The sequence below is a fragment of the Dipodomys ordii genome, unplaced genomic scaffold (assembly GCF_000151885.1).
Source record: "Dipodomys ordii isolate 6190 unplaced genomic scaffold, Dord_2.0 Scaffold97, whole genome shotgun sequence".
In the NCBI taxonomy this organism is placed as follows: domain Eukaryota; kingdom Metazoa; phylum Chordata; class Mammalia; order Rodentia; family Heteromyidae; genus Dipodomys; species Dipodomys ordii.
The window spans coordinates 7120178-7192266 of NW_012267313.1; the positions used below are offsets into that span (position 1 = coordinate 7120178).

Here is a 72089-nt window from a genome sequence, read left to right on the forward strand (position 1 = left end):
AGCCAATAGATACCAAGTTTGATTTTGAAATGTTTGTTTTGGAGAAGTAGGGAACTTAGAAAACAGTATAGGAGAAATAGAGTGGATCTCTGTCCTTCTGGTGGATAGTCTTGGATAAGACCTTCAAAATGGACCTCCTTCTACCTTAATTTTTGGGAAAGAATTGTTGCCTTTTTCCCCCCCACATGCATTTGATTATGCATGCATCATATACAAAGGACTCCACTGACAATAATATTCTGGACATTATTTTAGCCAGTAGTGGTAAATAGTTAAGGAATTGGTACTCCTGAGATATGAGCATAAAGGTTAAAAGTCGTTAAGAGGGAGAGGGATAATATGACCATGGTACATTATATGCATATATGGAAATAATCACAATGAAAACTTTCTACAATTAACGTACAACTGATTAAGAAAAAGGAAAAAAAGCTGAAAGATAAAGAAGGAAAAAGAAAAAGAGAGAGAGAGAGAGAGAGAGAGATATGACTAGGCAATGTCTGTATAATGTTATCTCCAGCAATACCCTGGTCTTTTTAAGTTGAGATTCTTTTTCTAATCTCTCCTCTTTGCACCATGGTGTTAGGTTTGTATTTGGTATGGGATACCTTGACTCTGGAGGGAGGCTTTTCATTTGGTAGTGTAAAAAAGTCATGATAAGTGACTCCGATTGGGTTAATCAATCAAGAATATCATCAGCTGCTGCTATGATTGAGTTATCCTTGATCAAATCTGAACATCTACAAAAGACAAATTGTCTGAGTGACTGTTGCTAGTAGGAAGATTTTCCCAGCAGAGCATCCATAAATGGTCCCAACAGGTGAAACCAGGGCCTTGTGCATGGTAAGCAAACAGTCCATCACTGAGCTGTGCTTCCAGTCCCTAGAAAAGCACATGAATGTTTCTTAGGAAATCAATCTTCACATTGCCTTTTTATGCTTTATGAAGAGATTAGTCAGAAGATAACAAGTGAAAGAAAATTTCAGTTCTTAGGATTATAATTCTATCCTTTCCAAGGACTGCCTTCAATTCTGGTCTTATTTAATGGCATTATATGATTTTGGAGTTCTTCACTGGTTGTAAGATGACTTAATTATTATTGAACTTAGCCACTGGTTTTAAACTAATGACCTATGTAGATGAGGTCAAGCTCTTCAACAATTTTTCCAACCACGGCTGTCACTCTATCACTTGAGGCATAACTCCAGCCTGACTTAAAGGATTTGTATGTATTATTAAGTTGTCTAAAGTATCAAGAAGTAAAATATCCCAAGAAAACCCTGGCTACTATGAATCAGATGGAAAAATTCTTTGTAAGCAGATCATGTTTACTGCTTATCATATTTTTCTTGTTTGGTAGGTAATATCATACTTTGGAAGAGCTCTTGTTAATACGCACAAATATAAGAGTGCTTTACTTTTTCAGAAAAAAAATCTAAAAATTGTTTTCTTTACTATACAGTTTTATATAATGAACTCAGGGTACTTATATTAATTTAAGAATCTAATTGTATATGTTCTCTGAAATACCAAAATCTTTGTGTAGTCCATATGCTTTCAAACTAAATAATTTTATTTCTAAACTTGATATATAAATGAATTCTGCTATTAAATACATATAGATATGACATTTTCCAGTGATTCCTAAGTTGTAAGAAATTTGGATGCCATCTTAAAATGCAATAAATTATTTAAAAAATATAAAGAAACAATATGTAATCCTGAAACACAAGGATTTTTCTTCTCTCAAATTTGATTCTTGCTATTTAGGTATTTTGTTTGTTTGTTTTGTTTCATTTTTCCTTTGGGTCGTGAGGCTTAAACTCAGGGCCTGGGTGATGCCCTGGGGCCTGTTTGTGCTCAAGGTTAGCACTCTACCACTTCCGCACAGCACCATTTGCAGCTTTTTCTGAGTAGTTTACTGGCAATAGAGTTTCATGGACTTTTCTGCCTGGTTGGCTTCAAACCATGATCAGCAGATCTCAGCCTCCTGAGTAGCTAGGATTACAGGCATAAACCACCTGTTCCTGGCTCTATTTAAGTTTTGTTTGAAAGAAGTATAGACAGTTTGAAAACTTTAAGCCTAGAACTATCTCATTAATAGAAGACTTGAGGGAAAAGTCCAGGAAGAATACGGAGAATCTGCCCAGCTACACTGCTAGCCTTTGAAAGAAATCTTATGGTTTAGCCACTTTATTGTCTGACTTCCTTTCAGCAAAGGACATTGTCTATGTTGCCATACGGTACTAGGTTAAAACACACATTTGAAAGTGTAAGGAAGCTCATCCGGCCTTGAAATTCTAATTTAGAGGATATCACAGGCCACAGCAGGATCAGCAATCGAAAACAAAGGTGTGTAAAAACAACTCAGGTTTCAAAGTCCAACAAACAAAGGCAACAGAAAAAAGCCTGAACTTGTGCAGCCTGTTTGCTTATTATCTGAGCAAATGCTGGGGATGCCTGAGACCAAACCCAAGGAACAAAAATGAGGGGTAAACTTTCTCTATCCTCCCATGTTTGTGACATGATAAACAAAAGCTACCTTTAATGTATAATTGTAAAAAAAGAGTTTTTTTATGACTTAAAAAAAGCATTTACCAATACCAGCAGATAGTGACTAAACACTCAATCCAACCAGTTTTAGAGTAAGTTCATCCTAAGAAATTCTTCGGTTCTTAAATATGTCTTTATTAACTTCTGTTCTATCAAGAAAGTTGAACTGGTATCCATTAGCATTGAATTGTATTTAAACAGAACAGTAAGAGATATACCTTGGATGAAATGAACGAAATATATTCTGATGATGGCAGAGTGAATAGAAGTATTCCATCAATGAAACAATTTTTCCTCCCATAGGAAATGAGAGAATCATTTTATTAAAGCTACTTCCAGCATTTGTAAAAGTCACAATAACAAAATTCATTCTTTGACAATGACTAGAACATTGTCTTTGTGAAGAATCTCCTACTAACCACCAAAAAGCCTGAGCTGTGGTTTATGTGGTAGAACGCCAGCCTTGAACCAAAAAAGTTCAGGGATTGCACCAAGGCCCTGAGTTCAAGCTCCAGGCCCCACCCACCCCAAGAAAAACCCCTCAAACCAAACAGCAAACAACAACAAAAACATAAAGAATCCTTGAGGTTCTAATTATAATGCTTCATTCTATTTTGTGTCTTCACAACACATATGCTGTAGATCCTAATGGCATTATTAACCAGCAGATGGCTTGTTTATTGTGGTGTTGTACTGCTAATTGATTGAACGATAGCATAAATAAACCAATTCACTTTTATGTTTCTTTGTCTTTTTTCCCCCCTCAAAGATGGGCATAAAACAAAACAGAAAAAAATGACAGATAAAATGGATCATAATTTTAGTCCACAAGCCTGGTCTCTGAAAGAAAAAAAAGTCATCAAAGAATGTTTAATTTCCTTCCTCCTGCTTCTGTTAACAAACAGACACAGTCTCTGACTCTTTTTTTTTTTTAAAGAAAAGATTAACCACAGATGAAGCCCAATCTGCTTCTCACAGAAGAGTCCCGGCTTCTGGGAAGTGGACCTCAGAACCGAACCCGCAGCTCTGCCATCCTCTTGGTATCTTGTGCCTGCTAGTTTATACGTGACTGATTATCTGCAATCTAGTGTCTAACACAGCGATACTGGGATCGACTGCCTTTCTTAGTTCAGAGACTTACTGAAAACACCAAATTAGATTTTTGTGAACACACTTTGTAAAAGTGTGAGGCATAATACAAATATTAGGTATTTGCATGAATTTTCTCTTTCTAGTTAATTAGAAAAGGTGAAAGCTCTATTATCACTCTCTAATTGTTTGAGCTCCTTTCTACTACCTCTCCTTTTCATTTCTAGTGTCTGTTTAGTGACCATTAAGTCTTGTATCTCATATATGTTTGTCAAAACAAATAACAACATCTTTTCTTTTTCCTATGACAGCTACCCTACTTCTTGTCTGTTGTGGGTATGGGGTGGGCTGGGGGGAGAAAGAGAGAGAGAAAGAGAGAGGAGAGAGGTTGAGGAGGTTGAATGCAGGCCTTGGGTACTGTCCCTGAGCTTTTTTTGTTCAAGGCTAGTGCTCTACCATCTTGAGTCAAGGCTCTGCTTCTGCTTTTCTGGAGGTTAATTACAGATGAGAGCCTCATGGATTTTCCTGCCTAGGCTGGCTTTTGGGCCATGATCCTCAGATCTCAGTCTCCTGAGTTGCTAGGATGACAGAAGCAAGCCACCAGCGCCTGGTTCTTTCTGATTTTTAATTATATAAGTTGAAGCATGCTATCTGTTCTCATATTGTTGCATTCCTTGAATTCTGATTAGATTTATAACCACAAATCTTGCAGTACAAGTCAATGTTGCCTTCTTATAAGGATTCTGAAGTCTGATTTAGATTTCTGATTTGTTAATCCACTGTTCAGCCTAGGAAGAGAAACTTGAGCTAAAGTACTTGCCTATTTATTCTACTTTCTTCCACTCTGGGAAATAGACTCATTTCTCTGTTCCACCAACACCCCAGTCCCTTCCATAGCCCAGAGTTGCAGCTGATGGCATATCAATCTTACCTACTAATACAACATTATGTTAATGAAATTGATTATGAAGTAGGGAGTGACAGTGTGGTGGTAGACATCACTAAACAAGCAAACAATGCTAGATTATATACAGTGTGCATCCCAGTGCCAGAATATAATTTTCTTTTTTTTTTAAAGGCCAGTCCTGGGGCCTGAACTCAGGGCCTAGGCACTGTCTCTGAGCTTCTTTTGCTCAAGGTTAGCATTATACCACTTGAGCCACAGCACCACTTCCAGCTTTTTCTGTTTATGTCATACTGAGGAATCGAACCCAGGGCTTCATGCATGCTAGGCAAGCACTCTACCACTGAGCTACGTTCCCAGCCCCCAGAATATAATTTTTTAATACCTGAATCATCATTAGTCCAGAAGGTCCTGGGGTCAGGCTTGGTCAAGATGTTGGCGTGATTACATGGATCTTTCACCTTGAAAACACAGAAAGGAAAGGATGTGAAATTGGTGGTACTTTTGCCATGCCTGCAGGCCTATAGTTCTGCACCAAGAATTCCAAGACTAAATAAAGACAGCATACATGGCACCTCTGGGTCTTGATGACTATGTAGGCTGTAGCACTGAAAGTCTTACATGTTGGAAACTGATGCTGGGGAATGTACACCCTAGGCCTGGTGTACTTTTCCTGACAGAGCTGATGGCTGGGGACGTACATGGGAGCTGGGGATTGGCTTCTACTTGCTTTCTCTCCCAGTTATGTGCAATGCTCACACTACAAAGCTGTACTAAGGAGGCCCTCAATGGTTAGCCAACAGTGTAATGACAACTACAACATAAAAACATTCTTGCTTTTGTCTTACAAGAGAAATAGTATTTTAGTTAATACTGCTTGTAAAAGTACATATTAATACAGAACTAGTTCTCTAAACTATAAAATGAATTATCTTAGAATTATAATGCAGTATTTATATTCTTAGCGGCACATCGACATCTGTAATAGGTGCTATTTATTTAACTTAGAAGCTTCGCCTTGTGTGGATCCAGTGAATACATTCCTTATAATAAGTTCTGAAGAGTAGCAGTGATACTTATATTTTAGCAGCCTTATACTACTGTGGTGTGTAGCTCTCAGATGTGTCTTCAATCAGAGAATTATAAACTTTCATGTTAAAAGAGACTTTCCACTTCTCTCTCTCTCTCTCTATTTTTTTTTTGGGTCCGGTTGTGGGGCCTGAACTCTGGGCCTGGGCGCTGTCCCTCAGCTTTTCAGCTCAAGGCTAGCGCTCTACCACTTGAGCCACAGCACCACTTCCGGCTTTTTTCTTTTTGCTTATGTGGTGCTGAGGAATTGAACCTAGGGCCTCATGCATGCAAGGCAAGCGCTCTACCACTGAGCCACCTTCCTAGCCCCTCCCCCTCTCTCTTTTCTTTTTGGTAGCATGAATATTTGGTTACTGTGAGAAGTTATGCTCTCATTAACTACTTAATAGATAAGTTGCTTCCATTATGGGAATAATCAAAGGACTCAAAAATCTTACTAAAATGTTGGCTCCACCAACATTTTCTTTCTGTAGCAAGACTTCATTGATGAAGGCATAGTGGGTGAATTTGCAGCCTGGTATAAGTTCTTTCTCTTAAGGATTAGAATCAAAGAACATATGGGAATCAGGATTTCAGAGATATTTATATTCTCACAGTCTTTGAAATGTTAGCCAAGATGAGAAAACAAAGTAACAGCCTATTAATGGATGAATGCAAAAAGAAAATCTAGTATATATATATATATATATATATATATATATATATATAAAATCTAGTATATATATGGACATATTATTTGCCTTTAACAAGAAGGAAATTCTGGCACATATGAAATGAATGAGCTATAAGCAAATTTGGCTAAGGTGAGGGGACAAATACTGTCTATAATTCCATTCTATGAAGATATATCTGAGCATATATATATATATATATATATATATATATATATATATATATATGTCAAGTATATAGAAACAGAGTAGAATGTGCTCATGGGATTGTGGGAAGGAGATATGAAGTGTTGATGTTTAGCTGGCATAAAGTTTCAGTACCCTTAGTATTTCTTTTTTTTGGGTCCGGTTGTGGGGCCTGAACTCTGGGCCTGGGCGCTGTCCCTCAGCTCTTCAGCTCAAGGCTAGCACTCTACCACTTGAGCCACAGGGCCACTTCCGGCTTTTTTCTTTTTGCTTATGTGGTGCTGAGGAATCGAACCCAGGGCTTCACGTGTGCAAGGCAAGTGCTCTACCACTGAGCCACCTTCCCAGCCCAGTACTCTTAGTATTTCTGTTGAAGATGTTTCTGACAACTACCCACACCTCTTTTGGGAGGCATAACCATCATGACATTTTTGCAACAAACAGTTTCAACAATAATTAGATTAATTAAAACTTCATGAAACTATGAAAGGTGTGACAAGGATCAAGATGCACTGTACTTATAAACAGATTCGTTGAATAATAATTCCTTTGTAAGATAACACAATATAATTAAAACATTTTCATGAAATTTATGACATTTATTTAATAAATGGGAGTGTTTCTTTTCTGAAAATCTTGACTTTTTGCAGACAAAATACTTTGGATAAATGATTTAGAGACACTTTAAAATTGCAAGCCCCATTTAAAAAAAATCAATGGAACTTCACTTTACTTGTTTAAATACTAATTGTTTTCTCTATGTGTGCTGGGAGGCCATCTTCACTCATTATTTTGCTAACACAAGTGGTCTTGTCTTTCAACTTATTTCCACTGAGTCCTAGGAGGTAGTAAAAAAAAAAGTCTCATCTGATAGACATACTTGCTAAATGCTCAGTCACTATAGTTCTAAAACCTTCAAGTGCCATTTTGGCTATGATTTAAACATTAGAAGATGAAGGATTAGAAGAATATCACATTTAAGGAGATAGACAGAAATTTTCAGTAGACTCCAGGGAATGAACTCAAGAATAAATCATTAATACAGCTACTGATGTGAGAAATGAGCCAATGTTTTAATCATTAAAAATTTCCCTGGTTAATGGGAAGTTGAGCTCTTCTCTCTAATTAATCACTATTTTTTTTTTTTTTTGCCGGTTGTGGGGCCTGAACTCTGGGCCTGGGCGCTGTCCCTAAGCTCTTCAGCTCAGGGCTAGTGCTCTACCGCTTGAGTCACAGCACCACTTCCAGCTTTTTCTGCTTGTGTGGTGTTGAGGAGTCGAACCCAGGGCCTCATGCATGCAAGCAAGGCTCTACTACTGAGCCGCCTTCCCAGCCCTAATCAACCAGTCTTAAACCTGAAGTAGAGCTGTGATTCAAGTGATAGAGTGCTATCGTTGAGCAAAAAAGCTAAGGGAGAGCACCTTGGTTCTGAGTTCAAGCCCTAATACAGTCACAACAAATAAACCAACATGCTATGAACCCACATGTTATTAACCCTAAGACTGGGAAGTAGGACATAGATTCACAAAATATGGAACTGTATATGAAGTTCCTCTAGGCATGACGTATGTGGTATCACTATTAAGTTTTGTCAGAGTTTGAAAGCAGAAGCCACAATGAGGAAATTCATTGAGCCAGGCTTTAATGAAGAAGTAGGACTCGAACAGGTTTTTAAAACACTGGAAACTTTTGGCTTGTACATGGGTGTCCAAGGTGGTGGGACTACACAAACAAAGGTGTGCAAAGCAAAATTTAGGGAGGCGTGTTTGGGGAACAGTTGGGTGGACAACTTCATGGAAACTAAAGGCCTCTGGGAGAAATGTATGGAAACGAGGTACAAGCTGGACGGTAGAAGGTCTTCAATGTAATGTGTTCTTGCTGCTGTGGGAATTTAGGAACATTGGCAGTCTATAGGTCAGGTCAGAACTGAAAAATACAGGCTCTGAGAGATGAAGAGGCTGTTCTAACAAGGGAGAAGAGCATAACCAGACTCTCATTTCCAAAAAGCCCAAAGTGGAGATGTGGCTCAAATGGTAGAGTGAAAATGGGAAGAAGCAGACGGGGATGATGGGCAGGGGTGGGGGAGGAAGAATTTGTGAAGATGTGATGACCAAAAATGATGGGAAATAGGAGGACTGATCTCCAAGATTTCTGAGCTTTGGAAGTTGGTGAGCAGGGGTGAAAGCTATTCCCAGTCTTTGGTTGTTGGAGAAAATCCACCATTCTGTGCTCAGGCTAGTGTGGCTGGCCTGAAGAACTCACAGGGGCCCAGTTCTTGTGGCTTGCTGCAGACCTCCTGGGAACACTGGCTCTCCTTCTGACCCACTGGACCATATCACCTTTGGGTGCTTCAAGGTAGTGCCTCTCTCACAGTTGACTAAGTTTCTCATGGCTGCACCCTAGGCTGCCATCCTTTACTTCCTGTAAGACAGGATGCACATGTGCCCCAGTGTCTCACCAGAGCAAATATACTCCTAGATGTGCATCTGTCATCATTGACCTCTACCCTCATAAACAGGGCAGTTTGGACAGAAACAGCGGGAGTTGGGTCAAGGATTAAAGGAAGGTCACTCATCCTGAGTCTTTGTCTGTGTAGTCTCTGTGAGCTAATGATTTATCCTCATTCAGTTGCTTAACATTAATTACATCCATATACTATGAAATATACGGACGATATTGGACTCCTGGAGAGATGGTGACGCCAAGCAACTAGCCAAATGTTCCTTCTTTTGTGGTTTTATTTCATTTGCATTCTTGTTGGTTTCGGTATTTTTCAGTTTGGCCCTTGTGATCATGAATTGTTTAAAACAATTTACCACTCAACCACTTCTCTTATTTCTTTTTCCTGCTTGGCCCAGAAAGCATTTTTTTTTCAACTCTGGTCTACATGAGGTCAAGATGTCCAGGTCAAAAGTCTACGAGATAAAACAAAAAATTGTAGTTCTGAGGATTGAACTCAGGACCTTACACATGCTAGGCAAGTGCTCTAATGTTGAACTCCTCAGCTGAATTCAAGTATTTTTATATTGGACAATATATGTAGCACTTATAGGGTCAGAGATTTAGAGGGCCAGAAGAGACCTTTTTATCACTTCCCCTCTTACTTTATGCTTTAGGAAACTGAGGACCAGTGGGTGACATAACTTATTTTTTTGGCTGGTTGAGGACTGAGGTCCAAATTTTGGCTGTTTTCTTTTGAAAATATCAGCTGAAGCCAGGTACTGATGGCTCATTATAATCCTATATACTCAGGAGGCTAAGATCTATAGATCAAAATTTGAAGCCAACTCAGGGCAGATAAACCCAAGAGACTCTTATCTTTAATAATAATAATAAAAAAACACAAAAACAGCCGGTCACCGGTGGCTCACATCTATAATCCTAGCTACTAAGGAGGCTGAGATCTGAGAATCATGGTTCAAAGCCAGCCCGGGCAGAAAAGCCCATGAGACTCTTATTTCCAATAAACCACTAGAAAACCGGAAGTGGTGCTGTGGCTCAAGCGATTGAGCGCTCGCCTTGAGCTGAAGAGCGCAGGGACAGCGCCCAAGCCGAGTTCAAGCCCCATGACCGACAAAAACAAACAAACAAACAAAAACACACACACACACACACAAACAAACAAAACAAAATGTGGAGGGATAGCTCAAGTGGTAGAGTGCCAGCCTTGAGTGAAAAAGATTAATAAAAAGCACCAGGCCCTGAGGTCAAGCTGCCTAGCCCCATTAAAAAAGAAAAAAAAAGAATCAGCTAAGAACTGATATTAGTCATTTAAAACTCAGACTTCTGGTTAATTTTGACATTCATTCAGTTATTTACTCAGTAGATTTCTGTGGACAGAAGTGAGCACAGTGCTAGGGGTCACAAGCATGGGTGTGTACAAAGGGGCAGCCCCCTCTCTCATGGAGTTGATTCTCTGATGCTGAGGATTAAAGTGGTACTGTGAAGGCAGAATGGCCAGGTTTCAGAGTGAGGTGATATATGGTTGCTTTAGATGTTTTTTAAGTGAATCTATTTTCATATATGTATATGTATATGTATATATATATATATATATATATATATATATATATATATAATTACCAGAATCAAGCATTGCATACCTGCATTTGGAAGTTAAAATGCCTGTGAAAATAGAGAATTTGGCTTGCCTTTCAACATTTCTAAAAAAGTCGCTTGGCACAGAGCCATGTCCACACATTTCACTTCACTTACTTAAATTTCCTGCCTGGACCTGCAGCCAGTTGAAGTTCCACCTGAGAGTTGACACAGGTCATGACAGTGACAAACTTTTATGTATTTGAATCCAAAGCTCATAATTAACGTCTTCAATAAAAATTACTTGGGGCATGCTGGTTGTAGATTGCTCTTATTTAGAGAGAAGGCAATCAATACATGTTTATTGACTACATCATTGATTTGGCAGGACTCAAATTCTGTTAAAGTAACTCCAAAGTTAATACTTTCACAGAATCACAGAATGTATGTTTAGAAAATATCTGTGAGATGATGTAGGGAAGTCCTCTTATTTAATAGGTGGTCTCTGAAAAAAGGAAAGTGACGTATAGACAGTTACATATGTACTAGTTATATTGTTTAAAATCCAGCTAGTGTGGGTAAGAGATGCCTCCTTATATTTGATAAAGAGCAGAGTTGATCAAATAAATACAGCAGCTCCAAATGCATGCACACACACAGACACACAGACACACACACACACACACACACACACACACACACACACACACACACACACACACGTTGCCTAGGGAAAAGTACTTAATCTCTTTTGGCATGAGTCTCCTAATTATTGGAAAAATTGACAAAGAGCATTAAGGCCAGGTTAAGGTTCATTCTAGTTTTCAGTAATTGACAGCAGTTATGCAGTTATCATTAATTATCCATGGCCATACCATTAAACATGTCAACAGGAGTATGATGACGCAGACAGAGGCTAAAGGAGATGGAAACTTCTCATAGAAAAATTTTGCTATTGAAGCCTACACCAGTGGCTCATGCCTGTAATCCTAGCTACTCGGGAGACTGAGATCTGAGGATCACAGTTCAAAACTAGCCCTGGCAGGAAAGTCTATAAGACTCTTACCTCCAATAAACCACTAGAAAACTGGAAGTGGCACTGTGGTTCAAGTGGTAGAGTGCTAGTCTTGAGCTGAAGAGCTGAGGGACAGCGCCCAGGCCCAGAGCTCAAGCCCCATGATGGACAAAAAAAAAAAAAGTCACCTTCAGAGCAACTCCTCTCCTGATAGCCTGCTGAATGGAAATTCCCGTTCTCCTTCCTCTTGGACTTTTCTCTGTGGCACTTAACATCTCCTAAAATAAAACATTCTTATTTAGTGTATTTGTGGTCTCCTGCAAATTTCATGATTCCTAAAAGGGTGCTTGGCACACAGTAGGCATTCAATGAGTATTTGTTGAATGGATAAATTATTAATCCCTAAACTACTAAAATGAGAATCATAAATCCCACTTAACTGAGCTACTAGAATTAAAGGAGATAATTATGCTAAAACATTGTGGCTCAACACGTGTCGGCATTTATCTAGTATTAACCTTTTGAATTCCTGGCAATAAAATTATATAGAGTCAGGTTATCTCTGAGTAATTAATGCTTCCATAAAGGATGGGAAATGACAGGAAGCTACTCCCAGCCTCAAGTAAGGCTATGACCTGGCAGTTTACCTCTTGACATTATAATTCACTGCTATTTTTTAACTTCTGTATATAAAGATGTGGGAAGCTGCTGGAGCGCAGTCTGTTGATTGTCCATTTTCATCTTTCTGATTATTATCTACAGTCACAACATGGTATGTGGCTGGGACAAAGCAATCTTTAGAAATATTTGCATAAATTCAAGTGCAACTCAATACAACCTTTGGATTTGTCCAAAAACTTCAACTAGATTTTCTCCCCCCTGTTCCCCATAATAGGACATTGCTTTACAATGATTTCAACCACAGCCTCACATTACAATGAGGAGCTTAAAGCAGCAGCAGCAGCAACAACAAAACAAGGCCAAAGTTTCATCCAAAGGAAAGAAAGGGTTTGGGGTATTAGAATTATTTTTTTTTAACACTCCCCAAGAGCCTCTCTAACTGGCTTAAACCAGCTGCTGTCACATGGAAGTAACATGCATTGAGAGGTATGTAGGCAAGGAGCTAAGTATGGTGATTTCCCCATCATGGTACTGTTAGTATTAAAATGATTTCCAAGCACTGGTTAAACAGTGAACACACACTTACTGCTCGGCTTTGTGGGGGAAATAAAATTTATTAAATCTCATTGTAAATGACATTACATTTCTTAGTGCTTTTCTCTCTGGATTTACCTGCTAAAATGCACAACAGGAATGGAGAACACGGGAATCTAGATCTGGATTTTATGTGAAGTTCTGTAAGAGAAATGTTCTAACTGCTTCCCGAAATATAAGCTCCGTCTGACTCAGGCCCATGTGATTGTCATTTGTTCTATTCTATACCTAGCAATGCTGAATTTTCTTATAGGAAAAAAAAATCTTATCTTCAATTTTCCATTCAGATATAGGCATAGAGTGTAGCCTTCCAAAGGTAATGTCCACAAATGCATGGTTTCTTTTCTTTCTTTTCTTTTCTTTTTTCTATTGTGAATGGAACTAGATATCCCGTTAAAGTATCTGCTGTTTTTCTCATATACTAGGCTAACTGTACAGTATTTGCTGGTCCCCAGGTCTAAAATGTCTCTTGTATGCCCTGGCTTGCACAAAGAAAACTCCTGCAAAACCGGTTAATAATTTGGCCATCCCAAGAGTCCAGCATGTTGAGTTAATTTTTCACAGAGGTTCCCAGATGTGCTGGAAGACTCTCTCACAGAATATCCTGCCAGTATTTATTTTAGATTTTCATTTGACCTTTCTTGTATTTGATATGAAACACATGTTAAAAAGCAATACCTGACAAATAATAAAGTGAACTTTTCTGCATAAGCAAAGAGCCCCATAAATACCTACTTTGCAAAGTTTTCGATGGCAGCAATGTAAGGTTTTCATTGCGAAACTGGGCTAGCATTTAGCCAAGTTAATCATACATCTTGACAATGATTCTTTATCCAACACCACTTTGGTATTCAGTGGGTGGATCATTAAGCTCATGAAGAAATAAATGAGAGAATTCTCGGGTAATGAGAAACATCTATATAACATGTGGAGAAGTACATAGATTTCATTTTACCAAATTCTGAATTTCAACTTTAAGAGGTACCTGCTCTGATCCCAGCTGGTTCATTTGAGCTCTTCACTTCTGGGAAGTTAAGAATAATAAGGTGATTCCGTGGACATTCCAAGAAGCGTCTGTATTAGTGGCTTCCCTTTTTAGGTATTTTCCATGGCATTTCCATGTGTGGAAATGGTGGCTGGCAGAACATCATATGCAGACTTCTTTTTCCTGTGCCTTTATGCCTATATTTTCTTTGCTATTTACTTTTTAGAGAACTCTGGGGAGAACCATACTATACCATATGAACCGTTTCTTCTTACATAAATTTTATGTCTATTTTACCATTCCTCTTGCCTAGACCTAGCTTTAAAAATCCTGGATTTATGAAATATAATTGTGGCTCCAGACTTTGGTGAAGGATCAAATAGGTATTCCAGATACTTGAGGGCAAGGAGCTGCCATTGAAGAATAAATGAAGCTACCGTTTGCTGTCCCAAAACGCGACATAAATTCCACTGCAATCCCACTGGTATTAAAGTTTTCCTGGAGCTAAAACATTTACCACTCCAATTCCCTTTGCATTTCAGAATAATAATTACTATTCATATTTTTATGGAGTATTTTCAGTTAACTAGACACATTTATTATCACATTTTTCTATCCTCAGAACAAATGGACGCTTTTTGGAGGGAGTGGATTCATGGTCAAAGTATCTTATCCAAGCTGGTGACACCAATGCAGAGATGGAGTAAGAAGTTCCAACCTTCCATCCCTGGCATGGAAACATCAAAAACCAAGCTGACATGGTCAGAACTAAATTTGATAAAGTTCTAGAAAATAGCCCAAGGTTTATAGCAACTGAACAAATACTAGACAGTCTTCCAAAATAAAAGCCATGCTAGAAATGGTAAGATGGCTGTTCTAACTTCCCCTTTTGGCTCAGGAATCAGTCCACATTCTCTATCTGGGCTTCTGGTGCATTTGTTTTTCCTAATCTCTCTGGGAACTACCTGAAGATCAAATGCAAGGCACTTGTTAATCCATCAGATTGGAAAAGTGGAGGGCATTGCTAAGAAACTTGATAAAACAGATGAACAAACTGTAGCTGCCTGGGATGAAAGATTATGCCAAAAGCTAAGGAGAAAAGTGTATTGTTCCATTATGTTTTACATCAACTAACTCACTTTTTTTTTCAAGAGAAGAGTATAATCATCATCATCATCATCCATTTTACACTTGAGCAAACGAAAGTAACTTTTTGTTGTTGGTTGTGGGGCTTGAAATCTGGGCCTAGGCCCTGTCCCTGAGCTCTATCAGCTCAAGGTGAGCGGTCTACCACTTGAGCCACAGTGCCACTAACCTAACTTACAAGAGGTCAATGCAGTTAATAAGCCCAGTTAGGAAGACTGGACAAATTCAGGCTCTTGATGACTTCACCCTTGTGCCTCTAAATGTGGACAGATGTGAAGTCAAACCATTAAAAAAGACTGCAATGGTTGTTTATGTAATAAGCTTGTTCATACAATGTTGTTTTTCTAAATTTAAGATTTATTTCCCTTTAAGCTTATTTCTATCTTATTTGCTTGAAAGACAAGAACTGACTTAATTGCTGATAGATTTCCTATTCTTCTCAGATAGTTGCAGAATAGATTAATGATTTAATGATTTGTTTCTTGTGGAAAAATAAAAAGATAAAATAATGTATCTTTGCACAGTGCTATGGTTAAAATTTCATGAAAGGCAAATTTTCATTTTTAGGACGTAGATAATAATGGGAGGGTGGAGTAGAGAAGGCAATATATATTTTTTTCTTGAATAAAATAATACATTGCTCTTGCCTATTATTTATAATTTAGATAGCCCCAGGATGTAAGCTCTATAGAAAAAGACATTGTGCCCTGAATTATGAAAAAACTAAATTCAAGTGCCTTGGCCCAGTAGATATCCTCTCTCTCTCTCTCTCTCTCTCTCTCTCTCTCTCTCTTTTTCTCTCTCTCCCCCCCATGCCTATCTATATTGCTACTAGGTAAATGCTGTTCAAAGTCAAAAGCAGATTCTATGTCAAATAGAAGATGGTTGCCTGTGCTATCTTATTTTCTATTTATGCAAAATCTCCCTTGCGTTCCAATGCTATTTATAAAAGGAATTAAAATTTAAGTCTTGCATTTGCTATTGATTCACAACCTTGGGATTACAGAAGAGCGATACTAGGAAGTATGCAATGGTCAGATTCTGTGAGTGTTAGTTATCTAAATTTGCTCTGCAAACTTCTTTTACCATTCCCATTGGGCCCAGAAAGCCATTAGCACTCAAGTGCACAAAGGAAAATGAATCTGAACAGTCTATTACTTAAACATCTGCTGAAGTCATCTCATCCTGTTACATTTACTTTATAACTGCCACAAAATGCCAATTCCATGTACATTGGTCCCCTGTGCTTAGTTTCTTAAAGGAAAGGGATGAATATTATCTTGGAATAGTCATGGAATTGATTCATTTTTATACTAAAACTATTTTCAAGGGGAAACGTAATTCCTGACTATCAGATGAAGTGCCTGGGGAAGAACTCTGTCATTACACTTTACAAACCACCACAAACAGTTTCTGGTAGATTCTTTCAGCAAATACTCATGCACACATACCTACAACATACATTGGGATGATTTCCTCTGTTAGCATGCCTGCATGCTTACGTATACATATTAGGGCTTTATTCTCTCTAAAGTATAGCAAGAATGAGGTTTCAGGGCCAGGAAGGAGAAAATAGGTAAAAAGAGTCTGGATTAAAATCTTTAGAATTTCTTTCATGAGCTAGACACTTCATTTATCAATACTTTGTTCTCTCAATTAACACTACTAAAATGTCTATATGCAAAAAACAAAAGAAAACATTTATTTCAGAGCAAGAATGTGTTACACATCTGGGTGATAATTAACAGGACGTGGCCTTACAGTAATTAGATGCTGAAAGAGACCGGAGGAAAACAGCTCAGATCACAGCAGTTTGTACAACTCTCCTGGAGACCAGTCAGACTCTACCCATGATGTTATAGAAAATCTGCCTCAAAGATTGCTAAGGTAGGTCAAAATCTGACAATATTTATCATACATTCTTCAAATCCTCCAAGCTACTAAAGTGAAAAATGCCTTCTCCATATATTTTTATAGTATATTTTTATCTTTCATTACCAGGTAAAGAGAAAGGGTCAGCAACAATATTTGGGTAGATTGTTCATATCTGAAAATAAAATGATAATCCACAATAATATACAAACTAATTTGTTTTATTTTGTGTCAGTACTAGGGCTTAAACTCAGGGCCTCACACTTTCACTTGGCTTTTTCAAATGTTCTACCACTTGATCCACATCTCCACTTCCAGCTTTCTGTTTTCAGCTGAAGATAAGAGTCTCAGATTTGTCTGGGATCCTCAGATCCTCTGCCTTCTGAGTAGCTAGGATTACAGGCATCAGCCAAAGGTGCTCAGCCAGAACGAAATTTTAAAATGTCAGCATTCAGTGCTGATGAGGTTAAATGAATCTAGCAGTCACACACACACAAGAAAACAAAAGAAAAATTAGGGAAAAACCCCAATTTTCTCATAGGTTGTATGTATTTTTTACTTTTAAAGATTTTGAAAGCTATTATACTTTAAAAACTTTAAAACTCCCAACACTTTTATCCTACTTATTTCAGGCTGTGGGTAAACTTGAGTGCATGTGCATCCTACCTGCACTCTTCAGTTCTATATGGAGTTGTAGAATTTCACTGGACTTGTGCAAATGTTTAACTTAGGTACAAAGTGTTCTCCAAGAGGGCTCATAGGCCATGGTAGTGATATTTCAGGAGGTTCCTGAAAATTTAAATTCCGGGATCTAATTCAAAAAAGTGAAGTCCTGGGGGCATGCCTTTAAATGCTTAGACCAAGTGCCCATTCTCCTCCTCCTCTCTCTACATGAGCATAGAACCTCTTCCACTATATGCTCCCCCTCCACTGATGTTCTGTCCACGTACATGGAGTCAAGCAACACTGAACCTTTGAAAAACATGGGCTAAAATGATATGTCTAATATTTTGGTCACAGAGACAAAAAGAAAACTGGAAGTGACAGGGATCATTGCTCTTATTACTTGTCCCTGTTGCTCTTAAGCCTTTGGAACTGTTTAGAAACATTTGGAAACCCAGGCTAGCCAAACCTTAGGAAACAGTAAGTAGAGTTTAATGGGTGAGTCTGGTGGCAACTCAGAAGACCAGAAGATGGTTGTCAACAAGTGCCTAAGCCCTGAAGGGGTGTGAGATGCTGAGTATGGAGCTATAAGATTTGTTTTTCCATGCTGTGTTTTGGGTCTTGTTTTGGTCCAATATTTCTTTGTTATGGTCCTATTCCGTCCATTGCAATGGGAATGTTTTACTTTATGTATTTATCTTTTTTTCTTTAAGTTTTACAGTGGCTCATAGCTAAGAGTTGCCTTAGGTCCCAGCAAATGCTTTGAACTGGAGCTTTTGAACCATGTTGGAACTGTTAAGACTGATGACTCTTGGAAATACATTTTGCCTTATAAGATGGACAAGAGCATTTTGGGGGTGAGAGGGGAATGTTTTGGTATGGATAGCAATTGTATACTAAAACTGCTTTTGTGTAATACTACCAGCTGATTCCTTGCTGGTAGTATTATTCTGGAAGGATCTGGAAACAACAGGAGTTTGACCTAGTTGAAGGAAATATGTCAATAAGGGATTGTTATTGGGAGTGGCTTGTCTCTGCTCCCTTCCTTTGGTTCTCTCTGCTTCCTGTCTTCCATGAGACATATTAGTATTTGCTACAGACTACCTCTGTTATGATTTTCTGTCCCATGTAGGTCCAGAAACATGGAGATGTGACTACATACAGAGCCATCTAAAATGTCCTCGCAGGTATTTTGGCCACTGTCATGAGACAGACAACTAACATATTAGGACTCTCTTATACTAATTCAGGACAGTTTCATTCTGTATCATTGAAAAAAAAAAGCGGGGGAGGGGGTGCAAGGTACAGGGAGTGTCAGACTTTCCTCATGGGAATTTCCTTTAAATCTCATGGTTTTCAATCATTAGTTCTATTGACTGGTTTCCCCATCAGCTTTGTTCTCTTCCAAAGTAAACCCACATTGTGGCAAAATACTTTGTTAGCTTCCCAAAGACCAACACAGAACATGCCAGACAAAGGTTACCTGTGGCTACCATGAACTCTGAATCTCAAACTTGTGTATATTGTAATGACTTCCTGCTTTCTGGGTAAAACAAAAACAAAACAAAACAATAAAAACAAAAGGAAAAAGAATTCTAAACACAGAATTTTAGTATGTCATGCAAATAGTCCCAAACATTCCTGAAGACTTAATTTTATTCACAATCACAGTGACAGCAGACTACATTGGCATAGCTATCCAGATAGTCTTATGTACCTAATTTCTGATTTTTTTTGGATAGATAACTGTTGGAAAACACAAAACTGGAAGATTCATCTAAGATTATGTAGAGAAAAAAATACTAGAAAAAAATTAGAGGAACAAAAAGTATTTCTACAAAAGTATTGTAAAAAAACAACCTATATTTTCTCTAAGGGCCCTTATGTGAAAACAATCAATTATATTAAAAATAAGTCCAAGCTGGGTACTGGTGGCTTATTCCTATAATCCCAGCTATTGAGGATCACCCTTTGAAGCCAGCCTGGGCAGGAAAGTGTTAGATAGACCCTTATTTCCAATTAACTACTAAAAAAGCTGGAAGTGGAGCAGTAGTTCTAGTGGTAGAGCACTAACCTTGAGCAAAAAAGCTTAGGAGCAGCACCCAGTTCAAACCCCAGGATACACACACACACACACACACACATTTCAACTTTAAACGAAAAGTTCCTTTACCCATAGAATACATAGACTAACATCAAAATTAGAAGTCTAGGTCCAGGGATGCAGCTCAGAGGAAGAGCATGTGTTGGCCCTGAGTTTGCTTCCTAGGACTAGAAAATAAAAACAGATAATTCAGAAAGATAATATGACAAGAAGGAGCTGTCATATCAGGTGATCTCAAATTAGGGGTGTCCACAAATGTAAACTTGTAAAGGCTGAGTTCAAAGGCTGATTGGAGAATGTCGTTTATTTAGAAGACAGTCACAAAGCTGGTAAATGGTTTCAAGTGTTGAAAAAGATGTCCCAGTCCCATAAAGACAGGACTATCATATTAACTTTTTTAAAGAAAAAACTGGACTGGATACATTCTTTTCTCTGTGATGGTTGGTTATTCTCATGTAGTATAATACCAGGGACAAAAAAGCATGGAACATGGTAGGGGTGGAACCATCTCTAGAGCTATGAAAACTATGGCAGCATTTTTCTTGTGTGCCTTGGCTGAAGATGAGAGTGTGCTGTGCAAACTTCCACGTGTCCTCTTAAGGCTCAGGTCCTTGGAGAACATGTTTTTGAACAACTCCCTTCAACTCTAAAGCAAATTACTCAAACATTGTAAAGAGGGGAGACTATAATGAGGGTAAAAATAAAAATGTAGACTCCAACCACATTTTAGGCACAAGAAAAAAACACAAACCAATATTACATAAAAACAAATAATTTGTTTAAAAAGCTTGAGTGAAGTTTTGACAGGGAGAAAGTACAAACAGCAGGTATTTGAAATAATGAATAAGAATAAGAACTACGCATTTCTAACCAATTCAGCTTTTGAAACTTAGTGCCAAAGAAACATGACTTCAAAACATGGAGAGTATAGGGCTGTATTGGCTTTGAGGACACATGTTCCATATCACCTCATGGCCCTATATGTGTGACATTACTTATTAAGTAATTATTGTTTTATTATTAGATAATTATTTTATTAGTATTTTATTAGTCCCTGACTTTTCTGGATAAATTTTAATGTATACTAAAAGAATTGTAGCTCTGATTGGTTTGTCTCAAAATAGATCATGAGTCATTTAGGAGGGATTCCAGGAACTAGAATTTAAGAACATATTTAAACAAATTACATATGTCTCAGTTTCATTTTATATAATATTGGTTAGTTCCTCCTATAATTGTTTCTATGGATCAATAGGCATAATTGACTTAAAAGTTCATTAAAGGATGACTGTGTTGGAGTGGCTTATCAAACAACTCAAATATCTAAAATAGCCTTACTCTAAGTATTGAAAATTAGAGGTTTTTGGAGATGATTACCCTAATTGTGAAACTTAATGGTTTGTTACATGGTGAGCTCCAATTCTGTCTTCAAAAGCCAGGAGGCTATTAACTTCTAAGTGCTAATAGGAATAGGTAGAATCAATTAACACTGTTTTCAATTTCTCTGCACCTCTCATCAACATTATATTTCAATGCAGTCACAGCAATCATCCCCAAACTTACTGCTCTATTATTTAGAAATTAATCATTGCAGCGTGAATACACTCCACTTTTGGAATTTAGTTTCATTGGCCTTATTTCCATAACATAAACTCAATTTATTTATATAAAGTTTTTAAGGGATGTGGTTTTCTACTGTGGCATTGTTGCTGAGACCCAACTTATAGTCTGATTCCTCTGAAGTAGTTTTATACCCAGCTATTATCTCCTCTCAACAGTGGCATTGGGGAGTAGTCATGTGTTGGCAATGCCAACACATTATTCCAATTCAAAGTGGAATAATCTTGTCATTGGGAATATCTGTAAATAACCCACCGACCTCACTAAGTTTTGTATAAATAAGAGTGTAAATATAAATCATATTCTCCAATCTGATAGTTCCCTCCATCTGTGGGAACTTAGGTGACTTTGTGTGTTTTTTTTTAAAGAGTTTGTATTAAAAAAAAAGATTAACTATATCTCTGGGAAAGGATTGTCTTCCAGATGGAAAAATAATCATATTTTCATTCTCCCACCATTCACATCAGAAATGTAAATAACCTACATCCTGCTTAAACACACCTGTATTATTTCTCATGAGAACAAGAAATGGGTTGGCTTATGAATTCTGAAAGTGGCCATAAGGTCTTAGAGAATCATTGCTTTCGGATGTAGGAAGGATCTTGGTAATTGGTTTCACCCCCTAACAAGTGACAAAATTAGGAAAACTGTTTTTGAAGAAGCCCATTGGCATCCGGAGTGAGGTAAGTCCCTTTTTCAGCATTAATTATACTCACAGCTATATACAGAACAGATTCTGGCAACTACTTTCCCATGTGGCGCAATTCAGAACAGACTTGAAATGGAAGAAGTAGGGGCAGCCATGTAATGAACTTGCTTGAAACACCCTCCCTCTACTTTTTGTTTTTTTTTTTTTAATTTTATTTGTGAAGATACTGTACAGAGGGGTTACAATTACATGGGCAGGATAATGCGTACATTTCTTACCAAGCATTGCAGCCTCCTCCTTTTGTTTACCCTTCACATCCCTTCCCAGCCTCCCCCCTCCCCCCATCCCAATCCTTCTCCTTCCCCCCCTTCCCCCCTCCCCCGCACCGACGTTGTTACTTTTTGTTTTTTTTAAGAAATAAGATTAAAGAATATTAAATCTCTTACATGATTCCTCAAATCAGTCCTTTATAAAAAATTCCCTCAAACCTTTCATGTAGCATCAAAAGATGATCTTGAGACACTAGCATGGAAGTAATTAGTACTTTTAATTAATACAACTGGGGAATAAGACAGACCAACCTTGATTAGGTTCTCCAATCTGGAGCACATTTAAGTAAAAAAAATATATATATACATATACATTTATTTTAAAAAAAAACCAATGTACGAACACACAAGATGAGTTACATTGCAAAATGGAAAGAGTATAATTGGATTCAGAACAAGTTCATGGCCGTAAAAAAACAAAAGACATAAACTCTGGGGCCTGAAATTTAGATTGTCTCAGATATTCACTGATACACATTACCTATGTAAGCCGTTTTTGGCTACTTAAAACCAAAATGTTTTAAAGTACTATACTATGCCTATTTTGCAGATCAAAAAATGAAAATAAGAATTGTCATCTATATTAGAAGCCTGCCAAAACAACATCTCTGAATACAGTCTTGGCAGGAAGGGCGCTGCTGTTACATTACCACTGACCCATGGGAGTAGGCACATCTGGAATCATAATGATCCCAGGAGCTTTGGGATCTTTGTTGGGGGAAGGGGGAGCAGCCATCTGGTGCAAAGGAAATCTGGACCAAGTGTCCCACCCAACAGAAAGAATCTTATTGTGTTGTTATGAAAAGCTGTGAGCTGTACTTCCCTCTGGTACTATATCAGCCTCTAACTGGTGAGTGATCAAGAGAAATACCTATGCACAAAGTGCTCACTACCTGCCCTGGATTGAAATCCACCAAACCCCATAGATAAGAAATACTCTGAAGCAATCTCCTTCTGAAAGGGCATGGATAAATTCTAGTGCCTGTCCACAATTTCTCAGTTCTTTTTCTGTAAAATGAAGAAACTTGAGGGTGTTTTTCTTTTCATTTTCTTTTTCTTTGGGTTTTATTCTAACTTAATCTCTTTTGGGGGGGGGGAGGAGGTTGAGTTTTGGCCATTTCTAATCTTAACACATCATCAGATGGTAATTTTACAGAAACTATTTTCTGTCCTACTGAGGAACAAGGAATGACAGCAAGCATTTGAAACTGTCCATAGGACAACATGTGGCCTGACAGACCACCGGGGAAGAAGGTTGTATCCAAGGATGTCTTCTTAAATGATCAGAAACCTGAGGCTCTGATCACACCACCTTGAATGCACCCCATATTAAAAAGCTAAGAAGTATTGGAAATGGTTGATACTTGGATGGGAGAAATGTAAAGCATTGTTCTAGAAGAAATGTCAGTAGTGGTTTCTCCTCTTCAAGCTACCCACAGACTCTGCACAGGTTTTGGGTCCATTCTACATTAAACATTAAGCCTTCATCTACCAGGGATGTCTACAACACAAGGATCATTGCTGGTAGAATGGAGGATGTGCAGCTGATGGTACCAACAGATTAAAAAGTAACAGGGTAAAGGAAAGAATAGTTAAATATCAAAGAAATAAAAAGAAAACAACTCTACTATATCTTAGAGAGGAGTAGATAAAGACAATTAAGGTCAATAGAAAGGGACTTGTGGGTAAGGAACAGTGATAGTATTCTAGAAGGCTAAGGAAGGGAGGCCTGCTGAGCTGTTGATCCCAAGCCAGAGGAAACTAGAAAAGAAATCATTTTTATGTAAGGTTGTTAGATGACATATGACATCTTTAGTAGCAAGTCACATCTCAATTCCATGAGCAGTTTTCTGAATTACTAATTAATGATCAGTACTGGGGCTTAACCTCGGGGGCTTAGGTACTGTCACCTAGCTTTTTCATTCAAGGCTAAGGTTCTGCATTTGAGCCACACCTTCACTTCTGACTTTTTGGTGGTTAATTGGAACTGAGTATCTCAGATTTTTCCTGCCCGAGCTGTCTTTGAACTGTGATTTTTAAGACCTCAGTCTCCTGAGTTGCCAAGATTACAGGTGTGAGCCACTGTATCTGGCTTCTAAAGATAATTTCTTTAAGAGATGCCTTTGCCCAGGTGCCAGTGGCTCATGCCTGTAATCTTAGCTACTTGACAGGCAGAGGCAGGAGGACTGTAGTTAATAGAAAGCCTAGAGCAAAGTGAGCACAAGATCCTGTCGGAAAAACAAACTAGAGGCAAAAGGACAAACTAAATTAGAACATGCACAAGGCCCTGAGTTCAACCCTAGATCACAATGAATGAATAAGTGAGTGAGTAAATAAAATGGAGCTTTGAAATAAGGATGAAGACTGAGAAACATGGGGCTTTAGGACCAGTAATAGAGCTGTTCTGATTATGCAAGACTTAACTAACATTGTCCTTGAGTCCTTTGAATATTTAGATTTCAAACCAGTAATTGCTGCTTGAGTGTGAATTAGATTCCTTATCAAGAGTCTGAACAGAGATTTCCACTAAGGGTTAGAAAACAAAATCTGATTCTCATGTCTTCAAATACAAAAACTAAGCTTTTGCTTTCTGGTTCAGGAAACACAGACTCAGTAATTTAGAGTTAAAAATGAATAATAAAAATATATGACCTCTTTAATATACTGATGGTATTAATTGTAAAATGGGAAACTCCCCTCAGTTACAACAAGTAATGTATCCAACCATGAGGTTGGAGTAGCCTTGCTGTTGCTCGTCATTTAGTTCCAAGTCATACTTCTGTAAAATTTGCCCACTCAAAGCCACAAACATGAGACCCAAAATAGCCTTCACCAGGTTTGAGATGTGACACAGAACAAAACTCCACTATTTTATGAATCAAATGCATTGTGTTAGTCACCAGGAGGAACTTGACAGATGAGTTTTTATGACTGAGGCTAATAATATAGTTATTTGTGTTTAGATATGGATGTGATTTGCCTGATTAGGAAAGCAGGCGCTGGATGGATGCACCATACCACATGAGTCATGTTACTGATTCACGGGCTGTTCTTACCATGAAAATGGGAGTCAGAGCTGACTCTGTAGGACTCTGTCATACTATTTGTGCCACTTAATTTTAGCCTGTGCAGTTACAGACTAGTATATTAAATTTCTTTTGTATTTGGTATTTCTAACTTGTCTCTTATCATTCAGAATAGCCATTGCCAATCCATTATGAGACTTCATGAGAATACATACAGTTTTTATTCTTAATCCATGAAATCAAGCCTGTGACTTCTGCTTGAATCTTTGCTAAGTAGTTGAGTTCTCATAGTTGTTAAGATTTTGACTAGAAAGAAAATTAGAATTTCTATATCGTCAGTGACAAAATTCCTCAGAAAAAAAACTCTTCTTTAAGTATTGCTATTTTTTTTAACCTCATGTATATTAGGAGCCATGGGTCTGACAAGTGTAGGGCATTGGGGTAAAAGGCAAAATCCCTTTGTTCAAACTCCCTGGTTATTGAACATTTCTCCTTTTAGTCTTTGTGAGAGCCAGCAAGACAGAGCTATACAAATCTAGCCTTTAATGCTAACAATTGTAGCTCAGAGCACTCTCAATGTGGACAGAGAGCTACCATGTTATCTTTCCATTCAAAGACAGACACATGGGCAAAAGCATGTTGGAACCTTCTGCATCCTTCAGAGCATTTTGTTTATTCAGGTATAATGAATCTCAACAGAGAACACCTCCACTCGCTTCCCCAGATGTGCTCAGCCTCTCTAGGAGATGAAGAATCCTGGGGAGACGTCAGCAGGAAGTTGGACTGGGAGCATGGGCTGGTCTCAGGGTCTGCTCCCCACCTCATGAAAAGCACTGTCCAAAGAGGCTGAAGGAGCATATGGGCAAAGACCACTTTGAGAACAAATACTACTATATACCCAAGTATATGCAAAGCATTCGAAGCCAGACTGGACAGAAAAGTCTGTGAGACTCTTATCCTCAATTGACCACCAGAAAACCAGAAGTGGTGCTGTGATTCAAAGTGGTAGAGTGCTCCCCTTGAACTCAAAAGCTCAGAAACAGCATCCAGGTCCTGAGTTCAAGCTTCATAGCTGACCAAACAACAGCAACAACGACCACAAAAACCTGAAGAACATAGTGGAGATAATGACGGTTCCTATTATCTGAGTATAATCTTGGAGCTTATGACAAACTGTACGAGGAAAAATAAGGATTGTAGAAGGAGCAAATAAAAACAAAGCAGACTATGAAGTAGAGACCATTCCGACAGAATGAGCTGGGATTAGGATGCTTGGATTAGAAAAACAAGAAAGACTCCAACTACGATGGAGGAAGACAAAAAAACTAGAGAGAAGAAATTAAAATAAAAAGCCAAGATTTTGATGAGAAAGAAAAGCTCAGGAATAGCTCTGGCCTCCACCTGTTCAAACTGGGATGAAAAGCAAAGGAAGACACTCCTAGAGTCCCCACCAGCACTGGTAAAGCCATCCGGCCAGTATCCTGGATGTTACAAGGTAACGAGAGACATCCCCAATGAATGTACATGTATCCATGTAAACTCATTCATTTACATGGATATGGCTATTTTTACAAATAAAAGTAGTCAAAAGTCCAAAAAAGAGAGAGAGTTATGGAGTTGAACATAACTGGAGAGTAGATTGTAATTAACTGACGAATATCCGAACCGTTTCTTCTCTTTCTCTTTATCCATAGTTCTTTTCTTGGGCTAGAATCTTTGAAACTTTTCAACTCTTCCAAATACAGATTTTCCCTTTTCTGTTCAGTCACTAAGTAGTGACAGAGTTGATAAAGTTTGTTCTTGATTTGTTGTTGTTGTTGTTGTTGGTCATGGGGCTTGAACTCTGGGCCTGAATGCTGTCCCTTAGCTCTTCAGTTCAAGGCTAGCACTCTTCCATTTGAACCACTGCACCGCTTCTGGTTTTCAGGGGGTTGATTGGAGATAAGAGTCTCACGGACTTTCCTGCCAGGGCTGGCTTTGAACTGCAATCCTCATATCCCAGCCTTGTGAGTAGCTAAGATTACAGGCATGAGCCACTGGTGCCCGGCTTATGTTCTTGATTTTGAATGTGTCTTTTAAATAATTTTTTTCCATCTTAAAATGGAGAGCTCTTTAGTTAGTAGTACCAATTTTCAATTCTGAAATCCTTGTCTCACTTTACAAACAAGAATCAAGCTTATTGTATTAAACCTCAAGCATATTTAACCGTAACTGGGTCAAAGCCATAAACCTTAATCCAAAACCATAAATCAGTAGTGGAAGAATTTCTGTAATTTAACTCTCTATCATGTATTTTTTTTAAATTCCTACTCATACCGCTTTTGTGATTGAAATATTAAACTGCTCTTCATTTCCCGAGGATAGTAAAAAAAAAAATGATTTAACATGCCTATGAAAACCCTTTGTGATCTGAACTTTATTTTACAGTTGAGCTACATTTTTACTGGCTCTGAATTTTCCTTATTATTCCAGGCTTCCAGGCCTTGGTTCTTTGTCACCTCTGTTTGGCCTTCTCCACCCTTCCCTGACTTATTGTCCTTCACTTGTGTGCTTAGGTTTCTCTTCAGTAGGGACAACTTCACTAAGCTCTAAATAGCAACTGTGGAATTCTCTCCTGTGCAGTGCATCATATGTCCTACTGTGGCACTTATTGTCATGGATCTGACCTTCTGCTTACAAGTTAGTATTTCTCCTCTCTTTGGGAAGCACTGACAAACTCACAGTCTTCAACACCATTAGAGAGAAGAAACTAAGATTTATATCAAGGGCTGGAAGAGGATTCGGCATCTTAGGGGCCCTGTTACCATATCACAGAGCTGGTCACTATCTGAAAGGTCTGGCTTTATGCTTATACCAGATTTTCTTCTTTCAAAAATAACTCAGGGTTGCTGATTCATGCAACTCTAAGCCAAGACGAGAACTGTAACTGTCATCAATTTCTTCCCTCCCTTTTTATTCCCCCCATACTCCTAAGTTAATACATTTAGCATTTCCTAATCTGCAAAGATCTATATAACCTCTTCTCTGTATTGCTTAAATAGGGAGATAGCTCTTTCCTGCTTATCTAGCCCAACAAGAGGTGCTGAGTTCTGGCATTTTTTCCCCCCATCAAATCTAGGTACACCTCCTGAAATAGACATTTAAAAGTCAACCCAGAAGGAAAACAACAGGAAAAACCCATTGGAATAAAAGACAAAAGTTTATTGACACTAGACTTATGTATTTACAGCTAGCTAAGCTGATGGACATTGGAAAAGTAAACCAAAATTATAGATAGTAGGCTGTGGAATCTGGCAGGACTTCAAAGAGAGTTTTAATATGTTCTTATACCAATAGCTGCTACTCAAGGTTGATAAGAAAGTTTTATCTTGTGAAATAGAACTGAGCCACTTATAGAGTATATCAGTGTAATTCTAAGAAATGATGTCAGACAAATTGAATTTTGGTAGAAACTTACCTAGAAATAGTTCAATTTATTTATCAGCTCAAAAAAAAGATGAGAGGCTACAACAACAATTGAAGGTGGAAGCAACTTATTTGAGTCTCAGCACATTTAGCTATTTAAGATTTTTCTGTGGAAGCAGAATAAAGGAGAAACAATTTACTTTATATGACTAAGAAGTATGTCAAAGTGATACTAGTAATTTTTATTTCCTTTTCTTTGTAAGATTTAAAAGAACAATCTTTTTCAAGCTGGGCACCAGTGGTTCATGCCTATAATAGTAGCAATACAGGAAGCTGAGACCTAAGTACTGAGGTTCAAAGCCAGCCTGAGAAGAAAAATCAGACAACCTCTTATCTCCAATTAACTACCAAAGACCAGAAATGGAGTTGTGCCTCAAACGGTAAAACACAAGCTTTGAGCGGGATAGGCAAAAAAAAAAAAAAGAAAGAAAGAAAAGAAAAGAAAAAAAGAAAAGAAAAAAAGAAAAAGGGGGAGCCTTGAGTTAAAGCTCCCAGTACCAGTATTAGCACACAAAAAAAGAGGGAAAGAAAAAGAATATTTTCAGCTCCCCAAAGGTAAACTTTAGAATTAATATATTAAGAAAAGATGGCATCTTTAAGGAAGTCTTGTTGTTTCTGTTTATTTTCTATGGAGTAGTTTGTCCTATAGGGATATTGCTTGTTAAGCTAAATTCTGTCATTACAGTAAACAGCTCACGACACTGCTATAAACTTTGTGGGAAAGGAGAATTAATGACAAAAACTCAAGTGGCATGCAATTAACCTTCGATTTATCCCTTATATTTTGTTCTTGCCTATAGATTATTTTAATAGTTTGTAAAAAGACTTCTTTAAAAATTTTTAAAGGCTGAAAATTACTCAGAAGGAATATTATTTTAGTGGGAAATAGTCATGTGGTTTCTGGGAAGAACTATACTAAAAAAGAATAAATGTAATTAGAAGCAGGAAAGATAGGATTACATATAACAAAAGCCAACAAAATATGCTCAACCCCAAGAGTTACTGCTGGCTAGAGATTTCCAGGAGGGGGCAGGGAGCAGTTTTTCTAGAATAATCTATGTCCTAAGTGGTCTGGACAAAATCCCATATCCATTTCCAGATTCATCACTGGACTCTGGCATGCTGGGGAAATGTAACTCATAGGAGAGCTTATGTAATAAAAATAAAGAGACCTATGGTTTTTAACCCTCAATTCCCAGCTCTAAAATTTACTTTTATGATTCAAATCGAGTCTTTAAAACAGGAGAGGGGTGTGCTGCTTGGTTGGTAAAGCTATCGTTTGATGGGTGCTTAAAGGGATGCCAGTGGCTCAAATTTCCCGGTCTCTTCCACATCTGGAGCTGGACCCCAGCTTTTGGGTTCCTGGGCTTCACTTCTAGAAAAAGAAAAGGCAGCACTGAGTCTGGTGAGGGTCTCCTTCTGATACTAATAGCTCTGGGAACAGGACTGGAAACTTGGGATACTCCTAGAAGAGGACCCAGACTCCTGGTTATCAAACTAGATGGTTCATCACAAATTGTGCCCATGGGGCCAGACTTAAAGCTGGTTAGATGCATCCTTTCTCTTGTAACTCTTCTGTTTGGTAGAAAAAAGGACTTGCTCAGTATCTTTTTGAGAGAAAGAAAGTGTACTTAATTTAGCTTTCAAGTAATATAGATATTACTTTTCTAACAGTAAAAGAAAACAAAACAAAGCAAATAACAGAAAAAAGATTTGGTTCACTATTATCAATTTAATAACAAAGATTTAGAATTAAGAAAAAAAATGCACTGGGCCCCTGTAATTCACGCCTGTACTCCTAGCTACTCAGGAGGCTGAGATCTGAGGATCATGGTTTAAAGCCAGCCCTGGCAGGAAAGCCCGTGAGATTCTTATCTCCAATTAGCCACCAGAAAAAACCAGAAGTGGTGCTGTGGCTCAAGTGGTAGAATGCTAACCTTGAGGTGAAGAGCTCAAGGTCAGCACTCAGGCCCTGAGTTCAGGCCCCATGACTGGCAACAACAACAACAAAAAAGCCACAGATAGAATTGAAAGAGATTTTAACTCTATTTAGAAAGAGTTTATTTTGAATACTTAGAAACAAATGAAAAAGACTAACACATTAAAGAGGCATAGGAACAATTTGTATGAAGAATTACAAGCAATAAGTAAAAACTGGAAAGCATTCCTTAATATTTTGTGGTAATCAAAGAAATATCTACCAAAGCATGATGCTGTCAGTTCATGCCTGTAATCCTACCTACTGACAAGGCTGAGATCTGAGGATCTCAGATCCAAGCCAGTCCAGGCAAAAAAGTTTATGAGAACTCTTTTTTGTTGTTGTTGTTGGTGGTCATGAGGCTTGAACTCAGGGCCTGGGCCCTGTTCCGGAGCCCTTTTGTTCAAAGCTATTGCTCTACCACTTTGAGCCACAACTCTACTTCTGGATTTTAGGTGTTTAATTGGAGATAAGGGTCTCACAGCTTTTACTGCCCAGGCTGGCTTCAAACCTGGTCCTCAGATCTCAGCTTCCATAGTAACTAGGATTATAGGTGTGAGCCACCAGCAACAGGCTTTGTAAGATTCTTATCTCCAATTAATCAGCAAAAAGCCAGAAATGGAGCTGTGGCTCCAATTGTAGAGTGCTAGCGTTGAACAGAAAAAGCTAAAGGACAGCACCCAATACCAAGACAAAACAAACAAACCAACAAATGCTTATCAAATCAAAGATGTATCATTTATGTAAATTAATAATAAAGCATGCCACTACTTTCAAGGAATATTTTGTTAGTGAAATAGGTTTATTCCTCTAATGGGGAGCATTTAACTCTCTAAATTGGTCTAAAAAGGATTTTGACATCTTATTATTATCATTAAGTCACCCTATTTCTAGGAATTTACATGAAGGTTTGATTTATGCAAAGGTTTACTCAAGCTAAAAAAATCATAATTTTCCATCTTATCCAAAAGGGAAAAATATAATAAAATGAAAAAGCTAATAATAGGTTTGTGCTTAACTGTGGCTCAAGTGGTAGAGCGCTAGCCTTGAGCTGAAGAGCTGAGGGACAGTGCCCAGGCCCAGAGTTCAGGCCCCACGTCTGGACCCCAAAAAAAAATAAGTTTGTGCTTAAATAACATAGCAAACTGAGGAATTATTAGCCATAATAATCACTGAATTTATGTTGTAACTTAGAATGCATCTAATTGTGAAAAGAGTTTTGCCAATGTATGCACAAAGAAAACAATTACTCTTTTTTGTTTGTTTGTTTTGGTCAGTTGTAGGGACTGAATTCTGGGCTTGGGCGCTGTTCCTCAGCTCTTCAGCTCAAGGCTAGCGCTCTACCACTTGAGCCCCAGCACCACTTCCAGCTTTCTCTGCTTATGTGTGCAAAACAAGCACTGTACCACTGTACCACCTCCCCTCCCCTTCCCTCCCCCCCGCCCCTTGTGGGGCTTGAACTCTGGGCCTGGGCGCTGTCCTTCAACTCTTCAGTTCAAGGCTAGCGCTCTACCACTTGAGCCCCAGCACCACTTCCAGCTTTCTCTGCTTATGTGTGCAAAACAAGCACTGTACCACTAAGCCACCTTCCCCCCCTCCCCCCCCCACCCCTTGTGGGTCTTGAACTCTGGGCCTGGGCGCTGTCCTCCAGCTCTTCAGCTCAAGGCTAGCGCTCTACCACGTGAGCCACAGCACAACTTCCAGAAAACAATTATTTTGAAAAAGGGAAGAAAATATGGAGAAACATTGAGAGGATACACAAAAAAGTAAGACAGTTGCTATAAAAAGAAAAGATTATTTTTGAAGGTTTCAATAATGCACTTAAAAAATCTTACATAATTTAAAAAACCAGTCAAAAAAGTCAAGAAAGACTTTAAAATAGGTTAGTTTATATTAAAAGACATATGAAATCTGAATGTGGAAATTTCAGCTAACCAATAGCTCATAGCAGGAGCTAGAGGATAACAAAGTAATTGTTTTTCTGATTCTTATCCAAACAGAATTGCTTAAATTGAAGGTTACCTAGGACATTTTAAATTACTGAACACCAAGACCAAAGGAAAAATATTGAAAACTTCAAAGAGAAATTTGCAGGTTTTCCTCTAGTCTAGGTACTCCTGACTAGAATAAACATTTTAGTTAAAAACCTTTCTTTCTCTGGGCGCTGGTGTCTCATGTCTGTAATCCTCATTACTCAGGAGGCTGAGATGTGAAAATCATGGTTTAAAGCCAGCTTGGTCAGGAAAGCCTATGAGACTCTTATTTCCAACGACCTTCCAAACAGTTAGAAGTAGAGCTTTGGCTCAAGTGGTAGAGCTCTGTCCATGAATACAAAGCCCAGAGACAGCATCCAGGCCCTAGTTCAAGCCCAAGACTAGTACCAAAAAAAAACACAAAAATTTTAAAAAAGCTATCTTTCTCGCCTTAAAAAAAAATTCCAAGTCTTTTTGGAATAAAGTGATTTGTTCTAATTGTGTTTCCAGTAATAACATTCAGATAAATATTGGAGCTAGTAGTTATTATACTTTTACTGGGCTAAGAAGGCAAGTTAACGAATTATTTAAACCTTTCTCTAGACTTATTATTTCCAGATAGTGTTATTTATTAGATATTCATATTACTAGTGTTATTTTTGTATGTGTGACCCTGAGGAGCAAACCCATGCCTCATGCCTGTGAGAAAAGTGCCCATCACTAAAAAAATACCCCAACTTTTTGATCTTTCATTGGAAAAAACAAAGCTGTAATGCTTCTTTTGTTTAAGAAGGATTTACTTATTATAAAGGCCAATGTTTATTAATGCATATACTTTCCTACAGGAATTTTCATTTTAACACCTGAAGGACATCTTGAATGATAGCAATGGTTCCCTATGAGTGATTCTTAGGTATTATCTAACCAACTGTTATACCAGTCCATTGTTGTTTTATAGTCTTTTTAGTGTCTAAGTCTTTAGATGTATCTACCAATTAATGATATTTCAAATGCTGCTTTAACAGTGTGTGTGTGTTTCTTTTTGCTTTTGTTTTTGTTTTTGTATCGGAGGTTGAACTCAGCGTCTGGGTGCTGTCCCTTAGCATGTTTCCAGTCTGGTGCTCTACCCTACTTCTATCTCTCCCTCTGACTTTTTTTTCCTGGTTAATTGTGAAAGGTTAAAGTTTGAGGCAGTGACCATCACTTGTTGCTTGTTTCTGTCTAGCAAAACAACACGTGGTGATAATCAAAACACCTGGTTGATTGTGTGCCTATATAAGACCTGCAAATCCTTAGCTCAGGGCTCTCCTCCTGGGCTCCGCTGTGTCAGAGTGTAGGACGAGGCCCGAGCTGCAGCCCATTTAAATAAAACAGCTATAGAGTCTGACTCTCGGTGGTCTTCTTGTAGTGGGGTCCTGTGACCTTGGCATAACAATTGGAGATAAGAGTTTCTGCCCAGGACTGGCTTTGAATGATGATTCTCAGATCTCAGCCACCCAAGTAGCTAGGATTATAGGCATGAGCTACTGGCACTCATTAATAGCAGGCTTCTTAAAGAGCTTCCACATAAGTCCCTCATTTGATTCCCAGTATCTCAACAGCCCTGTGAGGTGGGCAGTATTAGCTTCTTCTTGACTTTCAGGTACGCCTCATGGGTGAGGTCACATGATCTTCTAGTGGGCATCTGGTTTTCTGGATCTGGATGCCATGTCACTTGGTCTTCTTCCAGAAATACAGGGCAAATGATAAGGACATTTTGTTGATCCTCTCCTGGCTTTGTTTCTGTGATGAGTTCTTTCTCATGACAATGCATTGGAAATTGAAATACAATTTGGTGTCCTGTACCAAACTGTAGGCAACAGCTTTTTCTGAAATCCCCCTTTGCCCTGAGGACACATAATGACAAAAGCAGAGAGCTTGGGGGAAGAAAGCAATCTGAAGCACAGTTATTTCAATCCGTAGAACCCTTCATAAAATATTATGGTGTAAATTAAAGGAATCCAGAAGTCTTTAAAGCCATCTGGCTGATTTAAGTGTATTTTTTAATAGCATCTTTTTGAGAAAGATCAGAAAAGCTCAAGACGATATAAATATAAGTCAGTATGGAAACAATTCCTCAGCTGACCATTGCTCTTCCAAGCTTCCTGACCTTCAAAGGAATAGCCCAATAATTTGGAGAAGAAATGTGAATGGCACTGAACACCTTTTGGAGAGCTGCTAACCTGGCAGATGGAGACGAGGCATCAGAAATGCGGAACGAGGGATGATTCTCTGCCTCCAGTGCAAAATTGTATGAAGTGTGCTTTAATTAAAATTCTAGCTTTCGCTTCCTGGCCTTTTGGCAAAGATCACTTTTAACAATGCATTCACTTACTGTCTTAGGTAAACTGCTGAGAAGGAAGAGGCTGTGACCTAAAACTTAATCACATCAAAGACTTTATATTAATTCCTCTGTTGGTAGTAACGTGGCTCATAAACGCTCCAAGTTGGATGGTTCCTTCCAGAGGGCTGTGACTTCTCTAAGCCTTAAAACCAACCCACATTGCCCTGGCTTCAGCTTTGCTTGCTGACTCAGCAATGTCCAAGTTGCCTCCAATGGAAAAGACAGACAGAGCAGTGTGAAGAAATCCTCCTACAGCCAAATCCATCCCATATGAGAGGGCAAACTTAATAAGAATCAGCCGTGAGCCCTTGGAAGGCAGTCTCCAAAATGTACATGATTTACAGCCAGGGTGGGCTGCTGAGTTTTCTGTCTTTCCATGTTAAAAATGATTTTGCATGAATAAAACTTCAATTTCAGCTAATAAGGACAAAGAGAATGAAGGGTAGGCTAACTCTAGAGCACCTGGAAGTAGATAAGAAAAATGAGCACCTTAAGATTTCATGACTGTAAGGTGCTTAGTGAATAGAGTGACAAAACATGTACCACACAGGCCAGAGCCAGCTCATGTACACCCTGACTGCAATCAACATGCTGTGGAAGCAGAAGAGTTGTGTTTTCTGTTTCTCCCCAGAGCCTTTCTTTGCAGTGATGGAATCATCTCATGGCATGAAAACATCTTTGGGATGCTGCCTATCTATATGGTGGTACCAATCTACCCACCAATAGGATAGAATTGTAACTATTTCCTTTCTACAAGTTGGTATCCTAGTGGGCATAGTGTTATTCTTACTCACAAGTGATGTATTAATAGAGCCTTGAAAAACTCAAGTCTTTCTTGCTTAATCTCCTGTACCTATCACCTGCCAATTTCTATCCCTAAAGGCGGTGATGACCATTTCATTTTGACATATGTTCTTCCAGACCTTTCCATGAGCATTTTAACACAAACACATACTCATATAAACAGACATGAGATTAAAAAATGTGATCATACTAAGTACATATTCATCTTCAAATTGTTTTGCTAGTTTAATGTTTCTTGGTTTATGTCAGAGAACATACAGCTCTTTTTTTTTTAGGGGGGGGTCTGGTCGTGGGGCCTGAACTCTAGGCCTGGGCACTGTCCCTCAGCTCTTCAGCTCAAGGCTAGCGCTCTACCACTTGAGCCACAGCGCCACTTCCAGCTTTTTCTGCTTATGTGGTGCTGAGGAATCGAATCCAGGGCCTCATGCATGCAAGGCAAGTGCTCTACCACTGAGCCACCGTCCCAGCCCCAACAGCTCTTTTTTATTGTTGGCCTTTTTTATTTTAGTTTTGTGAAATAAGGTCTTTCTATGTAACCCAGGCTGGGCTCAAACTCTTGATCCTCCTGTTTCAGCCTCCCAGCTCATAGATTTTTTTTTCCTTCATAGTCTATAACAGGGATATGCCATAATTAATTCCCTATGTGTTTACAGTTTTGCTCTCCACTGACATTCCCATGCATTCATTATTTCCAGTACTGTAGAGGACATTGTTATTTCTGCCCTCATTATCATATAGGCACATGTTTATCAGGGATAGATGGGGACACACAGATTTACTAAATCATAAGGTATGGGATTTCAAAACTTTTAGTAGACAAGCAATGCCAGAACATCTTCTATTAATAATATTCCACCCCTCTACGTTTTACCAACATAATATTATCATTCAACCTGTGACAATTTGATGGATTAAAGAAAAATGGGGGATTTCATTGTTTCAATTTGCATTTCCCTTGGGGGTGATATAAGCACTAAAAATAGTTTTTAATTTCCTATGTAAGCTCAGGGATAATGGGAAGGGCGATTGTGAATTCCAGGTGGGTTGATTAACTGGAGATGGAAACTGGCTTACATATTGTTCTTAGTTTCTAATTTTAACAAATTGTGGTAAGCTAGTGGGCTTGAAAGATTTTTGCTTTTTGGAATTTGATGGGATGTGCTTTATGATCTAATTCTTAGTATGTTTTTGTAATTGTTCCATGTGGCCTAAAACACTGTGAATTCTTTGTTTATGAAATATGTCTTCAAGTTAATTTTGGCTAATGGTTTCATTAATATTAATATTTTCTACATAAATATTTTCAGTATTCTTCTTTTCTCTTTTCCAGTGCCCAGAATCAAACCCAGGGCCTCATGCATACCAGGCAAGTGCTCTATGACTGAGTTATAGTCCAGCCTAATATCTTCTTGAACTAGAAAATTTCAGAAGAAATATGATGAATCATGAATAACACGTCTCTCTCTCTCTCTCTTTCTCTCTCCTCCTTCCCCTCTCTCCATGTTGAGGTTTAAACTCTCAGCCTTACACTTTTCTAGGCAGGTATTCTATCACTTGAACTATACCTTCAGCCCTGCCTTATCTATTTTGTATTTTTATTTGTTATTTTAAATATTTCCATATTATGCAAAGTGCATAATGGTTTGTGAATGGCTTATTTTCTTGGTAAATGTCTTTCATCAGAGTGAAATATTTTATCTTTTAAATTCTTTAAATGTTTTGCCTTGCATTGTATTTTATCTGACATTTACATTGCTCACACTCCTTTCCCTGTATTAGACTTTGCCTGGAACAGCTTTGCTTTCTGACTTCCTGGGTGTTAGAAATAAATTCAGTGTTGGTCCATTTGCAAGGCAAGGCATTTGACCCTGAGTGGAAAATTACCCGTGGCTTGGTTACATAGTACTTATAGATGTCACAAAGTTCATGCAATGCAAAGCCCATAGATAAACAAGACTGATGTGGCAGGGCAGTTAGCAAGGGGCAGAATAGACTACAATAAAATGAGAAATGGGTATAAACTACATATGCCAGAAAGTACATACCCAGAAGAGTCTTCTCACCACACTAGAACAAAGGGAGGAGGTGGAGAGAGACAAAAGCCCACTTCTAAAATTCAATCAACCTCAAGAGGTACATGCATTCAAATTACTCAGTAGAAAGTAATCTAACTTCAGTGACATCTGGGAGAGAATATAAATCCCATAGTAGATCACTGAGGATTTGGGAGAAGGATCAATAGGTGAAATTGTTTGCTGTAACCTTGGAGAGTATGCCTGCCCATCCTACAGACACCCGGTCTTGCAAACCTGCCATTGAAGTCTTGCTTTGGCTGCACTTTTTGTCTCCAAGACCATCCTCTGAGCTTGGATGGGGAGTTTATTTCTCATATTGGATCATTTTGAATACACAGTCTGCAGTGACACTAGATTTTGCTGCAGGCATTGTGATCATTTTAGACCTGTCTTATATTTTTCATAGACTTCAAATTATCTCTCATCTGGACAATGGTATATCTTGTTTTCTAGCTATGATACTCTGAAAGGTGTGTTTTCTGACATTAATTTAAGGTAGGAAGGAGAGATATCATTGCAGTTCAGGCTGCCACCGTGATCCAATTCTAGACTTCCTTAAGAAGGGATTTCCTCTCCCCCTTCCTCTCTAGCACATTCTTCCCGTGTCTTACATCCTGGCTGGCTTAGGTACTGAAGGTGCTGTGAGAAAAACAGTGCAGAAGAGACTTTGTGAGCATGTTTAATCAGCATGCACCCAGCTGAAAAACTGCTGTAGTCTTTGTTCCTTTGTGGTCCACACATCAATTTTACATTGAGGCTACAACTTGTTCTACTATCATGCATTAAATACTATCAATCCCCATGGTTGTATTATCTTTCCTATCTCATTCTCAGAAAGATCTGTTTAGTTTATAAACAGCCTATTTTCAACAGCACTACCAGTGACACCACAATATTGCCAGTCTCTGATTGATTGATTGGTAATACAAATATTCTTATTTCTTCTATGGGAAGAAATGTTGGTCCCTGACCAATAGACTGAGGGCAAGTCCTAGCACAAACTGAGTGCAGAGTGACTCTTAGTGATTTGGCACAATTAAAGGTAGCATTTACAATGTGTTATTTTTAAAGTCCGGAGAAAAATCCCCATAATTTATAAATTTCTGGAATAATTTTTTTCTTTCTTACTTTGTTTGAAACATTCTAATCTCACTTTTTTTCTTTTTTTGGTTGGTCATGGGCTTGAATTCTGGGCCTGGGTGTTGTCCCTCAGCTCTTCAGCTCAAGGCTAGCGATCTACCACTTGAGCCACAGAGCCACTTCTGGTTTTCTGATGGTTTATTGGACATAAGAGTCTCATGGAATTTCCTGCCTGGGCTGGCTTTGAACTGTGATCCTCAGATCTCAGCCGCCTGATTAGCTAGGATTACGGATGTGAGCTACTAGCACCCAGCTCTAATCTCGCTTTTCTTTTGTATTTTTTTTTTTTTTTGTGGTAGTCCTGAGGTTTGAACTCAAAGTCTGGGTGCCATCCCTTAGCTTATGCACTTAAGGCTGTAACTCTACCATTGGAGCCTTAGACCCACTTCTGGCTTTTTGGTGGTTAATTGGAGATGAGTCTCATGGATGATTTTTTTGTTCAATTTGGCTTCAAACTGCGATCCTCAGATCTTAGTCAAATTGAGCAGCTAGGATTATAAGTGTGAGTGTCTGGCACCCTGCCAACTATAAGTTTTAATAAATAAAATTTCATGTGGACACCCCCTATTCATTTGCTTATCATTTTATGTTTCTTTTCCCAACACAGGAAGAGCTGGAAAAGAATGACAGGAGCTGTCACGACCTGCAAAGCCTAAATCATTTACTATCAGAAAAAAAAGTTTGCTAATCTTGTATTTAGTATCTATTTATTGCCCTTTGTGACCAACTCGGAGTTGAGTCAGAGTCTGGTTCAAAAGCTTAGCTAAAATGTAAATCAGCAAACATAAGCATGGGGCATTGTGGATTGTGAAATTTTTTTTACGTGCTAGCTCTTCTGATTTCTCCAATAGAGGTATAAAATAGACCACTACTTCCATGAGGAAACAGGTTGAAAATATTGCATAATATCCCAGGGTTAAAAAGAAAAGAGTCAGTGTTTTCAGTCTTTTAACAGCTCATGTTCCTTTATCCCTGGAAAATACTTACTTTGATTTTTAAAAAGGGTGCTAGTGGCCATTACCATTAATCATTTTATGATGTACTCGTTTGTAAAAAAATTAAGGTTAGTTACAATTAATTATACTTTGTTCATATGTTTTATCTCCTAAATGCTGCATTTTAAGGATCTGTTTTTTTTTTTTTTTTTTTTTTAGTTATGGGGCCTGGACTCTGGTCCTGGGCACTGTCCTTCAACTCTTCAGCTCAAAGCTAGTGCTCAGCCATTTCAGCTACTTCCAGCTTTTTCTGTTTATGTGGTGCTGAGGAATCAATCCCAGGGCCTCATGCATGCAAGGCAAGCGCTCTACCACTGAGCTACCTTCCTAGCCCCGAGGTCAATATATTTTCTAATAGTTTAAAAATCAAAATCAATTTGGGCCTAAGTAAGATATAATCTTAAAATATAAATTCAAAAAGGTGAACAAATGTAGCAGTGGTACTCACTAGACACTGTCAAAAATAAACTATGTAACTCTTGGGTGAAGACAGAAGGGAAGAACTGGGAAAGAGTGAGAGAAGGGGTGACATTGTCCCAAAAGAAATGTATTCATTACCCACTTATGTAACTGTAATCCCTCTGAGCATCTCCTTTACAATATCAATAAAAAGCTTAGAAGATATAACCTTAAGTTCTGAAACCTGAGAACATGCATGTGAAAAATATTGTTTTGCTCATATACTAAAAGAAGTAAGATAAAGCCAACAATAAAACTCTCCTGGAATAGCAGAGAAAAATAAGAATCATGGGAAAAACAGTGGAAAGCTGATAAAATATTCTTTTTTTTTTTTGTTTTCTTTTGGGTCCAGTCATGTGCCGAACTCTGGGCCTGGGCACTGTCCCTCAGCTCTTCACTGCAAGGCTAGTGCTCTACCACTTGAGCCACAGTGCCACTTCCAGCTTTTTTTTTTCCTGCTTATATGGTGCTGAAGAATCGAACCCAGGGCCTCATGCATGCAAGGCAAGCGCTGTACCACTGAACCACCTTCCCAGCCCTGCTAAAGTACTCTTTAAGTGCATCAAATCATGTTGAGCCAAATGTTTCCGAGGAGGCTCAAACCTATAAATGGCTCTTAAGATTTAGGGTCTGGGTTAGCAATCATCTCCAAATCCATCTTTGGTAGGATTAAACACTTTATAAGGGATTTCTAACGGACAAACTCAGTGTTGCATCAGCTTCAGAACAGGATACAAATTATAGTGTACTGTCTGATTTCACTTCTGTAATATTAAGTAAGAAAGCAAATTTACGCCAGCACCTGTAATTTGCACCTGAAATCCTAGCTACTCAGGAGACTGTGATCTGGGGACTGAAGTTCAAGGCCAGTCTGGGCAGGGAAGTCTAAGACACTCTCTTCTCCAATTATCCACCCAAAAGTTGGAAGTAAAGCTGTAGCTCATGTGGTAGAGAAACAGTCTTAAGCAAAAATAAACCTAAGGGACAGCACCAAGTTCCTGAGTTTAAGCCTTGTACACACACACAACACACATACATATACACAACACACACATATATACAACACACACCTATATACAACACACACACATATACACAACACACACAACACACACACACAAGCAAATCTATGACAGCAGAAAGGAAAGTGATTGTTAGGGCTGAGATCAGGGACCTGAGTAAGTAGTGGATAGAAGATTTTTAGGATAGTGAAAATGCTGATACTGTACTAGTAGATGCATGTCACTCTGCCTTTGTAAAGCCCATGAAGAGTTAGCCCTAGGAGCTGGGTGTGGTGACATGTCTCTGTCACCCTAGCCACTCAGGAGAATCCAGAGTTTGAGGCCAGCCTAGGAAATATGTAATATTTTGGACATTCTATGGTATGAATATAAGAAAAACAATCCTTTCAAGATGGACACATAGCAAAAAAGAACTTACTTCACACCCAGATTGGATTTCCCATGAACAGGCCTCCTTCTCCAGAGGGGGCATCCCTCTTGGGAAAGTATGGTCCCCCAGGCATGGTTGACACAAGGCCGGCTCAAAGTCTGTCTCTCCTGGAGGGAGGTGCACCCCAGAGGGAGCCGTGTACTTCAGACTGGGACTCGGATGCTTGTCCACACTGACCATCGGGCTCTTGATCCATCTTCGCACCTACAAAGTGCAGAGGTGAAGAGAAAAGAAATGCATTAGCTACTTTTGCTCTTAATTGCAGCTCTGGTGGGAAATTCTGTGTGGCAGAGACTTAGAAGAAGACAATTCAGCCTCACAACCTCTGTGTCTTTCCAGCCTGAAGGACTCAAGCTGATCCATGTTCATCTGTCACTTACATGTCATCAAGTTTGCCTCCACATTTGATAAGATTGAGGGAATGATATTTTCTTCCAGGAGGTTACAAAAATGTAACAATATTTTATTGTTTTATTTTATTATTATTGTTTCTCATAGGTAGTGCTTGAACCCACGGCTTCTATGTTGGGCAGTGCTTTACCACTGAGTCAGGGTCTTGTTATGTAGATGAGACTAACCTCAAACACTATACATTACATCCCCCAGCCTTGGCCCCGTGAGTGCTTACATTACAAGTATGCACTACCAAGCCTGGTTTGTAAATGTTGATTTTTATTTTATTTTTGCACATGGTTGATGCTCAATAGTGATTATTGTATTTCAACTCCTACTATTACAATTATGCAGACAGAATAGTAGCTCATGGATTTCTACTCATGGTGAGTAGTTAGTCATACTTTCTTGGGGAAATTCTGACCTCATACTTTAAGACTTAGTTGTTTCTAAGCCAGTAAATATGTATTTCCCTATGCAAAATACTTGGTTATAAAAATAAATAAAAAGTGGAAGAGGAGGATCAGGACTATTATGGATAGAAAGCACAGTTTTGAGCAGTCTGAAGAAGGCAGAGCTCACTGAAAAGATGGCTTTTCAGTGAAAGCCGACAGTAGGGACGAAGCCCTGATTAAGAAAGGTTCTAGGCTCATTGCTAAGTCGGATTTCAAGGGCAAGATTCAGGCAACAGATATAAAATTGAGACTGTATTTTACGAAAGTCTTCCAAGAAAAGGAAACCCTGACTTTCATAGATCTATTTGAGAAGCATGAATCCAGATGTCAACCCCAAATTCCAGGGGATGGGAGTGGGGACTGATTTTTAGAATCTATTACACACATGTCATTGAAGCTTAGAGACATAGAATGGCTGGTATTCTCCAAAAGGGTGTATATTTTGTGCTTTAAGGTTCTAAAGTCAAGGTTGACATGAGGCGTTATTACTTTTGGAAAAGGCAGATGATTCCCCAAACCTCTGACAAACGAACCTGTGTAGAGCAGCATATGTGGGGACATAATCATCTCTCTATCCATAGAACACAGCAAGGGAAATGGAGAAAGACTCCCATTCTCCGGAGGCCCAGGAGTAAGATGTTATAAAACATTCCTAACAGAACTGTATCTGGGGCTTATGGCATGCTTTGCCTTGAAATACTTTATATCCTTTGGCTAAGTGGTGGCACACTAGCATTGTAGCCCAACAAGTGGATTTCATAGACCCAATGAAGAACAGGCTTTATGTTGTTTACCTGGTCCCCAGAGATCCCTGAGGGAGTGGCTAGGTTGTGAGTGGACAGAGGGCCTTGGATCCAGACAAAGTGTCCTCCAAAACTGCAGAGCAGAAAAGTACCTTTTGGTCTTGGGAGAATTGAAGCAACAAAGCACCCACGTGAGTGAATGAATGGCTTGGCCAGAGGCAGTGACAGTGAATGGCTTTGGAGTCCCTCAGAGACCAGCCACAATGGCTTTGGGAAAGGCAGCAGCTGTGTGTGAGAGAACCGTGAATGCCCGGATACAAACTTGCTGCTGTACAGGCTGTGCAGCCACCTGGACCCTTGTTTTATTCAGGGCTCCATAACCTTGTAAACAAGCACAGACTGGAGGGAGAAACCCCACTCCCACCCCAAAACAAATCAAGAATTCCCTCACTTGAGGCTGAGAGGAGCTTACTTACAAATAGACTGAGATCTGCAGATGCAATTACCTCTCTAGCATTTGGAGTCAGAGAATAAGACCCTTCTAACCACACAGGAAGTCTGAACACTGTGCCCATAAAATGCAAAAGCAATTTTTTGTTGTTAAATCCAGTCTGCTTTTGCCTTTTTTAATTTAGTTGGAAAAGAAAAAAAAATGAGATCCAGAAGCAAAAATCCCTCAGACTCAGACTTAAAGATTGCCAGACATGATTAAGGAGATTGGCCAACTTCTGGGGATTTTCCATTTGTGGTCCCCTCCCCCCTACTTATGTAATAGTAAGCAGATAGTATTCTTAATTTAAAGTGGTTTAGCTGATCAGGATAACCAAAGCTGAGAAGTGATAGGGCCTCAGGTACTAATGCATGAACAAACTGCAATGTGGATATCTTAGGGCTTTTCTTTTTTCTTTTCTTTCTTTCTTTCTTTTTTTTCCTGGTGGGAACAAACTGGTGCTTATAAAGTGGAGGGAACTTGAAGTTGGAGACAACTTCTGCCATTTCCCAAGAGGCATCTTTTTTATCAGAGGAAACTGACTTTTTATGCTGCCTCAATGATTCAATTTGAGTATAATTGACTCCATTTTCTAGTGAGATTACTTGGGTAATAAAAGGGACAATAGAAAGGAACCTTCCCCTCCCATACCCAACTTAGGTTTGTCCAAAAGATGGCTGTTAGCAGGCTACTTATGATGCATGTAATTCCTCTCACAAGGATATCTGGAGCAGTTGAAAAGCCATGCCTCCTAAAGTAATAGTAATAGTAATCTGATTTCTTTGCCTCAGCTGCAGCCTTTATTGCTTATGTAAAACCATAGGAGTTTTCATCCTGAATCTGGGTAAGGTTGGCTTTTTAGGTTTTAAAAATATTTTAAGAATATATCTTCTAGAGGCTAGAATTTTACTTTATAAAAAAAGATAGGATGGGCTGGTAGAGTGCTTGCCTTGCATGCATGAGGCCCTGGGTTTGATTCCTCAGCACCACATAAACAGAAAAGGCCGGAGGTGGCGTTGTGGCTCAGTGGTAGAGCGCTAGCCTTGAGCTGAAGGGCTAAGGGACAGCGCCCAGGCCCAGAGTTCAGGCCCCACAACTGGACGCCCCCCCAAAAAAAGATAGGCAGGCCAGGCAAGATATCTTACCCCTGTCAGTCCAGTTACTCAGGAGGAGGAAAGATCAAGGCTCAAGGCCAGCCTAGGCAAAAAGTGATCAAAACTTCATGTCACCCGGAAGTCGGCAGGATGAGGTGGTAGACAGCCTAGGTCCCCAGCCCTCAGGAGGTATGGACTGAAGGATTGTGGCCCAAGGCCAACCCTGAACAAAAATTTGGGATCTACTCAAAATAACTAAAACAAATGAAAAAAAAAGAAAGAAAGAAAAAAGGGGGGAAAGAGGAGAAGCTAAGGGTACACCTTAAACCATTTGCTTGCCTAGCAGCTATAAGACCTCAAGTTCAAACCCCACTATCCTCTACCAAACAAATTTAAGAAAAGTCAGTTGAAATAGTCATTGCTTGAATATTTTAAATAACAATATCACTTATTTATGGCTGTCAGTATGATTTGCAAGGCTGTCTAACAAGGCAAAGAATGTACTCTGTCTAACTACTTCCCTTATACACCACCACTTGGCTGAAGGGACACCCTGAGAAGACAGAATGGTGACTTCTGGATTTTCCCACCTTCCTATGCCTTCAAGATTTTCCAGTCCTCCAGTCCCAATCCTGACTTAGATTCTCAAGTCCAGCCCCGTGTTGCTCTAGGCCTGCTCTGGAGGATGGGAGGGGGAAGGAGGAGGAGACACAGTCCTCAGCCCTTTCTACACTGCAGCTCAGAGCAGTCAGCATCCTCCTCCATCCGTCACAGCCTCCACTCTTCTCCCCAAGTGGAATGGAGGATTAATCGCCAACACAATTCTCCTGTGACCAGCTCTGCAACCGCAAATCCCTCTCCTCAACTACACAGGGAAATATCACCTCACCCCTCCCTACCATCTATTAAATGTAAATAGAGCTCAGAGATTCACTAACCTGAGACTTTTGAAATGGAATTAAAAATTTTCTCATTTCCTTAAATAATACTAATCATTTGTTTGAATTGGTCTTTACTGAACTTAGAAGTGTGTGTGTGTGTGTGTGTGTGTGTGTGTGTGTGTGCTGGTACTAGAGCTTGAACTCAGAACCTCATGCTCTCACTTGGCTTTTTCTCTCATTTGAGCCATACTTCCACTTCCAGACTTTTGCTGCTTAATTGGAGGTAAGAGTCTCAAAACTTTTTTGCCCTGGCTAGTCTTGAACCTTGATTCTCAACTTTCAGCTTCCTGAGTAGCTAGAATTATACATGAAAGCCACCAGTATCCAGCTAGAAAAAAAAGTATATATATATATTTTTTTTAAAGGAAGAAGTAGATAGAGTGATTTCAGTTATTACCTCTAAGGGACAGTGTGTGTTATTTGCTTTGGGGATTGAAAGTAAAACTCAAGGAAAATAGAGATGCTGGGCCAATTGGCCATCTTGTCTGCAAGCAGTCCGCCGGTTTTGGAAACTTTCTTTCTTGTCACTTCCAAGAAATCGTTTTCCACTGTTTTCACTTCTTTCTCTAGGTTAGTGTCTTTGCATATTAAAAATGTTCTTGCAATATTTTAAAAGCTCGCAAACTAACTAAAAACAGCTTTTTTACACCCACAAACTCTGCCTTGTTCCAGCTCCCTTTTCCCCACAACCTCAACTTTTCCTTCTGTTAGCCAAACTTCATGAAAATATAATTCCATTTCCTCACCTCATATTCTCTCCTCAATCCATTGCAATTTCTTCATTATATATTGATGAATGGGATATTTAATATTTGCTAGGACTAAAGTGAAAAAAATAATACACAAAGAGCCTTACACCATTGCAACGTTTCCATGAAGGTGTCTGTAAACATCATTGCCAAATCGAATGGACCTTTCTCTGTGCTTACCTCATTTGCCCATACAGATACACCTTAACTGATGATGGGTTAAGTACTAGAAGCTCATCACTTGCAAATACAGTGTCAAAAATCCATTATTTCATTGGAGCTTAGCACCACGAGTGCAATATAAAGTATTAGCCCTTCTGGGGAGAGAATGTAGAGGAAACAAAGGCAGGAATCTGTGTGAGATGTTTGGGAAGTTAAGCCCCCACAAAGGAGGGTCAAAATAACTAAACAACAAAACACACAAATAAATAGATGTTTTTAAAAGAGAAGAACTAAAGCTAGTGGGAAGTCTGAGTCACCGGGCAACGAAGGGTCATTGAAGAGCTGTAAGTAGGGGTGTAGTGTGGATGTATGGTCAGATCTCTTCCAGTGTGGTATGAAGGATGGATTTGGGAAGAATGCAAGTGGCTAGCTGAATCAGAAATGGGTTAGAAAAGAAATGGTAAGGGCCAAACAATAATAATGGTTTTGGGAATGAAAGACAGTATGAACCATCAAGTCTATCTAACAATCATGTAATTTCCCCTAAGCAAGAATCACTTTAAGATCTTTCTTCTGGATTCTAAATAATTCTGCCCTTTTAATCTGTTTGCCTTCCAGATACCACTCACCTCTCAAATGTAAAAAAAAGCAGATCTGTTTACTACCTAGCATGTTTGAAAGCCATTGATCAGGATTGGTGCACTTAATGTTAAGAAAGCCGTAAGTCCAGCAGTGGTGGCTTATACCTGTAATCCTAGCAAATCAGAAGGCTAAACTCTGAGGATTGAGGTTTGAAACCAGCCCAAGAAGACAAACCAGAGAGACTTATCTCCAGTCAAGCAGTAAAAAGCTGGAAATGGAGATGTGGCTCAAGTGGTAGATCACTTGTCTCATAGAACGGGAACACTGCTGTCTCTTGTACGTTCAGTAATGAGAATTTTAATTTACAAAATCCCTCTGTGGATTCTCTTTTCCTAGCCTATTCCCACCCTATTTCCCAATTGCCTTCATTTTGACTTTGACCACTCACAGAAAAGAGACTCAGAGCTTAACTCGGCTCCCATCCTAGACTATGATGGAGAAATCTTTGTTGGTTGATTGAAGGCACAGGAGATTAAAAAAAATGACAATTATGTGTTTAGGAAGACAGAGTTCTTTAAAAGAAGCTGACAAGGAAATCAACAGTTATGAAAGCATTAAAGATGAATTCATCTTTGGGGTTAAGATAGGGCTGTGGAAGAACTGGTGCAGTGTTTGGATGGAGACACATGTTAAAGATACCTATAAGGGTGAGCATACTGGAAGACAGAAGGCCAAAGGGGTAAGAGGCTTAGATTGCAATAGGGCTTCAACTTGATCATTCAACATGAACATGAACATCATTTGATATATCACATTTTGCTGTGTTCTGCAGGAATTAGAGGGACCCTAGGATAAAAGCAGCCCAAATCAGGGAGACAAGCCCAGCTCCTTGATGCATCTCCAGATGTGGGTAAGCAGGCTCTGGTTGAATGTGTTCTATGTGCTTGTAAACCCAGTCCTTTGGGACCTGAAACAGGAGAATCGCAATTTTCACATCAGTCTGGACTATACAGTGAGTTCAAGGCCAGCGTAGACCTTTAAGAGAAATGAATAGTTCTAGATTTGCATCTTCCTTAAACAAGACCTTTCATGCCTTTGAACTTCATTGTGATTATCTCTAAAATGAAGGTTGTGAAGCAGGCCATTGTACAGCCTGCTGGAAATGTCACTGATCCAAGGCTATTTATTCACTAGAGTCCTTCTCATATGATTTGGGTCCCATTTTGATGGTGCCTAGCTTCCAGCACAGGTTTGTCAATGAATATACGATCAAAGATCATTTGCTTTTTTTTAGTACATTTTTCTTTGCTTGATATTTTGGCCACATTTTTCTATCATTGTTTCTTTTATTTATTAAACATGCTGAAAAAAAACCCCACAAGGCTTAAAAAAAATAATCTTAGTATCTTCAGGGTAGTTGTTAGAAAAGTCATTTCAACTGCGAAGATAAAGACGGAGGGAAAGTTTCATGGTTGAACTGTGAACATTAAATTGGAAGAGGCAAGTGAAAGGGAAGACCATTAACATCCAGAGGACTTGTTACCGTTCTCCAGGATGTCTGTTCCTCTGTGCAGCCCTCTCCTACAAAACTCTGCACAGCGCCCTCACTTGCAGTATTCTACAAAACCACTTTCCTCCAAATTATGCATGTGCTGTATTGGTAATGGTTTCTATTTCTGCATTCTATTTTTTCCTCGCTTCATGTTTTATAAATGAAGAAAATGGCGAGATTTAATTATTCCCTAAAAAAAACAAGACAGCCAAAGCTAAAAGAAAAAAAAGTAGATATTTACTGAGACCCTGCTACATCCAAGAATTGTGCTTGTTTTAAAATGTGGAAGCTAGGGGGTGGATAGAAAAGGCTGTGCAGATGTTTGAAAATCCTACAGAAATTGCTGAAATTGGAAAACTTGCTGCAGTTCAGAGACAATTAGGACAGAAAAATGGCTGTCAAAATGAATCTGTGTAAATGAGAAGGAAAAAAAAGACATTTTTTTCCCAAGACAGATGCATTTAAATAACCATGACAATGATAGAACCAGAGGCTCAGAATCAAAGAAAGAGCATGGCGATGTTATCCCCAATGACCACAGCCTTAAGAGATAAAATCCATTCTGCTGGTGGATCTCAATTCTAGGCAGTAAGAGCTGACTCGTTAAAGAAAAAATATAAATAAATAATGGGAGGGGACATGTAATCCACAACTACACACTTAGTGAATTACATTTGAATCACCATCATTCAACCTCAAAAGGAAACAAATAGCATGCCTTTCAGTTTTATTTGAAGACGTGTGTATAAGGAATTTTAGAGGAAATGTAAATTGGTAGAAAGTGATCATTTTATTTTTTGCCTATCATGTGTATGTGTGTGTGTGTGTGTGTGTGTGTGTGTATGCTGGTTCTGGGGCTTGAGTTTTTGTGCTCAAGGCTAGTGCTCTACCACTTTGATCCACAGTACCACTTCTAGTTTTTGGTGATTAATTAGAGATAAGAATCTCATGGATTTTTCTGCCTGGGCTGGCTTTGAGCCACGATCCTCAGATCTCATCCTTTTGATTAGATAGGATTCAGGTGTGAGTCACCACTACCTGGTTTGTTGATAAAACCATATTCAAAATGAATCAGGAATGCCAAGCACGGTGGTAAGTGCCTATAATTTCAGCAGGAAGACAGAATGTGGAAGTACACAGATGACAACAAGTTCAATGAGTATCTCAAAAACAAAATATAAACCAAGAGTCTGAAAGTGTTGTTCAAATTAGAGCACTTGCTGCTTGCTTGGCAAGTTCAAGCCTCTGAGTTCATCCCTAATACTGCTAAAAACAAAAATAACAGTAATTACTATAATTAAAACTAGGAAGGAAATTAGCCAGGTATTTAGCCTACATGCAAATGTGAAGTTAGTAGGTATTCTCCAAGCACTATATTGCAAACTGACATAAAATGATGATAAACACTTGTTATTTAGCTTTGCTGAGAAAGTCCAATGTTTGGACCATCTTTATGTTTGTAATCCCTTTGCTTTACTTTTGGAATCCTTTGCACATTTTTTTTTTTTTTTGTCAGTCATGTGGCCTGAACTCTGGGCCTGGGCGCTGTCCCTCAGCTCATCCGCTCAAAGCTAGCGCTCTGCCACTTGAGCCACAACGCCACTTCCAGCTTTTTCTGCTTATGTGGTGCTGAGGAATCAAACCCAGGGCCTTGTGCACGTGAGGCAAGCACTCTATTACTGAGCCAATTTCCCAGCCCCCTTTGCACATTTTTAATGACAAAAGCAGTCTCACTCCACCTCTGCTTTCTCTGATAGGTGCTACTCATGTCAAATATTATGTTACAGGCTTGGTTAAGGACTGCATATTGGATGCCTATAGACAGTTACAGAACTCCATGCCTCTGGGCACATGACTCTGGTCATGGTGATTGGTCCAAGTGTTGGCATGTGACCCAAATGAAGCCAATCAGTTCTTCTCTGTGGGGTTGTTGTTGTTTAACTCTGAGACCAGAGAGGGGTCCTCTCTTCCCTTTTGCATTGCAATCTTCTAAGGAAATATTAGCAGCCATATCTCTTGCTTGGTGGAAACATTTGAGGTAATAGTGAAAGCAAGAAGTAAAAGTGAGAGGCAGAATCGTATTTCACCCAGATTCCAGAGTGTGCACTTTAAAATGTGGACCATTATATAGCTAGATAGAAGGAATGAGATTACATGGGAAAGACAATTTTTTTTAGGTAGGTAGATGAGTTCAAAATATTTCATAAGGTCTATCACAGGGCAGTGAGCACAGATGTCAAATGTAGTAGAACCCAGGAGACTTTTTACGGCTCTTATCCTGGGTTGTGGGAAGTCTTCTCCTTTTACTTGTGGAGAATTCTTGAAGAGTCCTCGGGGGCAGGCTGGGTTTGGTGAGGTCAGGCATTTGGACAGTGACCAGAGCCACTGAAAGTGAATATTCAGTAGTTCAAAACCAGGGTTGTCTGAGAAAAGATGAGATGAAATTGGGGGCTGTTCTTTGTAGAAATGACAGTGTACCCTGTGATGTAGATTGAACATGCCAATAAAAATTGTCAACTTGTTTGAACTCAAATTGTTTGTACAGTTCTGGCTTTTGTGCTCTGTCATCCTAATTGATCACAACCACGATTTCATTCTTTGCCACAATCCAGCTGCCCCAAGCATTCCACTGAGTAATAAAAGTTAACAAAAGGCTTTTTTTTTTTCTAAATAATTTGTCCATGTCTAGAATGAAAAAAAAAAAACCTTACATTTTATAAAGGAATTCAGAGAAAAATCTTCTGAGTCTATGGGAAACTCATTTAGAAATAAAACAAGGAAAAATAATCTAGAAACGTGTAATAAAATTTTTTGAGTCAATGTTTGTAGATAGCTTAGTTAATAAAGCCACAGATTCACAGTATTAGTGAAACAAAGAGATTTGAAATCCAGACATGTTTATAGAGAGCTATTAAAGAAAGGTTACTGAAGCCAGGTATGGTGGTTCATACCTATAATTGCAAATACTTGGGAGAGAGAAGCCAGAGCGTTCCAAGTTAAGGAGACCTTATCTCAAAAAAAAATAAAATATAAACTACAGGGCTGGGGACATGGTTCAGGTGGCAGAGCTCCTTGCCTAGAGGTATGATGTCCTGTGTTCAAATTCTAGTACCAACAATGAAAGGGAAAAAGAGAGAGGAAGGGGGAGGAGGGAGGGAGAGAAACAGAGAGAAGGAAGGAAGGAAAGAAGAAAGGAAGGAAGGAATAGAGATAGGTGACTGGATTAAGTCTATAGTTCTCAGTCCTATGGGGACTGTTCTTCAGGAAGTCATGACTCTTATAGTAGGTGATGATTAAACACTATCATAACCACTTTTCTATTTATATCTCTCTCTTCCTTTGCCTCCTTCCAATCTGCTCTATACTTTGCTGCTATTTTCTCAAGATAGGGATTTGTTCTTTGATGATTTTTTTTTTTTGGCTGTCTACTGAATAAGGTCCATGTCACTCTGTTTAGCATTTTATCTGACTGCTGTGCTCAGGCACCAGCAAAATGCACAGTTCAGCTTTTTACTATTTGCCTGCCCCTGAACCATATACCTATCTAGTAGATTATTACTATTTATTTTTCTAACAAGGACAAAGATCAAAACTCAGAAAAACCATGACAACATTATTACTACTTTTTGGGCCAGAATTTGAGTGGCTAGCCTGTAAAAGATGGTTCAATGGCTGGAGTAAGAGGAAGGCATATTTAGGCTTCTCTCAAACCAAAAGTTAAACAAAGCTTTCTTAAAAGAAGGCAACCGCCCTATGGAGCATACATCAAAGAGGCAATTCAAGATTTTTTTTTTTCCAGGGCTGAGGACCGAACCCAGGGCCTTGCACGCGCCGGGCGGGTGCCCTTCCGCTGGGCTTAACCCCCAGCCCCGCATACATCAAAGAGGAAGGCTGACCAATTCCTTATTCTCTGAAGTGTCAAAACCATATATTTTTGGTGGTAGGCATTAAACGAGCCCCTTCCTTCCAGGTTTTTCTAAGTAGGTCTTTGGAATTTTACTTGCTCTTCTATTTCTTTCCCCCACAACATGGCTGTGGTTCACATTAATATATACTATAATAGAAAAGTGTGAGCTGTGGAGCCCTGTACCAAGCTTGAAGCTCCTGGACACCTGTGTCTGCTACCTAGCAGTTCACGTGTCTCTCATTCCATAAGAAGTTAATGTGCCTTTCTGAAGTCTTCCAGACATTTGGTAACAGATCAGGACTTTGGTAAATTTAGTGAGTGATAAACTTACAGTACAATGTTTTTCTTACTACATTGGGCATTGTCTCTCAGCCAAATACCTTCAGTCATGTACAGTTTCCACACGTTTTTCTAGGGGACTATATCCAGAAAAATGCCAGATAAGCATAAGAAGGAGAACAGGAATTTTAAAGAAGCCTTCTCTGTCCATGTACCAGTGGCTCACACCTGCAATTCTAGCTACTCAGGAAGCTTAAGATCTGACTATCTCAGTTGGAAACCAGCCAAGCAAAACAAATTCAAGAGACCTTTGTCTCCACCGAACCAGTCAAAAGCCGGAAGTGAAGGTGTGGCTTAAGTGCTAGAGCACCAGTTTGGAGTGAAAAAGCTAAGCAAGAGTTTGAGGTCCCTGAGTTCAAATGCCAGCACCAGTACAAACACATGAATTATAAAGGACATTATTACATTATAATGCCTAACATAACTCTTGGTTTGTCTCCCAACACAGTGGAGTGAATCTTATAAAAAAGAACCCCAAACTGAGAAGTAACCTGTAAATCAGCCTCCTATTTCTGTGAACTATGTCTCTAGTTCTCTTCTCAGTCTCATGAGGACAGATCTTCGGGAAGTCAGGACTCATATAGTAGGTGATGATTAAACACCATCATCACCACTTTTCTACTTACAACTCTCCCTTCCTTTGCCTTCTTCCAACACACAAGACCAAGCTGGCTTCTCCCAGGGTGTTAACCTTTTGTAATGTACACTTCATTCAATCGCTTGCTATAATTATATTTCTTACTCGTCAACAACTTTGGTTGAAATATAGAGCCAATATGAAATATAATTACCATATAATAATAATACTTTGAATATAATGCATTTCCTCATTTGAAAGAAGGCACCTGTTAACTGTCATCATTAGTACTTAGATGGAAATTATGCATGTTTTCACTCCATTTGTCTAGTCAACTTGAAGAATATTGTGTGTGCGCTAGCATTGGTTAACATAATCTTGTTCTTAATTTCTTTTATTTCACTAAATTATATGTAATTACATTAGCTCAGTAAGATGTAGACTTTGACGTATTTAAAAAGTGAATTTCCAAAAAGGGAAAGGTGTTATTTAGTATCAAGATGAAGAGAAATTGTAATGCTTAGATTTAGATATATTTTCAGTATTGTCCAGGTTGCAAAGTCTCCTTAGGCTCTTAGCTTTCTACTCTTTCTCATTTTCCTTGAAATGAATTTTAAGAGACATTAAAAAAAATCCAGTGCTTCCAGGTTATGGAAAAATGCTTAGTTCTTGACTAGCAGATAAGTTCATTCATTTGGAATTCTAAGGATATTCTAAAATTCAAGTTAACCAGACATTAATTTTCTAGTTAACTTAGGTTTTCAGACCTTATTTCAGAATCTTACATAGAATAGATCATGGCATATAAATAGGCTATTAAAATTATTAGCTGTTCTTTCTACTGTTTATTAAAGTCAGTTTTCATAGAATTTTGGTATTTTCCTTAAGGACCAGAAGATTTCTAAGAAAAAGAAATGTTAGCCAGGTGCACCTGTAATCCCAGCTACCCAAGAGGCTGAGATCTAAGGATCATAGTTCAAAACCATCTGGGGCAGAAATGTCTGAGACTCGGGCTGGGAAGGTGGCTCAGTGGTAGAGCGCTTGCCTTGCATGCATGAGGCCCTGGGTTCGATTCCTCAGCACCACATAAGCAGGGGGAAAAAAAGCCGGAAGTGGTGCTGTGGCTCAAGTGGTAGGGTGCTAGCCTTGAGCTGAAGAGCTGAGGGACAGCACCCAGGCCCAGAATTCAGGCCCACCACTGGACAAAAAAAAAAAAAAAGACATAGAAATGTCTGAGACTCCAATTTAGCCAGCAAAAAACTGAAGGGGTATCTGGGACAGAGCGAAGGAAGGGGTGACATTGCCTCCAAAGAAATATTACCTGACTTACAAAATGGTAACACCTCTGTATGTCACTTTAATAATAACAATAGCATTTACTTTAAAGCTGGAAGTGGAGATGTAGCTCGAGTTACCTTCCTTCCTTCTCTCTCTCTCTCTCTCTTTCTCACAGGGCTAAATTATCAGTATTTCTAAAGTGACTATTTGCTTATCTGATTAACGTCTTTTAATGTGTCCCAGACCTCAGGTGCCTGTTGGTGTAAAGACAGTTTAAGGGTAGCAGCCAAACCATGCTCTTAGTTCCAATTTCTCCGCTGACTCTCCCTGGACATAAATCTGATTGTGCATATATGTGCATGTGTGTGCATCCCTTTTCTGTTCAGTTCTATTCCTTTTGGCAACACCGAGGATTGAACTTAAAGCTTCAAAACTGATAAGGAAGTATTTACCACTTGACCTATGGCCCCAGTCCTTTTGATTTTTCAAATTTGTTTTTCGGGTAGTCTTGTACTACTTTCCCTGGGATGGCCTAGAACCACAACCTTCCCCATCTTTGTCTCTCCAGTACAGGGATAACAGATAGGATCTATGGTGTATGGCATTCATTAACCTCTTCCGAGACTCAGCACCACTCTTACTTCCTTGGCTATGTACAGTCACTGCTTGGGACCCTACTAATGTTTTAGCTGTCATGTTGGTGTTGGTGCTGGTGTGAGGGGGTAATGGTGATAATGGGGCAGATGTTAGAATAGTAACAATTTCCCTCTGCCCATCTTTGTCCTACAGGGCCATCTTCAGAGGCCTAGTGGTGTCAATCATGCTCAGAGTTTCCAGGTTACCAGTGTGGGTCTAAAGAATGAGCTTCTTCAATGTCTTGTTCTGATGTCTTCTTCATCACTGGGCAAATTCACCCCTTGATGTGGTCAGGGAAACAGATGGCTTTCCATCCTCTCCAAGTTTTCACCCTCTCCATTGGTTCTCAGGCACCTGTCTCCATTTATTACTACGTTTTAATCCCGGTATAATATCATACCTTCTCTCAATCCAAAACCAAAAGCACTAGGCTAAGGGTATAGAATGATTACTCCTACATTCAATCTTCAGCACACACACACACACACACACACACACACACACACACACACAGAGCCCAAATACACACATACATGCACATCATAGTATGGTGACTGTGGGACAGCCCTTCTTCTGACATGTTATAAATACGTTGATATTTCCAGTTTAGGCTTCATTTGGGCAATTGTGCAATGCTAATCTATCCCTTTATGTGTTTAAAAAATCTTTAAAGACTAAATGGTGGGGCATACCTATAATGCTAGCATTCAGGAGCCTGAGGTAAGAGGATCTCAAGTTCAAGCCTGGGCTATAAAGTAATGAAGAGGATAGAAGGAGAAGATGTAACAGAAAGAGGGAGAATAGAACTTAGGGCATGGAACTTTTGCTTGGATTTTTCACTCAAGGCTAGCGTTTGACTACTTGAGCCCCACTTCCACTTCTGGCTGTTGGTTGGTAAATTGGAGATAAGAACTTTTCTGCCTAGGATAGCTTCAATCCTTAGATCTTGGTCTTCTGAGTAACTAGGATTACAGGCATAAGCCACCAGCCCCTGGCAACATAAATGTTTAACAGCTTAGTAATTGTGTTCTCTATGCTATGTTTTCTGTACTTTTTTTTTTTGGTTCTGGTTGTGGGGTCTGAACTCTGGGCCTGGGTGCTGTCCCTCAGCTCTTCAGCTCAAGGCTAGTGCTCTACCACTTGAGCCACAGCCACTTCCGGCTTTTTTCTTTTTGCTTATGTGGTGCTGAGGAATTGAACCCAGGGCCTCATGCATGTAAGGCAAGCACTCTACCACTGAGCCACCTTCCTAGCCCTGTTTTCTGTATTTTTGAAACTTTTCCCTAGTTTTGGTGTCATCCTTCAAGGGGGCAGAGTCCATACAAGGAGACACACATAAACAGGAAGCCATGTTTTCTTTCCTCATTCATAAACCCTCCTAATAACCAGAGTCAGCTTAGTCACAGCAACTAATGTCAAACGACACACAGCAACTACAAAAGGTTCTTTCAGTGTCAGTTTAATTTAAACTTTAACCTCTGCTTTTTCCACAGACACCATGGAAAACCACAAAGATCCTCTTGTTCTAACTGTTGCTTTCAAACACTGCAATAAAAATTCTTGATTTGAAAACACAGCCCTGCTTGATCAGCTGTCAGCACAGACCCAGATCACTGTACTCACACCATAGGCTCCTATGGGTCCCTACTTGGGCCTTGATGACCACTTACATTTTTACTGTGAAGTTTGGCCACATATTTTAGAAGGAAATACATAGTGTATTAAAATTGCAAAGTTCTTCTTTTTTTTAAGCAAACCTTCAGAGAAAATGAATCTAAACAGTATTAAGTCTTCCCCACAGGCAAACTAGTGTTCTTTGGGAAGATAGCAGGAATAATTGAACATGCCTTCTTTACTCAGAAGAATTCACCTTGGAACCTATGGTCCATTAGAAACAGAATGTGATGGGCTCAAACAGAACAAGGCCTTGAGTTCAAATCCTAGCACAACCCAAATCAGAGCTATCCTTTTAAATGTTAGGGAGGCTACATTAAATAAAGGGGGAAAAGAAATAATATAATTTATTATATTATATATTATATTAATAATATAATTTATTTAATTCAATGTACCCCCAAATTAATATTCAAAGTTAAAATTATTAATAGCATATTTAATATTATTTTTACTGTTATTTTATATTATTTATTATTATATTTATTTTATATTAATTTTATTATTTCTGAGTCTTTAAAGCCTGATTTGTATTTTATACTTAAATCATACCTCAATTAGACTAGCCCCATGTGTAGTTGGTGGCTGCCACATTGAACTTTGTATGTCTGGTATATAGAAGAGATAGTGTCAGTGACTCTAATACTAACTCCACTTGCTTTATGAAGAGGACACTTTCAAACACCATGTACAATTGGTGTTTAAGGCTGGAATGTGTGTAGTTCCATAGCAGAGTACTTGCCTAGCATGTACAGGGCCCAAGGTTCAAATCCAGGATGGAAAACAACAACGACCTAGTGCTGTAACTAATGGTGATGAGTGGGTTGAAGTAGGCAGGCATGGAGAGAAAAAAGAATGCAGTTCAGGCTAAAGGACCCTCAGGAGCAGCAACCAAGGACATGGCGGCTTAGTTCAATACAGGAAGCTGCTGGCTGTGCATCAGATAATAACAAAATTCCTTAAGAGTCTACAAAGTCCTGTAATTTCCCCCCAGCCCCCAAACTTATCCTATAGTTTGGGGATGAGGGTTTGTCATAAATTCTGTGTGTGAAGCAATCCCAGGCGGGCCATACACATGGACTATTGACCTATGGCTCAGTCATGTGGTAGGGATGTCTTGGAGGGAGAAGAGGAAGACAGAGGAAGGCTCTGAGGAGTCTTGTGAAAAGTTGAGATGAAACCCAGTCAGGTCCCTTACTGCAGAAGAGTGGTGGGTGCATGAGTTAGGCGGAGCAGCAAGACTATGAGTATCTTGCAGACATTGTGTGCTTGTAGAGGATAAATGAGCTTTTGCCACATTATGGGCAAGAAAAGCGAGAAACTTTACAAATGAAAAGAGAGACTCAGGTGGAATTAATGACATCTCAAGGAATTCGTTACTGTGCACAAATGGATTTCATCATGAAAATGAAGCCCAGAGCAGGTTAATATTTCAAATATTAAATTAATGAAATACAGAAAAATGGAAGGAAAAGGTTTTAAAGATCCCAAATGCATTTGAATTAAGAAATGGTTGTGAAGGGCTGGGAAGTTGGCTCAGTGGTAGAGCGCTTGCCTTGCATGCCTGAGGCCCTGGGTTCGATTCCTCAGCACCACATAAGCAAAAAGAAAAAAGCCAGAAGTGGCGCTGTGGCTCAAGTGGTAGAGCACTAGCCTTGAGCTGAAGAGCTGAGGGACAGCGCCCAGGCCCAGAGTTCAGGCCCCACAACCGGACCCCCCCAAAAAAAAAAGAATGTCAGAAGTACCACCAATTCATCTTCCCAATGATCAAATGTCCAAAGATTCCCATTTTACAGAATAAAAAAAAGGATAACAGAGAGAAATTAAAATGACAATATTATTGATGTAGAAGGTTGTTCTCAAAATCAATTTCACCTTCATAATTGGATAATTCATATGCATCCCAGCTGTGTTTCCAGTAAACTCTCTCTCTCTCTCTCTCTCTCTTTCTCTGGTCTGAATGCCTCTAAAATGCCAAGAAGACAGAAGAGGTATTTTTAATTTTGAAAGAATTTAGCTCTGGCAATCAGTAGGTTAAGATCTAGATATGTAAGAAGGCTCATAAGCTGGCAGTTTCTAATAAGCTATACAATTCTGACTGTTACATTGAAAAATTTATGTTTACAACTAAAGTAATATTTCAAGCCTGTTGCCTTTAATCCTAGCTACTCAGGAGGCTGAGATCTGAGGGAGGACTGCATTTTAAAGCCAGCTAAGTAGGAAAGTCCGTGAGATTCTTATTTCCCATTAACTATCAGAAAGCTTGAAGTGGAGCTGTGCCACTAGCTTTGAATGGAAAAGCTGAGGGACAGAGCTCACGCCCTGAGTTCAAGCCCCACTACTGACAAAAATAAAATGTAACATTTCAAAAAGAGATTAGATTTAGGAGTCCATGAAGCTTTGCTGGGCACACTGTCCCTAACTGGTGAAAACTTTAGGTAAAATATAAGCAAGAAGATTAGAATGTCTAGATTTACTTACTAGTCAAATTACTAAAAACAGAGCAAACTAAAAACCATATTGTGTGGTTGGCCTTGGAAAACCAACAAGCCTTGACAGATATCAATTTTGCTTTAAAATTTTTTTAAACTACTTTTTTTTGATATTGTGTGGATCAGATTTTGATTCCAAATGTTTAAATTTAGATTTGGTAATCATTAAGACATATTTAAATATGAAAAAGAAACAGAGTCAGATAATTCATAAAGGATGACAATTAGACTTGGAATCTACAAAGATGATCATTTTTGTGTGCAAATATGAAATACATGCTTGAAAGCTCAACTTAAGGAAGCACGGACAGCAAAGTGATTTATGGAGACACTGAAGATATAACTCAGATTTCATTATCTGATTTTGAGGAACAAGTCATTTTTACCTTTGCACATAGCCTCATAATTCTTTGATGATACATGACAGAAAAAAATGCTTAAACTAAAATTCCGATGTGGAAGGAAAAAGGGCAGGCCTGAGTAATGGTTTAGATCTCGTTATTTGTCTTGAGGATTCCCCCGGTGTATGTCCAGAAGATGCTAGGAGAATGGGAGACATCTGCATCTGATTCTAGGAATTTAGCAACACTCATTACAAAAGCTCTACTTTTCTGCCCACCGAACCTGATAGCAGATTCGGCTCTGAATAAAGTTATGCTGCTGCATATATAGCTCAGACCCATGGGAAAAAGTAGAAGAGAAACCCTGTGGCAACCAGGCCCATCCTGAGCCTCTCATCCCTCAGTTTGCCCTAACTCACCTTCCCATCTTTACTTCTCTCCAGGACATTTTCCATCTAATATACTACACTTTAATTTTTTTTGTGAGTGTGTTGTAATCTATGTAAAACATAAAATTTATCAATTTAACTTTTCTGTGGTGTGTGTGTGTGTGTGTGTGTGTGTGTGTGTGTGTGTATGTGTTGCTATAGATCAAACCTAGGGCTTACAAATGATAGGCAAATACTCTACAACTGAGTCACATCCCCAGCCCCATTTCAATCATTTTTGAATGTGTGATTCAATGCCACTTAATACATTGACATCATTGTGCACCATTCCCACCCTCCATCTCCAGAACTTTTTCTACCTTCTCAAATAGAAACTTGCTACCATTAAATAACATCTCCTCATCTCCTCCCTTCCCCTGCCCACCCTTGCAATGAACACTTTTCTATCTACAAATTTGACCACCTTAAATATGTTATGTAAGTAAAATGACACACATCATTTATCCTTTTGTGACTGAATTGTTTTGTTCCAACATTTTTTTTATTAACCATCTCATATCTTAAAAATGTTTCTGTCTGTGTGTTTTTGTCCTCTTCCCAGTACCTAGAGCAGTCCCTGGGATCTAGTAGATTCCTGTAAACATTTGTATGTGTGAATGAATGAACATGGTTCTGACTTGGGTCACACTGCCTCAATGAACTGTCATGCGTCAATGTTAAATGGAGACTTCTGGAGCATCCCTATGTGTTTTGGACTGCGGTTTAGAGGACTCCATAGGTAGGACTGGCCGCAGGAGGCCAGTCAGAAGGTGGGAGACGCTCAATGCACATATGGGTAAGGTAATGGGAGTAGACACCAGCTCTACTTATGAAGGGAGCTCACACCTGTAATCCTAGCAACCCAGGATGCTAAGAGCTGAGGATCATGGTTCAAAATCAACCAGGTCCACACAGAATACCCAGTGAAAATCCACAAGTCACCAGAGAAAGTGATGTGATGTAATGACATCTCCATGGCCAGGTCTCCTGTCTTATCTGTGTGTCTGTGGGGGCAGTTACTTAAACTGTCTGATGCTCTGTATCCTTGTTGGTAAATCAAGGCTAAGCATTTGTCTGTCTGAGTCACAAAGGAGGGATAATCATTGAAGATTTTTGTAAGTGCCATGGAAAAGCTACTTGTGCTCATATATCATGATCAAACAATAAAAAAGGTAGTTATTGCAATGAGTTGGTGCTTACTAAGAGTTGAAGAGGCATTTAAAGAGAGCAGTCTTTGCATTTCCTACTTGCTAACCATCCTGCATTGCATGAATTTACAGCTGGATCAGGAAAAACAGAACATTTTTAGTGAAGAGGGTAAGAAGGATTAGCAAAAAAGAGGAGATTTCTGATAGAAAAACAGTAAGAATAGAAGGACAGAAAGGTGGAGGCCCAGAGTTAGAGCATTAAGGAGTATAGGGGACAAGGCAAGGTATGCTGCTGGAATTAAAAAAGTATGTATAGGATATGGTGGCATATGCCTATAATCTTTGTACTCAGGAGACTGAGGCAGTATGATCAAAAAGAGAAGAGTCTGAGCTACAGAATGAGACTCTATCCTTAATCATATACATAGATATATACACACATATGAACTTACATACATACATACATAAAATCGAAGTAACCAAAACAAAAAACAAAACAACAGAAGCATGACAAAAAGGCCAACCTATGTAAAATAATTATTTGGAATGTACACTAAACATAAAAGCTCATTTGGAGCATCACAATATCATTAGTATAGTCTGGCCTAGCAAACCACTTAAAAGAAAAACATTCTCAATCTGGAAATACTCAGTTTTAAGATATGTCTGTTTATTCTGGTTTCAAGAAGAAAGAATTAGGCCATTTCCTAGAACAAGGTTTTGGAACGTGGTGTTTCTAAACCCCGTGATTTCTTTTCTTCTTTTGGGTGGGGAGTGCTAGAAGTAAGTGGGTATGAAGAATGTAATTTAAATAAACATGAACTTTTTTTTTTTTGGTTAGTCGTGGTGCTTGAATTCAGGGCCTAGGCATTGTCCTTGAGCTTTTCTGCTCAAGGTTAGTGCTCTACCACTTTAAGCCACAACTCCACTTCTTCTGGTTTTTAGAGATAAGTTAGAGATAAGAGTCTTACAGCCTTTCCTGCCCTGGGTTGGCTTTGAACCACGACCTTTAGATCTGAGCCTCCTGAGTAGATAGGATTAAGGTGTGAGCCACCAGCATCTGGCTATGAACTATTCCTACAGGAGCCCAAATATCTCCATTCTTCACCATAAAATGTGCTTCTTTTATAAACATATGAAAAAAAAGAAAAGAAAGTGGGTCAAAAATGAAAAGAGATGAAATTAAAAACCAATACCAGGTATCTGATAAAGTAAAGGAACTCTGGCTTCTGATGCCACATTGGTATCTTCTCCACGTGACCTGAGGGAAGGGCTCTCCTCTTCCTAGACCATTTTTCAAAGGGAAACTTGACTACAATGGGAAGCCCTTAGTTTGCCTACAGGGCTCTATCTCATCAGAAAACTAGAGAGGGGAAGGACAGGGAATAGCTGAAGGAAAGAAAAGCAAAGAGACCCTATTGGAAAGCCAAGCAAAGGGTGGGGGTGGTGCACTGAGGCCTAGGTCCTACAGACAGAGAGACTCAAAAAGTACATATGTGGTACAGAATTCAAGGGGAAAAGGGTGAAAAGGTGTATCAGTGGAGCTAACTGGACACTGATGAAAGTGAACTATATCACTTGTAAGTAAAGATGGCAGGAAGGGACTAGGAGAGAATGAGGAAACAGAAGATACTATACAAAAGGAAATGTACTCATTACCTGACTCATGTAATCGCAATCCTCTGTACATCACCTTTATAATAACAATAAAGCAAATTAATTTTAAAAAAGAAAAATACATACGTTTTGGAGGTAAACAGTAATTTGTGTTAATGAATTGCTCAGATATTAGAAGAAAAGGAAAGAGGAATTATTTGTAGATTTCTGATGCATTACAAGATAGCAGATGGCAGTTTCCTGTATTGAAATGAGAAAGATTCATGAAAGAACAAAATAAAGTAAGAAAGGAAATAAAATAATTCAGTTCTGATCATGATTAGTTCAAGGAGCCTGTAACATATTTCAATGGAAATATTAAGCAGACTGCTTGGAAGAGGAGCCTGGCATTCAGGGAACTGATAAATTTATGGAAAATGTATAATTATAGTTAAAGCTTGAAAATAAAGGAATTTGGGAAACTAGGTGCCAGTGACTCACTCCTGTAATCCTAACTACTCAGCAGGCTAAGATATGAAGATTGTGGTTCAAAGCCAGCCCAGTCAGAAAAATCCATGAGACTCTTATTTCTAATTAATTAGCAAAAAGCCAGAAGTAGATCTGTGGCTCAAGTAGTAGAGTGCCAGCCTTGTAACAAAGCTAAGGGACAGCTTCCAGGTCCTGAGTTCAGGCCTCCACTACTGGCAGAAAAGAATTAAATTAAAAATAAGGAGAAATAAAAATGAAATAAGTAAAATGGTATTTTGAAGGGTGAGATGGGAGAGGTAGTAAGGAGGGACAGGAAATAAGGAGGAAGAGGGAGAGAGGATGCTGAACGACTAGTTTGCCAAGGAATGAACCTAATCTGACCCCACACTTGCATCTGTGTTAGGGACTGAGCAGGAAGAGCCTGAAAGAACACTAAAAAAAAATCTTTCTGGAGCAATGCCACAGAAGCTACACATGAGCTTCCATGAGAGAGGTATGATCCACAGAGAGGCATGAAGAAAAGGTAGGAAGTCAGGAGGAGGGTAGATAGCTGTCCATGCACAAAAGAAGTGCAAAATGGATTGCCATTTTCAAGTTAAAGAAAACAAAAACAAAGAATGAAAGAAGAAAGGAAGAACAGAAGAAAGGAAGGGAGAAAGAGAGGAAGAGGGGAAGGTAGGAAGGAAGGAAAGAAGGAAGGAAGGAAGGAAGGAAGGAAGGAATTCTTTATTAAATTTCTTCTGTTACAGTTAAACTCTTACTTAGAATCAATTATACAATGCTTATTTGTGTTTCTCTTCCTCCATCAGTATTTTTACGTGCACACGTAACTAAGAAACCAGAGTAGTTTGGTGTCATTTGATTCAATGAGACTCAGAGCAATGAAGGAAGGACTGTTTCAGCACTGCTGCCAGACCACTGCATTGCTCCAGGGACAAATGTCTGCAGAAGATGAATCAATCATGTTCCCTGGTTGCTGAGCACTGAGGTTATGGCAACAAATAAATAACTCAATGGAAATGGGACTCTGCTGACCATGCACATATCTTAAATTAATAAATGATCTTTAATGAATTAATTAATGAATGATCTTACATTAATACAATTAATAAAATCTAAAATCAAAGTGGTGGAAATATGTCTATAATATGACTTAAGAGTGAAATCACAACCTACAAAAGTTTAGAAAGGTAGGCTATACAGGTAGGTCAGAATTTTGAGGTCCTAGATTTGGGATGTAGTTCTAGGCAGAGTGCATGCCTAACATGCAAGAGATTCTGATTTTGACCCTCCACAGTGCAAAATAAATAAGTAGATAAATAAAAAGCTGAAATCTATTTAATATGTTTTGAGTGTTTAGTATACTTCAGGCACTGGGGCTAAATTCTTTACATATATGGTTATTAAATCCTCACAACAGTTCTACAGTTATCATCAAACACAATTTACACATAAGCAAATAATAATTAGAACATTAGAATAATAAATAGCTTGCCTGCTGTTGCGAAGCTGAGGAATAATGTTGTTAACAGTCCATTGGGAATCTATGTTAAACTTTAATCTGTGAATTATGCAGAGTAAGAGATTAACCACAAAAAACAATAATAAAGGAGAACAATTGTATTATACACTAATAAAAGTTATGCCAGTGTTCTCCTTTTCTTCTCTCTCTCTCAAAATAATTTTATTGCACTTTCCCTTTTTTTTACTTCAAGGGAGGACTTTGCAATTTTCTTTGGCACATCTGAATTGCTGGAATGCTATATTTTGACTTTGGGGTAGTGTACAATAATATATAAAATATATGTTATATAATGTGTGTGTGCGAGCCTAACAGTATTGGGGCTTGAATTTAGGACTTTTATGTATTGATTAGCTTTTCTCACTCATCATCAAGGCTGGTGCTTTACTACTTGGGCCATACATCCACTTCCAGATATTTTGTTGGTTAATTGGAGTAAAGAATTTCAAGGACTTGTCTTCCCAGGTTGGTTTTGAACCTGACTCATCAGATCTCAGACTTTTGAGTTGCTAGGATTGCATGTGTATATTGTTTTTCTTGCTATATAGGCCAGATTTGAACATCTAATCCTTTTGTTTCAACCTCCAAGTGCTGGGATTCAGATTTGCATTACCTTGCTCATCTTGGGACCATTATTAAGTGAAATAAGGATAAGTTATACACCGTGATAGTATGGCGGTCATTCTACTAACTGAAATGGTTACTAACACATGGATAGTATAAAGCATGGATATGGGGAAGAAGAATGATTCACTTTGTGAGTGGGATGGGACTGGACAGTGTGAGATTTCATTATGTTACTCAGAATAGTCATCAATTGAAAACTTATGAATTGTTGATTTCTGGAATTTTCCATTTCATATTTTCCACACTGACATTGGTCAAGGGGAAAAAATGAAAGGTGAATCCAGGAATAAGGAGGAACTATTGTAGTTTTCAAGACTGGGCTTTTTGAGATCTGAGCTTCTCACTGCTCTTTGGCAAGGCACTGCCATGAAGCTCAAGCTACATGGAAAGATCTAAAGAGGCCTATCCAGAAACTCTGGACAGAGGGTTGGGAAGCTGTTCTGAACTTTCTGGCCCAGCTCAATCCAAATACACAGCTGAACACAAGCAAGGAAGGGTTCAGCCAGTGCCTCAGGGGAGCAGAAACTATCCAAATGAGTCAAACAGAATCCTAATCCACAGGATCAGAAACAATTAATGGTGGTTGTGCTGGGTCACTAACTTTTGAGTAATGTTCTTGTTACTCAATAGTAGCTAACACAAATTTGGTATAGTTTGGTAGAATTTGAAAAATAGGAATATTTTATGTTTCTCCAAATCTTTAGTCATCTTAAGAAAATGGGGGGAAAAAATCCACCTTCGGTCTACTTTGTTGGAAATGCTTCATTTCCAAGAGAAATGGGGATTAAATGGTCAGGAAGGATAATACTTCAGTCACTGGTGCAACTGTGTTTCCTCAACTCATATATTGAAGTCCTGGACCCTGATATCTTAGAATATTTCTGTGTTAGCCCGTCTTCCATCACGGTGACACAATATCTGAGGTAATCAACCTAAAAGAGGAAAGATTTGTTTTGGCTCACGGCTTCAGACATATCAGTCTATGGTTGCTTGGCTTTGTCACCTCTGGGACTGTGACATGATAATACATCCTGGTAGAAGCCCTGGGTGGAGGAAATTTTATTTCATAGCTTCCGGGAAACAGAAATACCGGAAGTAGCTGGGGTCCCTAAACTTCAAAGGCACACTCTGGACAACCTAACTTCTGTCCACTAAGCCCTATACCCTAAAGGTTCTGTCCCTTCCCAATAGTGTCATAGGCTGGTGACTAAGACTGTAACACATGGCCTTTGGGGGATATTCAAGATCCAGTCTACTATGAGGAGGTATATACCTCTATAATCCTAGCACTCAGAAGGCTCAGGCATAAGAATCACCAAGTTTGAGGTTACAAAGCCAGGCCGACTTGAGTTACGTGGTGAGAATGTCTCAAACAAACAAGAAAAATAAAATAAGATCTTAAAATAACAGTGACTTTATTTGGAGATGGAGCTTTTCCAGAGATAATCAAATTAAAATGAGGGTCATAAGGTAGGCTTTAATCAACATGGTTGGTGTCCTCACTTACTAGAAAGAGAAAATTGGAGAGAGACTTGCAGAGGGAAGATGCTGTGAAGGCACAGGGAGCAGATAGTTATCAACAAATTAAGAAGGAACGCTTCTTAGGGAAGCTACTTTTCTCAAGGCCATTGGAAAGTACAGTCCTGTGGCACTTTGACCTTAGACTTCTGGCCTCCAGAATTGTGAGACAATAGTATTTGTTGTTTAACCCATCCCATTTGTAGCACCTTGTCAACTGTATCCCTAGTAAACCTCATATGAAAACTGATGACATTTTCTGTAAGCTTTTCTCACTTTTCATACAAAAATAGATTGGGGATTCTGACACTTACCTCTAAGAGTTGAATTTCCTAGATACCTTTATCTGTTAACTTTGTAAACTTTGTATTAAATATTCTAAATAGTAAAAAAAATACTAAATATTCTTTGGTAAATAATCATTTCATTAATATTTTCTTATTATTAATAATGATATATAAATAAAACATATGAGTTCTCAAAAATTAACTCCCCCACGTGCTAGTGGTAAAGTGCATGCTTATATACACAAGGCCCAGACTCTACCCCCAGTACAAAAAAAAATTACATTTAATAACATAAAAATGTCACACATTAACATCATCAAAATGGAATACAATTTACATTCGTTGTTCACATCTAGTTTCTAGCAAGTCCAATCAACAAAAATTTTCTTTTGCTAGGCAGCAGGCTATAATCCTAGCTACTTGGGAAGCTGAGCTCTGAGGATCAAGGTTTGAGGCTAGCCTGGCAATGAAAACTGGGAGACTTTTTGTGTGTGGGGGGGGGGGGTTGTGGGGCTTGAACTCTGGGCCTGGGCTCAGTCCCTGAGCTCTTCAGCTTAAGTCAAGCGCTCTACCAGTTGAGCCACAGCACCACTTCCAGTTTTCTTCTGGTGGTTAATTGGAGATAAGAGTTTCATAGACTTTCCTGCCCAGGCTGGCTCTGAACTGTGATCCTCAGATCTCAGCCTCCTGAGTAGCTAGGATTACAGGCATAAGACTTTTTTTTTTTTGGGTCCGGTCGTGGGGCCTGAACTCTGGGCTTGGGCACTGTCCCTCAGCTCTTCAGCTCAAGGCTAGCATTCTACCACTTGAGCCACAGTGCCACTTCCGGCTTTTTTCTTATGTGGTGCTGAGGAATTGAACCCAGGGCCTCATGCATGCAAGGCAAGCGCTCTACCACTGAGCCACCTTCCCAGCATAAGACTTTTATTTTTAATTAATGTTCATAAAGCTGGAACTGAAGATGTGGCTCAAGTAATAGCACTTTAGCTGTGAGCAGGAAAAGCTAAATTAAAGCTCAGTGCCTGAGTCCAACCCAGGTATCACATTATATAACATACATATATATATATATTAAAAACATATATATCTACACATATATAACATATATACATATGTATATATGTGCATGCATATACACATGTGCACATACATGTATATATATACATGTACACACATATATGCATTCTAATTTATTTCTAATTCCCAAGCTCTTAACTTTTAATTTTGTTTACTCCTTGTGTTTTGATGTTTGTTTTTAAACTTGTGGTACTACAAAAACTGAGTCTAAGTATGTTTTAACTATTTTGGTAATTTTTCTCATCTTGATATTTCTAGGAATAAAGTATTTTTATTAGCATATATTAATTATGCAAAGGTTTCATTATGCTATTTCCATCTATGTGCATAATGTATTTTGATAAAATTCATTTCCTGTTATTATTTTTTTCTTATCCTCCCTCCTCTTTTCAAACAGTTTTGAAAGGGTTTTTCTATTTGCATATATATGTATGAAGCATTTCAAGTTCTGATCTATCAGATCTTCTATGCTGACTAACCTCACTGACAAACTCTTTTTTTTCCCCCTCTGGAGCATAAATCTAAGGATATTTTACTTTTGGATATTTGTGTGTGTGTGTGTGTGTGTGTGTGTGTGTGTGTATGTGTGCGCATGTGCATGTGCTGGTTCTGCGGCTTGAACTCAAGACCTGGGTTCTGTCCCTGAGCTTTGTTTGGTCAAAGCTAGCACTCTACTACTTGAACCATAGCTCTACTTCAAGCTTTTTTTTTTCCTTTGGTAGTTTATTGGCACTAAGAGTCTCATAGAGTTTCCTAGCCCAGCTAGCTTCAGACCACATTCCTCAGATTTCAGCCTCCAGAGAAGTTAGGATTACAGGCTTGAACTATTGGTGCTCAGCTGGATTCTCTTTCTTTTTGCCTTGCTATCAACTTAAACTAATCTAGAATTTAGAAAGAAATGATAGATGGTGGGAGGAAAAGAAGGATAGAGGGAGAGAGGGAGAGAGAGAAATTAGGGAACAAGGAGAAGAGAGAGAGATGGAAATGCTTCATGAACAGCCACTTTCCCAAGTAAATGGCATTTTGAGTGGATGGTCTGATCTAGGAAGGGAAAGACACCAAGGTGACCACAGTTGTATACAAGTAGCTGAGTAGACTCTTCCAGAAAAGTGCCGCAGCAGTCTCTAGAAAGCAGTCTGCATAGTATTTTGGCAGGTTTGTATTTTGGAAGATTCTCCTACTGCTCTAGTTACATCTTTCATTTTTATTCCTCTCGTAAATACTTACAAAGTCATTTCAGAATGCTGCAAAGAAGAAATAGGTGTGAGAGTAAACACGTTATAATAGTAATACTTTCTCCAAATGCTGCGGCAGCTGCAGGAGGCTGCCAGAGCAACACCTGACTCGCCAAGCTGTCTGCTTGTCCTCTACTCTGCCTCCCTCACATCCGTGTGCCAGCATCACTGTCCACTCCATCTGAAGAACCTGGCCCTTTGCTGGGGAAGGCTGCTGCCCTACAAAGACCAAGCTAGGTCACTGCATCTGGCAGCTCTGGGCCTTAACCTTTCACTGAGGCTGAGGTCCAGAGCACTTTGCCTTCCCAGTAGGTAGGATATTAAGTTCCAAAGAGATAGTGACCATACCTTCCATTAAATAGCTTTGGGGAACCAAGTGCTGGTGGCACATGCCAGTAATTTTAGCTATGCAGGAGGCTGAGATTAGGATTACAGGCATGAACCACCAGTGCCTGCCTATGAGATTCTTATCTCCAATTAACCAGAAAAAAGCCAGAAGTGGAGCTGTGGCTCAAGTGGTAGAGCACCAGGGGTGACTGGAAAATCAAAACGCATGAAAGGCCCTGAATTCAAACCCTAGTACTGGTACACACACAAAATAAACAAAACAAAAACTTTTAGGGAGACAGCCTGTGAACTTGACTTTCTTCAACCTATGGGCTGAGTATAAATTCTCTTTCCTTCCTTTGATGAGGAGCTAATTTCTATACTCAGACTGCTAATAAGTGAGGAATTCTGGGTTTTGTTAGCAGTCAGGAAACAGCGTCCCACGCCCAAAGCAGATTCTCTGCCAGTGGTGAGAATGTTGATATTTACCACCTAATTTTTTGGATTTACTTCCAAAAAAATTCACTGGCATGTATTTTTAAAATATCACATTAAAAATATGCTTCTACAATATTTCCTCTAGTGAACTATCTTTAGCATGACCTAAATTACTAATTAATTTTTTTCTATTGATCCAATTCCCACTGAAGTTCTTCCCCTCCATATTTCCATGATAAGAATTCTCTGACTGGGGACACACTGGAGGACGTTTCCCCCAACCATGGAATTTTGCCTGACCTTGTTAAGTAAGCACTTTCAGATCATAAAGTATGGACACTCTGAATCTGTACCCAGTGTTTTACGTGGCACTTGTATTTTTGCATCAGTTTTTCCCATTCAAAATATCTCCCTACCACTGTTACAGAGTAAGAGCCTGCTTTCTGGAAAGCTTCTGAAAAGACAAGGTATCGATTTCGTGAACATGGCTTGCTGCCCACATTCTGTGTTACAGGACTCGAGGCTAATTATCCAGCCCAACCAAACACACTCAGCCTTATTCCATCCAAACCCTCAACGCTCTCATGGTGGATAAGGAAAAGACTTCTCGAGTCCCATCTCTTCACATGCCATAGCTCCCAAGACTTCATAAAAACATAAGGAGAAGCAGACCAAGGATGTGGCTCAGTGGTTGATCTTACATTGAGTTTACAAAAGATCCTAGCGTCCACCCTTAATATAGAAGAAAACAACAAATCATTGAGAAGATATTTTTAGGGCTCTAGGTAGGCGAATAGATTATACACACACTGTATAATATAGAAATCAGTGATTAATTAATTATTAATTAATACAAAATAAAAGGATCTTTGCATCGCTACAGTGTCTATCATGTTTGGTCTGACGAGAGAAACAGTAAAGAAGAGAAATTTTGGCATGGCCACTCAATCTACAAACAAACTGAGGTCAAATTTCCTCTGGTACCTGCCAACTGCTCAGGGGAATGAAGGCTTGTCTTCAAATCAGATTAAATTAGTTTTCAGTGATCTTATATGCCCAGTCATTAAGCTCTTTGGATATTATATATCCAAATACCAAAGGTCTTGGCAACAGC

At 39.0% G+C, this 72089-nt stretch overlaps 2 long non-coding RNA genes across 2 annotated transcripts; both read left to right on the top strand.

The window, feature by feature from the left end:
• The first annotated feature begins 16648 nt into the window (after positions 1–16648).
• LOC105993571 lies at positions 16649–40082 on the top strand. The gene is made up of 3 exons (XR_001175464.1): positions 16649–16778; positions 37088–37123; positions 39580–40082. It is a non-coding gene; the product is annotated as an uncharacterized LOC105993571 (long non-coding RNA).
• A 5007-nt stretch (positions 40083–45089) lies between these two features.
• Positions 45090–46036, top strand: LOC105993570. Its single transcript, XR_001175463.1, has 2 exons — positions 45090–45224; positions 45600–46036. It is a non-coding gene; the product is annotated as an uncharacterized LOC105993570 (long non-coding RNA).
• The last annotated feature ends 26053 nt before the right edge of the window (positions 46037–72089 follow it).